The 72,089-nt window shown below is 43.5% G+C and overlaps 2 long non-coding RNA genes, 10 other non-coding genes and 1 pseudogene across 12 annotated transcripts in view; all 13 read right to left on the reverse strand.

Moving 5' to 3' along the window:
- The window catches only part of LOC123124120 (uncharacterized), a 2,853-nt gene extending 1,219 nt beyond the window's left edge, over nucleotides 1-1,634 (reverse strand). Inside the window, exons 1-2 of the long non-coding RNA XR_006460982.1 lie at nucleotides 872-1,634; nucleotides 554-795 (exon numbers count right to left, since the gene is read on the reverse strand). This is a non-coding gene — a long non-coding RNA (uncharacterized lncRNA). The remainder of the gene's footprint in view (nucleotides 1-553; nucleotides 796-871) is intronic.
- A 26,889-nt stretch (nucleotides 1,635-28,523) lies between these two features.
- Nucleotides 28,524-33,456, reverse strand: LOC123119152 (uncharacterized). Its single transcript, XR_006458468.1, has 2 exons — nucleotides 32,237-33,456; nucleotides 28,524-29,750 (listed from the first exon to the last, which is right to left on the reverse strand). It is a non-coding gene; the product is annotated as an uncharacterized lncRNA (long non-coding RNA).
- LOC123126439 (small nucleolar RNA snoR77Y) lies at nucleotides 29,463-29,544 on the reverse strand. Its single transcript, XR_006461687.1, has one exon. It is a non-coding gene; the product is annotated as a small nucleolar RNA snoR77Y (small nucleolar RNA).
- On the reverse strand, nucleotides 29,661-29,752 carry LOC123126466 (small nucleolar RNA snoR31). Its single transcript, XR_006461709.1, has one exon. It is a non-coding gene; the product is annotated as a small nucleolar RNA snoR31 (small nucleolar RNA).
- Nucleotides 29,807-29,902, reverse strand: LOC123126905 (small nucleolar RNA R30/Z108). Its single transcript, XR_006462110.1, has one exon. It is a non-coding gene; the product is annotated as a small nucleolar RNA R30/Z108 (small nucleolar RNA).
- On the reverse strand, nucleotides 29,974-30,077 carry LOC123126432 (small nucleolar RNA Z107/R87). The gene has a single exon (XR_006461680.1). It is a non-coding gene; the product is annotated as a small nucleolar RNA Z107/R87 (small nucleolar RNA).
- Nucleotides 30,189-30,274, reverse strand: LOC123126456 (small nucleolar RNA U31b). The gene has a single exon (XR_006461703.1). It is a non-coding gene; the product is annotated as a small nucleolar RNA U31b (small nucleolar RNA).
- Nucleotides 30,563-30,649, reverse strand: LOC123126423 (small nucleolar RNA Z102/R77). Its single transcript, XR_006461674.1, has one exon. It is a non-coding gene; the product is annotated as a small nucleolar RNA Z102/R77 (small nucleolar RNA).
- LOC123126418 (small nucleolar RNA Z101) lies at nucleotides 30,725-30,820 on the reverse strand. The gene has a single exon (XR_006461669.1). It is a non-coding gene; the product is annotated as a small nucleolar RNA Z101 (small nucleolar RNA).
- LOC123126424 (small nucleolar RNA Z102/R77) lies at nucleotides 30,999-31,084 on the reverse strand. The gene has a single exon (XR_006461675.1). It is a non-coding gene; the product is annotated as a small nucleolar RNA Z102/R77 (small nucleolar RNA).
- On the reverse strand, nucleotides 31,136-31,233 carry LOC123126416 (small nucleolar RNA Z101). Its single transcript, XR_006461667.1, has one exon. It is a non-coding gene; the product is annotated as a small nucleolar RNA Z101 (small nucleolar RNA).
- On the reverse strand, nucleotides 31,334-31,414 carry LOC123126430 (uncharacterized; annotated as a pseudogene).
- Nucleotides 31,465-31,562, reverse strand: LOC123126419 (small nucleolar RNA Z101). Its single transcript, XR_006461670.1, has one exon. It is a non-coding gene; the product is annotated as a small nucleolar RNA Z101 (small nucleolar RNA).
- Nucleotides 33,457-72,089: the final 38,633 nt, after the last annotated feature.

The raw sequence follows: 72,089 nt of genomic DNA on the forward strand, positions 1-72,089 counted from the left end.
ATAGCCCTTTATAAACCCGATGTATCATGAAATTTTGAATGATTAACTGAAAGCAGACAGAGAATACAAAACTGACGCTTTCTGAATATATTTCATGTCCTCTGGATAAAAAACTTATACACAAACCATCTGAATCAATTTTTGCAAAATATTATATGTAGAAAAATGATCTGAATGTTGAAGAGTAACAAACACGTAAATTAGAGGCCTAAATCTGCAAGGATTTTAATTATTTTGTGAGGAATACTTCCAAACCTTCTATTCCGAAATCACTAAATATTGCAATAGGAAAAAATGCATGGATAAAAAGCTTGCCTCAGACATCTCATACTCTTTTCGAAGACCTAAATCTAAAATACATATCGCTAGTGATTCTGTTCTCAAATCAAATCAAATCAAATAAATAAGAGACAAAGGGGCAGAGAAAGAGATAGATGAACCAGGGCACGCGGCCAACGGTGAGGAGGGTGCCGAAAGAGAGTGAGAGGAATGGGAGGGAGAGAGGGGAGGAGGGCGGCTGCACCATTTGGTCTACTCGCTCCTCTGCACTTACCCAGCTGGGTTCTGGTCCAAGCCAGAGAAGAGCAGCCGCCGTTTGAGGCGCCCGCGTCTGCCCCTACTGCTCCTTGCGCCCCACGCAGGCCTGAGAAGTAGAAAGAGAGGAGGCCGCATTTAAATGCTTGATGGTGCGGCGCGAACTCGGGTGTAGCGCCAGGCAGCAGACGCACATGCTCTCGCACGACGGGAGAAACAGAAACTTCACTTCCCGATAAGTGAATCATAGCAGGAAGCCAACTATAAATTGGCAAAAAGATCATTATCCATTAGTTTTTTCTGCGGTTGATTTGAGACAAAAAAATAGAGGCGATACCAGCTGCACTTCGGCATCCTTAACTTCTCGACACTTGTTCATGTTTTGATTCATTTAGGTTGGCTATCTTCTTGCTGCTTGAGAGTTTGATAGCAAACTCTGCAATGCATCAAAAAAATATTACACCTGGTAAGAAAACAAACCTCTATTGTCTTATAGTCGAAGAACATGTTTGCATCGACAAAAAATACAAAAACACTAAAATTTGACGGTGTTAGGAACTTGCAGTGATATACTGAGCCATAAACTACTTGCATTGATACACTGAACCATAAACTGCACACAAACCAGATAGCACTTGAAGAAAAGTCAGCAATATTACATGCATTAGAAAGCAAGTGAACTGTTGACTGGAAAACGGAGTTTTCTAACAGGCTGCACCACAAATGTTTTAATAACATGAGAATCCATACCAAAGGGAACTTTTCTAGCCTATGTTTTATTGAGAGCAGTACACATAAACAGAGGAACTTCCTATGATAAACCAAATCTATCTATAATCTATAACTAACTAATAATAAAGGGGCTATTGCTTCCGGCAGTACGTCAAGAAAATTGACCTCAAAGTTGCAAAATATTACCCATCAATGCTATCTATAAGTGATAAAGAAACGTTTCAGACAGAGTAATCCTCTGCCTGGGCCGTCCATGCAGTAGCGACCTTCTATACTGCATGCTGCGGGCTGGGAGAAGATGTAGCGCGCCAGTTTGGGCCGGCCCATGACGGGCTGCCTATTTTATATATTTCCGTTCTTATTTTTTATTTTACTTTCTTTTTATTTTTTCTACTTTAAATAATCTGGGACTTCAAAAAAGTTCTGAAAAAATAAAAATGAGAATTACGAAATAAATGTTTTAATAAATCATAAAATGTTTGTGGATTCAAAAAAATGTTAGTGATTTTGTAATAACAAATTAGCAATTTTGAGAACAAATGTTCGGGAAATCACAAATTCATGATTTTCTAAAAAGTTCACGTACTAATAAATGTTCATGAAATTGAACAAATTTCGACAATTCAAAAAATGTTCATGAATGAAAATATATCCTAAAAATTGATAAAATGTTCTCGACATACAAAATAGTTTATTATTTTATGAAACATTTACTGATTTAAAAAATGATCATGCATTTCAAAAAATGTTCGTTAAATCAAAAAAATGTTTTTCAATTTTAAAAATGGTCCCACCAATTTCCAAACAATTGTTCTTCAATTCTAGAAATGTTCGCCGATTCAAGAAAATTGTTCAGAAAATTTAAAAAAATTCTTGATGTTTGCAAATAGTATAAAATGTTCATGAATTCAAAAAAGTTCTTGATTTTAGAAAACGTTTGAAAATTTGTAAAAGTGTTCATGAATTTGAAAAATGTTCATGAGTTTAAAAAAATTTCACGGTTTCAAAAATTGCCCATGATTTCAGGAAATTGAGAGTGATAGTGTATCTCAGTGATGAAGCAAAATATGGTCATGGCCATTTGAGATTATGGTTTTTTTTCTCCCGTTGCAACGCACGGGCACTTTTGCTATTATTTTAATCGAATGAAGAAAATAACAGAATAATTTCTATTTGTTGAAGAATATATACCTGTGACCTCTCTGTATCCTTTCATATATTCAACTGATTAACACACGCAAATCCTAGGAAAAAGAACAAATAGAAAGGAGGTCAGCCATTGATGCTCTAAGCTCCTAAGAGCATAGCCATGTAGCACTTGATCTATGCCTTCAACACCAATAAAGAGAAAATTATAGAGATAGAGAGTTTTGTGATAAGTCGAGAATCGGACCAAGGAAACTAATTTAGCTGCCCACCAAGTAGAAAAATCTAGTGAAGTGATACCCTTGCTGCTGCAATCTTCCGCACTTATTTGGAGAACCTACTTCCCTTACAGTACTACAGAAAATAATATCAATTCATTATGGTTATTTGCTGCTGAAACAAAACTGATGGCTAGAAACAAGAGTGATGTCTATAGAGAACTGAGATAGGTGTAGTGCCATTAACTATTATAAAGGAAGGAAATAACAATGAACCATGCTTATCAATCAGCCTATAGCTACAAGGCCAAGCGCCTCATCGACTATCTGCACAAGCACACCCCAACCTACATTGGAGTAATGGAGCTCATATTAGCTTCCCTCGGAACAAATAGTTGATTTTTCTGAACTAATATGCATAAAAATGCCCACTTAATATATCTGTAAGAAGTTGGATTCAGGCCTCGTTTTGGTGCTCAATCATAATTATGCCACTGAACTGTGTATTATATACCTGTAAAAAGTTGAAAGGCACGTAAAATAAAAATTCAGGTCTCATTTTGGTTCTCAATCATCGGAGGATTGTTCAACATATTTCAGTTTTGGAATACGATGTCTATGTAATATAGCAAATTCTACACACCTCAAGGAAGGAGCATGCAATCCTCTCAATTACCAAACGAAAAAGGACCAACAAAAAAACAAAAGAGGGAAGCTCAGAGACAAACCTCAACTGGCTGCATGAAACAATGGCCAATCGGTCAAAAGGAGATCTGCGTCGCCATTGAGAGCGAGAGAGGGAACTCCACATCCATCGATTAGTTTCTTGGCATATCCAGCACCATCAAGCAGGGGCAACATCCAGCCACTACAAAGAAGAGCGATGGGATAAGACAGAATACATGAAGAGAGGGGAAGAATGAAAGGCAAGGAGGACAAAAGTACCTACGTGCATCACGAACGCCAAATCTGGCTGCTGCCATCGGGGATGCAACATCTAGAATGCCACATTATTATACATGAAGATGAAGGAGACCAGCGGGGAGTTGATCTGGGCTGAGCCGAGCCGCCTCCTGGCTGGATTCCGCTCCTTCCCTCTTTCTCGGATCGACGACGTCCAGTCGAGCTCATCCCTCCTCCCGCGGCTTCCGCGCGAGCTGGGGCGGATGAGCACCTCGGGAGGCAGTGTATCGCATCCGCGCTCCATCGGCCCCTACTGCTTCCTCCTGCCGGTGGACTCCCCACGGCTTTCCGCCCCCGCTCAGGCCCGACACGGCCGGCATGGTGCCTAAGGAGGGATGGGTGTGGCGACTGTCTTGTTGAGGCAGGAGGAGTGAGAGGCACGGCGACCGTGGGGATCGGCGAGGGGAGAGAGGGAGGAGGGAGGGGCGCAATAGCCGTGGCCCGTGGGATCATAGGAAAGGGGGCTAGAGTTTGTTGCTTCGTGCCATTGCGGCTGATGAGTGTTCGCACATCAACACGTCACCGTGTATCTCCATCGCCGAGGGTGATGCACCGCAGCTCACGTCGAAAGAGACCCGTCCGGAAGCGCGGTACGCAAGCAATTCAGCAGGTGCTTTTAAGGACCCGAAACCCCACACGCCCGGGAGGGATCCCGTCAGGGCGCGCGGCGGCTATGGGCTGCCCTAGGTCGACCTGATCGCCCCTAGGGACTCGAGGTTCGCCGCCCTGCAATGAAGAAGAACGAACGAAGAACGAGAAAGAAGAAGAACAAAGGAGAGAGATGAAAGTGGTAGATGATAGATCGATTGTGTGTTGTTTAATCGGCCGTTACCTCTTGTCTATATAAGAGGCGGATGGACTTCCCGTACAACAAAAGGAGTTGCCTTGTCGTTCAAATCAGCAAAATCTAGCCAAATTCGGACTTCTCACGACTTCCGGCCCGGATGTCCGGCTCTAGGCCCGGATAATCCGGCCTAGACCAGTTTTATGACAGCAGCTCACTGTTTTGACTCTAGAGTCCACATACGACCTCGGATTTGGACAATTTTTATATCAAATCAACCGTCTCGACCAGACACACAACTTTCATGTTGAACACTTTTCGATCTGAGGGCATCTTGAGGGTGTTTCGGGCCGTTTTCTCAAATCTGCAGCAGAAAAACTCGTCCGGACGTCCGGACGATTGCCCGGATTGTCCGGCCTTTACCTAGATCATCCGGGACTTGACCCAGATCATCCGGCTTCAACTTTTAGCTTCTGTTGTTATGGTGCCTCGATTTCCCGGATGATCTGGGCCTCGGCCCGGATGATCCGGCCAAACATTGCTGCAGCGTACAGTTTCGGCTGTAACTTTTGCATACGACCTCGGATTAAGACGATTTTTATATCAAAATCGTCCGGCTTCAACGAGGCGAAGAACTTTGCAGTTGTAGCTTTTTCCATCTGAGACCATCTTAATTATGTTTCATGCCATTCTTTAATCTGACGTCAACACGGGTATTTCCAAAATTGTCATATCTTTTGGTTTTGAACCATCTTCATATCTATTTCGATCATCTTGAAGAGAGCCGTCAGTTGGTGACATGAACTCATAGTTTTAACCTCATCTCATTATAGCCTCAAGCCACTCTTTGCGATCATGCCATTTTCGAGCGTCAACACATGCCCCCTGTTTTTCGGCAAAGCTTGCGTGTCGAAAAATAACTTGCAATACGTTGGTCTAAGGACGATGTCAACACTCCATCGGCCATTTATATGCGCTTAGGGCGATAATTTCTATATCGGCTATGTTTTTGCTTAGGACGATAGTTATATATCGGCCACTTTGATTAGCAACAAAATACAGCTAATCGAATATATGGTGGTGAGGTAAAACCCTTGCATGATGTAATAAGTTATATTGCGTCCATGGATCAAAATAAGTCCACGGAGGGTAACCAGTCATACCTGAGGATGAATTCCATGGCATATGCATTAATGACATAGTTGAAGAATATGGAGGTTGTTTGAATCGAAGATTCTGATGCGCAAACCTTTGGCTTGGTTGTTCGAAGCTTGCACTCTTCTCTTTTTTCACCTTTGCCGCACTTATTGCAATGGAATCTTGCATATTATTCTTGTTTTTAGTACTACCTTTGGGAACCCATGCCATGTTCATCTTTTCAAGTTCTTGTGCACTAAACTTTTGCACTTTCTTCTGTTGCCAATACGGTAAGCCGAGTGAGCACCCCGGCTGCGATTTTGTTTGAGGTAATGGCAATTCTTGTTTTATCTTGTGCACTCTCAATTTCCTCTCTTCAGATTCGGCACTTGATTGACTTGCCTCATTGCCTTTTGTAGCCAATGTCGACACTTTAATTGGCTCTTTTTCATTTGAGATCATATCTGAAGTGGCACTCTTATGACCATCTCTTTTGACGCGGTAGACTTGCTCAAACACCTCCTTATTCTTCCTTGTGCTCCGGACCGATTCTTTTTTATTGAAACGGTCTCGAACATATGACTGCTCACTGAACGTTGGTCTTCTTGAAGCTGCATAATATTGGTCGGATGGTTTATAATAATATGGAGAATGTGCCCTTGTATCATACCTGCCATATGATGGATATGAATTTATGTGAGCATAGGGAGGCATCCACGACATTGGCATTGACGGCCCAAAATAAGGATATGAACATGTTGCATTCAAATTCTCTTCTTACCAATACCGATCCTTGGATTTGCGCTTAGGGGGTGCTCTTGAATTAATGGGTGATAATGCTCTCATGTATGCCTCATAGATAATGGTAAGTGATTCTATCGAACCAATTCCACATGACTGTTGTATGTGGTTTATCATTCTGCGAAGCCATACACATTCACATGTTGCTTCAAATAATGAATTATTTCATAATGATTGGTAGATGTTGCCACCAGAGTCTACTTAAAAGACTTCCATGATATAGCAGTACCACCATGTAGGAACACAAAGCCGGTCTGTGATATGGCATTATCGGGATCAAACAAATGGCCGGCATCTGCATATCCAATCATATCAGAGTCATGATTTCTCTGGAACTAGAAAAATAGGCCAAGATCCTTTGTGCCTTGGAGATATCGAAAGATATTCTTCACTCCAGACCAATGACGTTTGGTGGGAGTTGCGCTATGTCTAGCAAGTAGATTTACTGCAAATGCAATATCAGGTCTCGTGCAATTTGCAAGATACATAAGCGCTCCAACGGCACTGAGGTATGGAACTTCAGGTCCCAACACCTCTTCTCCATCACCCCTTGGCCTGGACGGATCTTTCTCTATGTCTAGAGGTCGAACCACCACAGGAGTTTTAGACAGATAGGATTTGTCCATATTGAATTTCTTCAATATTTTATGGATATAGGCAGCTTGGTGTACCATGATTCCTGAGGGAAGGTGCCCAAGTTGAATACCTAAGCAAAATTTGGTTTTACCTAAATCCTTCATCTCAAATTCCATCTTTAGGTGATTGTGTGCTTCATGAATGTCTGGTGTGCTGCCAATGATGTTGAGATCATCAACGTACATAGAAATGATGCAAAATCCTGTAGAGGGCTTCTTGATGAAAATACATGGGCAATCACTACTATTGGAGTAACCTTTCTGAAGAAGGAACTCACTGAGTCGGTTGTACCACATCCATTTCGACTGCCTTAAGCCATATAATGACTTATTCAGCTTTACACAATACATGTTGCGATTTGCACTTTTATTCGGGAACCTTCATATATATGTCTAAATCTAATGACCCGTAAAGATATGTGGTCACGACGACCATCAACTGCATAGATAGACGATTTTGCACTACCAAAGATATAAGATATCAGAAAGTGGTTCCACTCATTAGTGGGGAGTATGTTTCATTGAAATCAATGTCGGGTTTCTGCGTGAAACCTTGTGCTACGAGACTCGCTTTATATCTCACCACCTCATTGTTTTCATTCTGTTTCCGGAGAATCCCACAGGGAAAACACTGGGAGGTGTCGGTATTGCTTCAGTGAATACCTTTCTATTGTTAAGCGAGGCAATTTCTGCTTGGATTGCATTCTTCCATTTAGGCCAGTCGGAGTGCTTTTGGCACTCAACGATAGTCCTTGGATCATGATTAGTGAGAAGGATATCTGCAATCTTTTCAGCAAAATATATGTCGACAGTCGTAGTCTTACGGTCAAATGATTCTCCAGAATCAACATAGTTGACGGAAATTTCCTGCACCCATGATTTCCCAATACGATTGAGTCAGGGTGTTCTGATGTCCCAGTCAGTTTGTGCACCGAGCTGGGTTGTGGAGATTTCCCTTCCACTGGGTGTATACTACCCATCAGGTGTTTGTCAACGTTGAGTTGACCTACATTTACTGACTCTGAGGTTTTTCTCCTCAATTTCCTTTGCTGCTTGCTAGAAGTTTGCTCCAGGTCAGAGGTTGTACTACTCCCCCTCTTTTTAGGAACAGAGAGTTGAGTGGTTTTTATTGGTACCTCCACTCTGTTGGGCACATTTCTGGCCGGATTTAAGGATTTTGTAACACTTCAGATCAGTAAATGAATCTGGCAGATTATTTGCAAGATGTTGCAAATTAATGATCTTCCGAACTTGAAGTTCGGTCTCTTGGGTACATGGATTAGAGGATGAAATGGCATGAGCATTCCAATCAATTTCAGGGCATTCTTTCTGGTACTTGAATTCTCCCCCTAATGCCGAAAAATGTTCCTCATTAAATATGCAACCAGCGTGACGGGTTGTGAACAGATCCCCAGTCAGGGGTTCTAGTGTGACGCCCCCGATTTGACCGTACACTAATCATGCACGCAATGTGTACGACCAAGATCAGGGACTCACGGGAAGATATCACAACACAACTCTAAAACATAAATAAGTCATACAAGCATCATAATACAAGCCAGGGGCCTCGAGGGCTCGAATACAAGTGCTCGATCATAGACGAGTCAGCGGAAGCAACAATATCTGAGTACAGACATAATTTAAACAAGTTTGCCTTAAGAAGGCTAGCACAAAGGTAGCAACGATCGAAAAGGCAAGGCCTCCTGCCTGGGACCTCCTAACTACTCCTGGTCGTCGTCAGCGGCCTGCACGTAGTAGTAGGCACCTCCAGTGTCGTAGGTGTCGTCGTCGACGGTGGCGTCTGGCTCCTGAACTCCAACATCTGATTGCGACAATCCGGTATAGAAAGGGGAAAAGAGGGAGAAAAGCAACCGTGAGTACTCATCCAAAGTACTCGCAAGCAAGGAGCTACACTACATATGCATGGGTATATGTGTACAGGGGCATATCAGTGGACTGAACTGCAGAATGCCAGAATAAAAGGGGGATAGCTAGTCCTGTCGAAGACTACGCTTCTGGTCATCTCCATCTTGCAGCAGGTAGAAGAGAGTAGATTGAAGTCCTCCAAGTAGCATCGCATAGCATAATCCTACCCGGCGATCCCCTCCTCGTCGCCCTGTTAGAGAGCGATCACCGGGTTGTAACTGGCACTTGGAAGGGTGTATTTTATTCAGTATCCGGTTCTAGTTGTCATAAGGGCAAGGTACAACTCCGGGTCGTCCTTTTACCGAGGGACACGACTATTCGAATAGATAAACTTCCCTGCAGGGGTGCACCACATAACCCAACACGCTCGATCCCATCTGGCCGGACACACTTTTCTGGGTCATGCCCGGCCTCGTAAGATCAACACGTCGCAGCCCCACCTAGGCTCAACAGAGAGGTCAGCACGCCGGTCTAACCCTATGCGCGCAGGGGTCTGGGCCCATCGCCCTATGCACACCTGCACGTTGCGTACGCGGCCGGAAGCAGACCTAGCCTAGTGGCGTTCCAGTCCAATCCGGCGCGCGCCACTCAGTCGCTGACGTCAAAAGAGCTTCGGCTGATACTACGACGTCGGGATACCCATAACTACTCCCACGTAGATGGTTAGTGCGTATAGACCAAATGGCCAGACTCAGATCAAATACCAAGATCTCGTTAAGCGTGTTAAGTATCCGCGAACGCCGACCAGAGCCAGGCCCACCTCTCCCCTAGGCGGTCTCAACCTGCCATGTCGCTCCGCCACAAAGATCCACTTGCGGGTACTCCTACGAGCCGACCCGACTTTAGTCATCACATGTGTCATGTATATAGTATTTAAGTATATGCCCGTGTTCACCGCCCAGGTGATCACGGCCCGATAGTATAGCACAACAGACGGACAAGAATGTAGGGCCACTGATGGAAATCTAGCATCCTAGACTAAGCATGTAGGATTGCAGGTAAAGGTAGCAACAATAGTAGCAAGGATAGGCTATGCATCAGAATAGGATATCGAAAGTAGTAACATGCTACACTACTCTAATGCAAGTAGTAGAGAGTAGAGTAGGCGATATCTGGTGATCAAGGGGGGGGCTTGCCTGGTTGCTCTGGCAAGTAGGAGGGGTCGTCGACTCCGTAGTCGGACTGGGCAGCAGCAGTGTCGGTCTCGTAGTCTACCGGAGAGAAGAGGGGGGAAGAAACAGTAAATACAATGCAAACATAAGCATGACGATGCGTGACATGTCAATGAGCGGTGCTAGGGGTGTCCTAACGCGACAGTAGGTGGTACCGGTGAAGGGGGGGGACATCCGGGAGGTATGCCCGATGTTTCGCGTTTTCGGACAGACGGACCGGGGGGGAAAGTTGCTAGTTCGATAGGTTAGGGAGGTGTGGTGGACGAACGGACTGCGTATTCGGATTCGTCTCGTCGTTCTGAGCAACTTTCATATAGAAAACATTTTCATCCGAGTTACGATTTAAAAGATATGAATTTTCAAAGTTTATTTGAATTTCTGGAATTATTTAATTAACAGAAAAAGGGATATGACGTCAGCATGACGTAGGAGTGACGTCAGCGGTCAACAGTCCGGGTTGACTGGTCAAACTGACACGGGGGACCCACCTGTCATAGACAGTGGGTTAACAGAGGATTAAAATAATTAGTTTTTAGCTAACTAACTACTAGGCCCACCTGTCAGTGAGAGATTAATTAAACTAATTATTTTTATTTATAAAACATTTTCTTTTTCTTTTCTTTTTTTAATTTTTGCGGCGGGGCCCGCATGTCAGTGACTGGGCCTGCCCAGTCAGCACGTTGACTGGGTGGACCCAGTCAACGGGGCCCGTGGGGGCCACTGGCAGTGACCCAGGGGGTGGCCCCAGGTGTGCCACGTCGGCGGCCGGCGCCGGAGTAACGCCGGCGACCGAACGCACGGCGGCGCGGCTCGGGAGGAGTACGGGTTCCGCGTACAGGGGGTCTCCGGGGGCGTGGCTGGGCGCGTTCGACGCGGCTCGACGTCGCGCGTCCAACGGCGGTGGTCGGAGGGGCTGGAACGGCCGGAGACGAACGCTACGAACTCGCCGGCGGCGAGGAGCTACGGGTGCCCGACGGAAACATATCTACGGCGAGCTAACGAGAAAGCGGAGGGGCTGGGGGGCATCTACAAATGGCGAGGAGTGCAATGGGCTTGACCCCGTGACCATTTGGTCACCGGAGACCCGCCGGCGGCGAGCTCCGCGGCGCGGCGTTCGGGCGCGCGTGGGGAAGAAGCTAGGGAGCACGGGCGAGCTAGTGGAGAGGGGGAGGAGGTAGAGGAGCTCACCGCGTGGCGCAAGAAAGGCCCGTGGGTGGCTTAGTAGCAGCAGGTCGTCGCCGGGGAAGAAGGGGGTCGCCGGCGTCCGAAGATGAAGGCGAGCTCGGAGAGGTCGTTGTAGTGGCTCCGAGCTCCGACGGAGAGGCGGAGGGGGTGTAGTCGAGGGCGGCGACGTCGTACGACATGGCGAGGTGGCGAGTGGGGCACGGGCCGCGTGAACGACGGGAACGGCGGCGAGCGCGTCGGGCGTGGGGCAGAGGAGAGCGGCGCGGATCCGGGGGAGGGAAGAGAGAGGCGCGGGGGCCGAGAGGGAGAGCGGGGTGAGTGGGAGAGAGGCCCGAGGAGGCGCGGGGCTGGCGACCTTATCCCCTCCGGCGTCGGTGCCGGCGAGGGGGTCGGGCGGCAGCGCGCCACTGTTCCGACCCGGTCGGGGGAACAGGAAGGGGACGCGGGGGGGAGGTGGGCTGGGCCGGGGTCGCGGCTGCGGGTGGCGGCCCAGCTTGGGCCGGGGTTCGATGCAGATGGGCCACGGGTCCAGTGGGGGGGAGGCCTGCTCCTTCTTTTCTTTTTCTCTGACTGTTTCTGTTTTCTGTTTTCTTTTTATTTATTTATCTCCTTTTCTGTTTTATTTCATTTAAAAGTATTTAGACATTTTATAAAAATGTGTTTTCTCCACCATAATTACCAGTGTATTATTTAGCACCCACTGAACATTTTTGTTTGAATTTTTGAAAACTTTTATTTTCCACTTTAATTATATTTGAAGTTTGAACTAGGAGTTTGACAAGGGTGTGGTTCAATTGTGATCAAGCCCTATTTAGCAACATGATTAGCTTAATCACAGGGGGTTACTGTAGCATGATTCTCAGGGTGTTACATCTAGGTACTTGATAATCGCTGGTGATTTGTACCCCACATAGATGCCCAACTTCCTCTATGGGCCCATAGATGTCCGCTGTGGTGGTGAGATCGGGATTTATGCAGCACATCCAAACTTACGCAGGTGGGAAATACTAGGAGGATTTGCACGTACCAATTGCAGAAGGGAAGTATTGTGATATGCAGTTGGCCTCAATTGTATCAAGTCAGCATTGTGTAAAACAGCGTGACCCAACAAGAGGTTGGCAAGTTGCAATTCGTCAACAAAGGTCTTGCAATGAGTTTGATCTTCTTAATCAATTATTCAGCCAAACCATTTTGTGTATGGACATATGGAATAGAATGCTGAACTTCAATCCCTAAAGCCATGCAATAATCATTGAAAGCACGGGAGGAGAATTCTGCAGCATTGTCCATTCGAATTGACTTAATTCGACTTTCTGGATAATGGGCTTGTAACTTATTGACATGCCTCATTATCTTGGCAAATGCATGGTTCCAGCGGATAGAAGACACACATGTGACCATCGTGTAGATGCGTCAATGAGAATCATGAAATACCTGAAAGGTCCAAATAATGGTTTTATCGGACCATAAATGTCTCCTTAAATACGTTCAAGGAACTAAGTGGTTCAGCTTATATTTTTAGGTGCGAGGGCCTCAAAATTAGATTTCCCGTGGCACAAGATGTGCACATAAAGTCTAAAGATTGAGGAAATTTTGATCAAACAAATTATGACCAATAGAATTGCTAGTAATTTTTCTCATCATCACGATTCCGAGATGGCCTAGGCGATCATGCCAGGTTTGAAATGTGTTAACATTATGAAAAATTACATTGTATGTAACATGTTCCATGTATTTGATATACGTATAGTCAGGGGCGGAGCCCGCGTACAGCCGTTGGGTTCAACTGAACCCAATGAGTCTTCCCTGCCACGTACATGTTCATGAGTCTTCCCTGCCACGTACATGTTCATGGGTACTCACTAGTATGAATCCAGTAACTTTTCAAGACTGAACCCATCGAAAAGTAGCTACAACGCCACAAGCAAAGTCTTTTAGCCCATTTAAAATATTCTAACTTAATTAGCCCAGCCCAGAAGCCCAAAAGTTACCTTGATTAATTGATCGATTCACGAGAGCAACTAGTTAACGAGCGCTTCTTCGGGAGCCTCGCAACGATCAGCGCCACTTGGCGCGCTCTCAGCCATTCATCACGTGTCGGGCTCTGGACGTTCCCTTCGGATTTTGTTTTTTTTTTCACACGCGTTTTTGGCTTTTAACCGGGTTTTTTTTTGGTTTTCCCCCGGTCTTTCTTAGTTTTTCGATCAAAAAAAATTTGCGCAAAAAACGCGTTTCTTTTTTTTCCTTTCGCGAAAGTCATGGTTTTTCTTCCGCGAAAGGCACAGTTGTGCTTTAGCGAGAGTCACGGCCGTGCCTTTTGGAAACGAAAAAAACGCGTTTTCTGTTTTTTTTTCTTTTGCGAGAGTCACGGTTTTGGTTCCGCGAGAGGCACGGTTGTGCTTTCGCGAGAGTCACGGCCGTGCCTCTCGGAAAGGAAAAACAAAACGCGTTTTCTGTTTCTTTTTCTTTCACGAGAGTCACGGTTTTGCTTCCGCGAGAGGCACGGTTGTGCTTTCGCGAGAGTCACGGCCGTGCCTCTCAGAAAGGGAAAAAATACGTGTTTTCTGTTTTTTTTCTTTCTTGAGAGTTACGGTTTTGCTTTCGCGAGAGTCACGGCCGTGCCTCTCGGGAACGAAAAAAATGTGTTTTCTGTTTTTTTTCTTACACGAGAGTCACGGTTTTGCTTCCACGAGAGTTACGGTTGTGATTTCGCGAGAGGCACGGGCGTGCTTCTTTCTGAAAGGGAAAAAAACCATGCTCCCTGTTCGGTTTTTTCACCCGATTTTTTGTGAAAAAAAAGTTCGTGAAAACCTATTAACATGGGACCTAGTTTTGAAAATCTCGACGCGAGCAATCCAATGGTGAAAACCGTTCGAGATTTGAACGCACGGTTTAAGAGATAAAACGTTTTGAATAAATGGATCTATGAAAAAAAGGAAAACTCCCAGGTGCACATGCAGTGCGCCACTTGTCGCACCCTGGGGAAGTGGAGTGTTCTTTGCAATAGTGATTTCGTCGATTCACATGACTTGTGCGGTTTGTACGTACATATCCAGGAGGCCGCCGCAACTCCCCCATCGATCTCATCTCTCGTCCCTCTGCCGAGACCTCCTAGCTGACGCTCGTTAGCGTCAAATCGACGAGGTTTCGCGCAGGACGTGCGCTCTGAATGGGCCGGCCCATTCGGTGTCGTCATAAAAATATCAAAAGAAGATGTCCCATTGAGGATTCGAACTGACAACCCCACGATCGCGAGTACCTGATCTTTACCACTACAGCAGCTAACCGTTTGCCTTTAGATGCCGCGCGAAACTTTAAGAACTATAAAGGCAGCGGCACAAAAACAAAACAAAAATCCACCATTGAACATTTTTCTGATTTATGCTGAATAATTTTTAACTACACTTTGAACTTTTTTGTGATATACGCTGAATAGTCTTATATACACAATGAACGTTTTATGATATATGATGAATAAATTTTAAATACACATTGAACATTTTCATTATATACGTTGAACATTTTTTAAAATACGTTGAACATTTCCTTAATATATGGTGAACATTTTGTTAAATGTACGATGAACATTTTTGTAATACATAATGAACATTTTCTAATGCGTGGAGCCTATTTCATAAATAGAATGAAGATCTTCTTAATATACAATGAACATTTTTTTTAATACACAGTGAACTTTTTTTATGACACACATAAAAGAGAAGAAAAAAAGGAAAAACCAAAGGAAAATGGAACCAAAACAAAAAAACACTCTGAAAACCGGACAAAACATTGAAAAAACGGAATCAAAAAACCACAGAAAAACGAAAAAAAAACCGGCAGAAAACAGCCAAGGAAGAGACAGCGAACGAGGAACACATGAAACCAGTACGTGAGCCGGCCCAACCAGATGTTCCCCTCAACGAAGGGACGACCTTTTGACGCTAACGAGCGTCAAATAGGATCTGCCCCCTCTGTCGTCCTGTTTGTTCACTCCCCGATCCATCGCCAGAGTCGCCGCCGGCAATGGCATGTCCCAAACCAAATTTGAGGTATGGAAGATTAGATCACCATGGCTTCTCTCTTCTTTGCACATGTCTAATCTAATCTAATCTAGTAGCTTAGTTCGGCAATGGATTTTGCCCTAATTTTTCAATTGCCTTTTCCTGAACTTTGTTTAATCTAGGTATGGAGTGATACTCCATAAAAGAGAAATAGACCACCAAATTCAGATAATGACTTCAAGGGCACTGTATGTAAAGTCCACCAAATGTTGTTGTTGAAGGTAGTCTCCCAAACTTTGTATTCATAGACAAACTATTTTATATAATTTTAATTTACAAAAATGGATGATCTTGGTCTTGAACTTCACACTTGTATCAACAATGTGTGAGTAGATGAAAAGTTCGCCACTTTGCACAAGACTGCTGATCTTGCTCAATTACTCATGTAGACAAATAAGCATATTACTTTTCTTTGGTGTTCAACCTCTGAAACTAGTACTGATATTGCTCATTGCCACAACATATGTGGACATATGCTTTTCAATTATGAATGGTATTAAGAAACAATTGCACAATAAAATTAATTCATGAGTGAACGTTTAATTTCCATGTGAAGAAAGGTATGTTTTTAGCTACCATTGATAATGATGATATGTTTTCTCTGAAATGTGAGCGACTTTACATTCTTCTTTAATTTTTATGGTACTTTTTTTATAAATCTCAAAGTGACTTGTCATTTTTTCGCTTCCTTCAGGAAGATTAGAAGTTGGACCTGTATCTATAAAACTATTTTGGTACTGCTCAATATACAATATGTAAACAAGTGCTTTTATAACTTTGTCCAACAGGTATGTCTTGCACTCTTCAGTTTTTAATGCAACCACTAGATGTGATATTGTATTTCTTTTTTTAATTTAGTATGTTGTCTATGAGCGTTATACTCTAGTAGTAAAATAATATGAAATTGGCTTTACACTTGGTTAATTCATACAAAATTGTCACAATGACTTAACGAGTGAACCCATTGGCCAAATTTTCTGGCTCCGCCCCTGCGTATAGTACAAACCAGACGATATAGAAGGAATTTTCTCATGTACCTTTTTGCCATATCTGTGATCTTTAGTAAAGAGTACATACTCCTCTTTGTTGTCTTCATGGGTTTAAATATGAAAACCACAGGTATCTTGATAACTGATCAGGATACTTGATGAGTCGGGATACAATAAAGTATCCTCAATCGTCACTTGTCTACCACTTGGGAGGATGGATATGGCACGTTCAGTACCAACAATCACTGTATCGCGTCCAACGATAGTTAGAATATCTCTATTCATCTTTTTCAGAGTTTGAAAATATCTAATCTCCCTCGGTATGAAGTTAGTGGTACCACTATCCACAAGGCATAATTCCTCTTGCATAGGATTGTCCCCGTAGAAAATGGCGGCGAGTGCTCCTTTTTCTTTGAGCAACCGGCAGGAGCTCTGCCTTTTCATTAAGAAGAAGAGAATTGACCAGTTTATAAGGAAAACTGGCCGAAAACCGATACATCTGCGATACACGCACATGCCAGCCCCGAGGCTGCGCACCACTCGAGTCGACGACACTGTCACCCAAGTGACCAGAGACGACACCCTACAACAGAACACTGGGCTCCGGAGCCACCGCTTCGACATCCACACCGGCCCCGAGGCCACGCACCAGCCTAGTCGATGGCTCCGCCACCCTAGAGGCCAAAGCCAACACCCAACGCACACGAGATCTCTGGCGCCGCCGCACCGACTTCCACTTCGGCCCCGAGGCTGCGAACCACCTAGTCGATGACCATGTCGCCCTGGCGACCAAAGCCAACCACCACATGTGGGAGATACCCGGAGCCACCGCTCCAACTTCCATGCCGGCCCCGAGGCCGCGCACTCGCCTAGCCGACGACGAAGTTGCAAAGCCACAGGGCCACCGCCAGCAAATGAAGGACCAGACCTCCAAAGGCGTCGCCCCCAAGAGGGAAGCGACGAGGAACGCCGCCGACGCCCACTTCGGCCAAGGCCGAAGTTTGGGTTTTCACTCGAAGAGCCCGTGGCTGAGATGACGAGGGAGGTGAAGGGGCTCCACGACGCCGCCTCCAACAAGGGAACGACGTCCTAGGACACCGTCGACGCCGGAATCGACTGAGGTCGAGCTAGGCTTTCACCCGGAGCTCACCAAACCCATCTTCACCACAGCCAATCACCACCGACAGTGGCCAAGCACTCTACACCGCTTGCCACCGCCAACCACCTCTTACACGGCAAGCAAAACCACCACGGCACCACGGGTCGTCATGGCAGCCCAGCACCCACCGCCTAGAGCGGCGCCGCCACGCCGCCATCCTCCCTCCTCGCTGCCGCAGCCAACGCGCCACAGCGCTGCCCGCAGCCCGCCGAACTCGAGGCTGACCACCACGCACCAGATCCGGGGCAGCCTCGCCCGGATCCGTGCCCCAGACACCGCCGGGACCCGCCATAGGAGCACCAGCAAGCTGGGAACACCTCGAGCCGCACCTCTGCCGTCCACCACACACCAGATCCGCGGGAGCCCCGCCTGGATCCGCGCCCCGGACAGCCGCACCGCCACCAGCGCCACCAGCCACCACCGCGCCACAGCCGCCCGTCACCAGATCCAGGCGGACCTCGATCTGCAACCACCGGCGCCGGGGGCACGCCCCACCCCAGACGCAGCCAGCCACGCCACCAGAGGAGCCCGAGCAGCACCGCCGAAGGGTCCTCCGCCGCGCCACCGCCACCCGCGAGCTTGCCGCGCCTCGGACCAACGACCCCGGCCCGCGCCAGGACCCTGCACGCGAGGGGCGAGAAGACCCGCCGCCGCCGACGATGGCAGGGCTTCGCCCGACCGCGTCCTATGGCAGCGGCGGGGGAGGAGGGAGGGCGCGGGGAAGACTAGGGGCGGCGGCGGGTTCCTCCCCGTCGCCCACGGGAGCGACGCGGGAGGAAAGAGATGTCTCATGATTTATGGTAGCCCATGTAGGAGATATGCCCTAGAGGTAATAATAAATGTTATTGATTATCTCCCTGTTCATAATTATGTTTATGTTCCATGCTATAACTGCTGTGGTTCCCGAGCCCGTATATCCATAAAGGCTCTGGGGAGAACCCATATGCACGTGTGGAATAATAAACGATAAAATGTATTCCTAGTCATGCCTCTAAGACTAGCTCAAGTGTTGCATGATGATTATGTTTTCCCAATCATGGGCATGTCTATGCCAAGCAACTTTGAGGGCACAATGTCAGGAAGGACATTTGTGTTGAATCGACCCGAATTGATGTTATGCTATGAGATACATTCGTCACAAGTTTATTGGTACATAACACAGAGATGGTTAACGTTTGCATGATTCCTTAGACCATGAGAGTATCGAGTTTCTTCATGCTTGCTTCATGAACTTTGGGGTTTGTTAAACGTCATCCGTAAATGGGTGGCTATTACGGCGGCTTACGGGTTCATGGAAAAGTGTGTCAAGTAACTTGATAGCTCAAGATTGGGATTTGCTCCTCCAACGATGGAGAGATATCTCTGGGCCCTCTTGGTGTTACGGTATCCATCATCGTCTGGCCAGACACTTTGTGATTTGATCACGGGGATGCCGGAACACGATAACGAGAAAAGAGAACAATACTGGTAACGAGGTAACTAGCATAGTGGACAAGTTGTTGATCCACGGGAATGCCAACATGTCTCACCTCGGGTATTTGTAACATATCGCGAAGCAACAGGAATAGCACACGGCAACTGGAGGTTCACTCGAATATTTATTCGTGTGGGTATAGGGGTCAATATGGGTGTCCACGGCTCCGATGTTGATCATTGATCGGAAGGGGTTCCGGGTCATTTCTATACTTCACCGAACCTATAGGGTCACACGCTTAAGGGTCATCTATCTGCTGAATACTAGACAGGGAGTCTGAGAGAAAATCACCGAAAAAGTTTCGGACAGCGGAATCGTACCGCAGAGAGAGGTCATCGGATAAGTTTCGATGATACCGAAAAGTTGTTTCGGGATACACCATTAAGTCAAATTGGTTTCGGCACATGCCTGATAATTCTTGGAGGATGCCAGAATCATTCTGGAAGCTTTTTGGAATTTTCTGAGATAAAAACCGGAAATGTTCCGGAGCTGCCGGAGCCACTTCAGATGCGTTTCGCAGATGAAAATCACTAAAACCGGAATTGTTTCGGAACGCGTTGAAAATCATTTTAGTGGGTACTAGAAATGTTCTTAGCCCACATAAATATTTTCAGTTCGATCAGACGCTGAAAAATGTCATCGTGAATAGTGAAAATCAGCTTTATGGTTACTTTATGGAAAGCCACCTTTTGGGGCTTTGCTCCAAAAGATCTTGGGGATGACATGGATGGATAGGAGCCATTTTTTGGGCCCCTCATGGGGGTGTGGCCGGCCACATGGGGTATCCCCCCTTGGGGACCCTCTTGTTCCTTGGTTTCACTCCTAGGTCCTTGTGGAAGGACTTCATTCATGTGCATTTTGGGTTTTTTGTGAAACTACCCTACCCCCTTGGGATTTCCTATAAATAGAGGTGGAGGGGCAGCCCTCCACACTCATCCCTTGCTCTCATACACATGCCATGCATTATCTGGCTTCTTCTCTCCCTCCCACGAAAAGAGTTTCGTAGAGCCGTAAGGCTGTCTAGGTTCCGGCAGGAACTAGTTCTGGACGGCGAAGCCCTGCCGGATAGATGACACTGTATGTGTGCAACTCTGTAGAGAGATCGTAGTTTCGGTCTTAGTTCGTGAGTGCCTCCCGAAGGGCTGTCCGTGTGACCGTCCGAGTTTCGAAGGTCCTCCCGAAGGGCTGTCCGAGTGACCGTTCGAGTTTCGAAGGTCCTCCCGAAGGGCTGTCCGCGACACCGTCCGGGGGACTGTTCGACCGCCTCCCGGAGGGCTGTCCGAGGAGCAGATGAGGGTATACATCCTCGCGGTTGGGAGGTTGTAAATCCTAGCTGCGGGGATCTGCACCGCCGATCATCATCGACTCTACTTCCCGCTGCGCTACAAGTCGGTAACGAAAAAGATCAAACCATGTATGCAGTCTCCATAGTGGTCCTGGGCTGGTGCGTAGGTCGGAAAATTTTTGTTTTCTGCTGCGTTCCCCGATAGTGGCATCAAGAGCCGTGCTATGCGTAGATGCAGGTTTCGATCTAGAATACATGGAGATGTATGGGTATTGCATAATATAATTAGGTAGTAGATGAGATCTATTGCTGAAAATTATTTATGCGGGTGACAGATGAAATCTGTTACCCGACGTTCTTGTTGCTTCCCTAGAATTTGCGATTGCTCAATCTCGAGACAGCATGGTGGAATTTGACAAAGTTCTGGCAATCCGTGATCCTGATTGATCATGGAAGTGCTATCAGTTCTTTGGGTTCTGCCGTAGTCAAAAGAAAGATGAAATTCGCAGATGAAAGGGCATTGCAGATATTATCTGCACGGGGGTCATGCGTATGACGAAGTTTAGTATGGGGCTCGAGATTTAATTATCTCGTGTTTCATACACCCCGAGATGTTAATCTAGCAACTTGAATAATCATACTTGATGATAAAATGTTGGTAGCTGCGGTTTAAGTCAAAACCTTAGAAGCCACGTAAAATAAAATTTTGCATAAACCGATTAGAGGTGTCTAACTTGGTTTTGCAGGATGTGCATGTGATGTGGTATAGCAGTGCTCATACTAATTCGATTATGTATGAGATGACTATATGATGTAATTTGATTAACATGACCTGCGTGTCATGGTTCGGCATGATGGCTGGAGCCATATGATTGCACTTTAATGACCTGCGTGTCAACCTTAAGTAATGCATTAATTTTATACGCTATGGAGATAGCAATATTATCTGGTGCATCGACAAGGTGGTGGCAATCTTCGCGAAGGTGAACACCAACACGAATGCCGAAGACGAAGAAATGAAATACTTCTCCGTCAGAAAGGGCTATACCATATCATGCTATTATGAATTGCCTGAGATGTTTATCCCTTATGTTGCACCCTTCTTGATTGCGTGGTAGTCGCTTTTTATTAGGGTGATCTCTCACAAAAATACCAAGTAGTTAGTGTTCTCCCAAGTGTAGCACCGTCACGGCACCTATCTTTTCGGGGTGCGCCGTGTCACACGGGTACGAACGATTAGAGAAGTGTGAGGCGGGTGAGTTGAGACCTCGCAGCAAGATCACTTGGTTGTCTTGACGTTCAGGCATGACCGTCATGAGCTCGGAACACACGCATCGAAAGATGAACAAGAGTCACATAGAGATGTGATTGGCAAGTTGGCCTACCGGTTGAGATTTTTCATCATCAGTGGTGTTACACCAATGGCGAACAATTGAAATGTGGGTCTTGTATCACTCACAATCAATTTTGAGAGATATTGATTTGAGTGGGAGCGCACTGTTGAATTAACATGTTTAATTCTCAGTGCAATTAATTATGAACACTGTCTAAGTGTTTCTTGCAAAATAGTTGTAGAATAATGGCTCGCGTTTCCACCTTCCCTATTAAAATTGAATAGCTGTTAAATATCTGGTTAAAACTTTACGATTGGTAACGTAATATGAGGATTGTCCTCAAAAGTGCCGAGAAGGACTTTGTCCTATCGCATGCTTTCCGTATCCTCCCGCTCATGCTATGGATCATGTGACTCTCGTCCTTCGATCCAAAAGCTATAATTCCGTTTCAGTCAAGTGCAATATGTTTGCTTCCATAAAAACCAAACTTCAAAAGTTGGGATAGTTATATGATATTCATGGAACTGGAAATTATTTTCAGATACAAACAAAGCAATGTTTGTTTGCAAGTATTAGTAAAAGTGTTTACTATGCATTTGACTGTTGGGAAAGGGATCCAGAAGAACGCCTGTCATATAATGAAAGGTGAATAAAACAACAACTTAAAGAGAAAGGAAGTGTCCAAAGGGTGTTAGTATGACTTACACGCCTAGGAAGTCCGGGGCTAACGCCACTCTTAAGTTGGGTGCTTCTTTTGGGAGTAGGAGAAATACTAAAAGTTAAACTATTAGAAGTATAAAGGCAGAAAGAAAGATGACTGGAATATCCAGCTCATGTATGAATGTCATACAAGTTTTTGATGTATAGTAGGCTGGTCAAAGATATAGTTCTTGGGAATTATGGTTAAACATCCTAATCACTAATTATTGGGTATTGTGAGTTAATCACAAAGATACCCGCTCGATTGCATTCAATTGCGAATCACTGTAAGAGCTACTATGGCCTAAAAAGACAAGCCAGAAATGAGGTTAAGGTATACACAGGGAACATAGTAAATATTACTATACCTTCCATCGGTGTATTGCCGTCTGTATTTATTTTCATAATTCATTTAGAGTTTTACAAACTCTCGCCCATTGCATAAGGTATCTTGCAAGAAGGTTGTTCATAAGAGAACCTTTTATGTTCGATGTTATGAATAACACAAGGGCCATACTTTCATTATGAATGAGATGTATGTTATGAATATTGATAATAATACAATACCTCTGGGTTTACTTTCATAATTCATTTTAGAGTTTCATACATTCTAGCCCATTGCACAATGTTTGTTGCAAAAGAGTTGTTCATAAAAACAACAATTGTTGTTAAGTATTATGAATAACATGAAGGGCCATGCTTCCATCCAAGATGGGACGTATGTTATGAATATTGAGGGTAATATGATACATCCATAACACTAACGCTAAATGTCGCAAGACTAAAAGAATATCACACAAGTGTGGCACTACATTTGGTCACATTGGAGAAACCCGCATGGAAAATTCCATTATGATGGATTTTGAAGTCTTTTTGATTTTGAATCATCTGACACTTGCAACTTTCCTCCGAAAAGTGAAGTGACTAAAATACCGTTCACAGGCCATAAGGAACGAACAACAAACTTATTAGTGATCATACATTTGATGTGTGTAGTCCGATAAGTGTTGTTAGTGGTGGATTTATTTATCTTCAGAAATGACTCAAGTAGATATATGGGTATTTACTTGATGAGACGTAAGTCTGGATCTTTTGAAATCATTCGAAAGGTTTTCAAAAATGAAGTAGAAGTTATTGTAACAAGAAAATTATCTTTCTGCAATTTGATTGCACAAAGGAATATTTGAGTTACATGTTTAGCGAATGTCTGATGAGTTGTGAAAGGGGTTTCATAACTTGCACCTCCCGGAACACCACTGCAAGTGAAAAGTCCGTGGAGATGTAATCTAACCATTTATGACATGGTAAGGTCAAAGATGACATAAATAAATTTGCCATTATCCTTTTTAAAGTGATGCTTTAGATATTGCGGCTTTTACGCTGAAAAGAGCTACATCGGGTCTGTTGAAATGAAGCCATGGTATGGTACGCCCAACCATGTTGTATCTTTTTCTTAACATTTGGAATATGGGGCTTGTGTAAAAGGTTACAAACCTATTCCAAATCAGACAAGTGCTACTTTGTAGGTTATCCCAAGTCATTGGGTATTCCTCCCTCACTATACCGAGGCAAATAGGTTTGCCACAAAGAACGGTATGCTTTTAAAGAGAATGGTTCTTTCTAAAAGGTGAGTGGGAGAATAGTGCAACTCGACGAGATAAACAGTATCTTCATCAGATCAAAGGAAAGAGACCTTGGAAGTAATTCCAGAGTTTCCTACCGCGACTGATATGGAAGTCTCTACAATAAAATGTATGAACTTCGGTCGAACTTGCATCTGAACCACGTAGGCAAGGCTCGTGCAAACCTCTCAGGTGCGCAAACGAGATATTGTTGTTAGACAACATTATACCTACGATACACAAGGAAGCGTTGATGGGCCCTGACTCCAGAATTGGCTAAATGCCAATACAACCCGAGTTAGTTTCCATATAAGTGATTCAAGATTAAAACCTTGATACACCTTTCGGAAGACTTAGAGTCTAATGAATATTTATGGAACTTAAAACTGATACGGATAAAAAAAAATTATCCATAAAGCTCGACTTGTTGAAATAACAAGTTCAAGAGTTGACTACGATGAGGTTGTTTTCATCGTAGCGATGCTTAAAGTCGGTTCGGGTTGAACTAGCCATTAATACATATTTCAATCATGAGATATGAAACATGGATGATAAAAGGATTTCCATCTGATGGAAATGAAAGCTAGGACTTGTATATGATACAGTCCAAAGTAATTTGTCGATCCAGAGGATGCTAGTAGGTATGCAAACTTCAGAGTTCCAGCAATGGACAGAAGAGAGCAAAATGGAGTTGGAATCTTCGTGTTTTGATGAAATGGTCAAAGGGGTTTTGACTTCATCAATGAGTAAACGAAGATGCTTGTAATTCAAGAAAGTAAGTGGGAGCGTAATAATATTTCTAAAAACCTTATGTGCTTGGCACATTGGTAATTGGAAATAAATTTCTTGACACAAATTAGGACTTCATTTGAAAATAGTTTTTCGATGAAGTGCTTAGGCTAAATAGCCTTAATATTAGGCATGATGATCTATGGAGATAGATTTACCTAATGGGGCTAAGCAATGAATACATATTCACAAGATGCTAAAACATTTTAGCATTTAAAACGCCAAGGAGTGATTCTTGCCAAAGTCACATGGAAAGAGTTTTTGCAAGACTCGGTGTCCCAAAACACTGATGAGTAAAATACATGATGCAGATTCCACACACTTTTGTGTTTGGATTAATCATGTATTCCATGGTATGTAAAACAACCAGATATGTCCGATACTCCCAAGGTGTTGCGAGTATGGATACCAAAGTGATCAAATTACTGATCATGGGACAATAGTGAAAGATGTCACACAGTACTAGAGTAAGTACTGATGACATGGTTTTCTCGCAAGCAAAGATCATGAAGAGTTCGTTGTAAAATGTTACGTCGATACAATCTTCATCTTTTCTCCATGCGATTTTCGATTTAAATTAAGGGTTTTGTGTAACACACAATGTGGTGGCACAGTTAGTTGGAATTTGTTCAAACTAGTTACTGTGGCGAATTCTATAACAGGGGCTAAGTATGTTGACGCTTTAGAAGTGACAAAGAAGATGTTGAATCATATAGTTCATTCATGAACTTAGTATAGTTCCAAGATGGATTTGCTCCTCCAACGATGGAGAGATATCTCTGGGCCCTCTCGGTGTTACGGTATCCATCATCGTCTGGCCAGACACTTTGTGATTTGATCACGGGGATGCCGGAACACGATAACGAGAAAAGAGAACAATACTGGTAACGAGGTAACTAGCATAGTGGACAAGTTGTTGATCCACGGGAATGCCAACATGTCTCACCTCGGGTATTTGTAACATATCGCGAAGCAACAGGAATAGCACACGGCAACTGGAGGTTCACTCGAATATTTATTCGTGTGGGTATAGGGGTCAATATGGGTGTCCACGGCTCCGATGTTGATCATTGATCGGAAGGGGTTCCGGGTCATTTCTATACTTCACCGAACCTATAGGGTCACACGCTTAAGGGTCATCTATCTGCTGAATACTAGACAGGGAGTCTGAGAGAAAATCACCGGAAAAGTTTCGGACAGCGGAATCGTACCGCAGAGAGAGGTCATCGGATAAGTTTCGATGATACCGAAAAGTTGTTTCGGGATACACCATTAAGTCAAATTGGTTTCGGCACATGCCTGATAATTCTTGGAGGATGCCAGAATCATTCTGGAAGCTTTTTGGAATTTTCTGAGATAAAAACCGGAAATGTTCCGGAGCTGCCGGAGCCACTTCAGATGCTTTTCGCAGATGAAAATCACTAAAACCGGAATTGTTTCGGAACGCGTTGAAAATCATTTTAGTGGGTACTAGAAATGTTCTTAGCCCACATAAATATTTTCAGTTCGATCAGACGCTGAAAAATGTCGTCGTGAATAGTGAAAATCAGCTTTATGGTTACTTTATGGAAAGCCACCTTTTGGGGCTTTGCTCCAAAAGATCTTGGGGATGACATGGATGGATAGGAGCCATTTTTTGGGCCCCTCATGGGGGTGTGGCCGGCCACATGGGGTATCCCCCCTTGGGGACCCTCTTGTTCCTTGGTTTCACTCCTAGGTCCTTGTGGAAGGACTTCATTCATGTGCATTTTGGGTTTTTTGTGAAACTACCCTACCCCCTTGGGATTTCCTATAAATAGAGGTGGAAGGGCAGCCCTCCACACTCATCCCTTGCTCTCATACACATGCCATGCATTATCTGGCTTCTTCTCTCCCTCCCACGAAAAGAGTTCCGTAGAGCCGTAAGGCTGTCTAGGTTCCGGCAGGAACTAGTTCTGGACGGCGAAGCCCTGCCGGATAGATGACACCGTATGTGTGCAACTCTGTAGAGAGATCGTAGTTTCGGTCTTAGTTCATGAGTGCCTCCCGAAGGGCTGTCCGTGTGACCGTCCGAGTTTCGAAGGTCCTCCCGAAGGGCTGTCCGAGTGACCGTTCGAGTTTCGAAGGTCCTCCCGAAGGGCTGTCCGCGACACCGTCCGGGGGACTGTTTGACCGCCTCCCGGAGGGCTGTCCGAGGAGCAGATGAGGGTATACATCCTCACGGTTGGGAGGTTGTAAATCCTAGCTGCGGGGATCTGCACCGCCGATCATCATCGACTCTACTTCCCGCTGCGCTACGAGTCGGTAACGAAAAAGATCAAACCATGTATGCAGTCTCCATAGTGGTCCTGGGCTGGTGCGTAGGTCGGAAAATTTTTGTTTTCTGCTGCGTTCCCCGATAGCCCAAAAAACCGGCGAGTGCTCCTTCCCTCCCTTTCTTTCTCTGTTCTCTCTCGCTCTTCGCTGCTAGTTCTACGTGTGTGATAACGCGTTTTGAGGCGAAATGGAAACTTCTATTGATCAGGAGTTGCAGATTACAATTTATACTATCCGAAGAGTCACGACGCTAGGAAAGGATGCGTCGGTTCCGGAGAGAGAAATGAGAGGCATCTATTGCGGGTGTAACCGCACGCCGTTTGGGAAAGTGGAGATTTTTCCCTAATTACATGTGCTAATTAATCACAACACGCCTTCCACGGCCAAAAATCCTCGATTTCGAGGAGCCCACCGCTAGCCCAGCCAGGTGGCACGGCTAGCGCGGATACACCTCGCCTCACCAGTGGATCTCGTGCTATGTATGCCTCCCCACGAGCACCACCTCTCACAAAATCATCGAATCTGCGAGGCAACGCCTTATTTCGTGCTGCCCCGAAGCTCAACAACCATGGATCCATGCCGCCGCAAGCTTTTGACGGCCGACCCACCCCAAGCTCCTCCCACGCTGCCCGCCTGCCGGCTAGCCCTACCAAGGCGTTGCTCTCCATGGTCTCCACGGGCTTGTGTGTTGGCACAGTGGTCGGCTGCGTTGCACCCCTCCATCCAATGATGAATCCGGCAGCCACATCCTCTTACCCATCATCCTCTCCTGCTCCGCCACGAAGCACCACCGGTAGGCATGAAAGAGGTCCATCTGCGGCGAGGGCCTCGCGACCACGGCTTGCAGTTCGGGCGAGGACGACACAACTCGTAGGCTCGTTCGATGCCTTGTCGTCCTTCCTCTACCTTGACACCGAGCATGTGCGCCTCCACTCTCGATGCAGTCGAGCATTGAGCAGGAGGGCAATGGCACCTACCGGAGTTGGCATGTAACACCGGCGACCCCTGCTTCTGGTGGTTTGCAGGTGGAGCGCACTGTTGCTGGGGCGCTCGTGGATCACCGGCGGCTGCGCCAGGCAATATGCAGTGTTGTTGGTGAGGCGTGGCACCCATGCCACCAGCTAAGCATACCGCGACCCATCTTGGCGGGTGCTATGTCCATCTCAATGGCTATTGGTGCAGTACTCCATTGCAGCAACCCCATCCATGCCACTAATTCATCATCCAAGCCTCCAAGGCATCATAACACCAATCACATAATCCCTCCGTTTGCTCTAAAAACTTAATTTTTTTTAACGAAGGTTGTAGGTGTGATTGGTGCTATGATGCAGATCCATACATAAAAAAAGCATTAATGCAAGCTGTCCGAGCCGATCCATACAGAAAAAAAAAGCATTTCATTGGAATGCAAGCTACTCAAAATCATCAGAGTATTAAATTTAAACCTATCCACCCAACCACAGAAAATACAAGCTATGAAATGCAAGGCTTTCATAAAATGGTTTGATGGTTAAACAGGTTTTACCCAAGCAAGCATCAAACAGAGTTTTTATTTTCTTCTTGCATTGGAATAGAAGATACGATTGCAGATCCAGGACCAATATGATGAGCCAAACAGCATACAAACATTCTTCTTTTGTTCATAAAAAATACAAAGGACCTCAATCATAATAAAAAATTATATCTACCAACCCTCAGAGGCAGTCATCATGCAACGCACCACAGTTCATCTACAGAAAACAGCAACAGCATACAAAGCACAAGCATAGGCAAGCTAGCAATGCTTCCATGAGTACCATCACCCAACCATGCAACACAAAAGCAAAAGCCGTAATATCTAGGATGCCGGATCAAAGTTTTCTAGCAAGCATGTACACTATTATCTGCCTGTTATCAAGCGGTAGACCAACCACCATATTCGTGCTCTGTCCATTTCCGTACATTCAGGCAGCAATGAACACTTGTTCAACATTGTTGAGGGGGCTTCCATGCTCCACCATTGCTTTTCAATCACTAAAGACCTTCAAATCACATATTAAGACTTCAAAAAAAATCAACATCTAAATGAAGCACATAAAAGGATTAAGAATGGATGATTTCAGCTTCAGAGAATAAAACCTGGCAGGGCCAAAACCCAGGCAGCAACTGCGAATGTTTGAGAAACAAGCCAATACAATCAAACAAGCAGCGAAGAAACAAGCAGCCTTAAATTTGTCATCACTGCCATACCATTTCCCCGGTTGATTGAATAAAATTGACTATCACAGGAACACAGAAGGCATGGCAAATGTTCATAGCTAACAGAGACATGGCAACAGTCCCATTTACATACAGACAATTAGGTACTTGCAGGAAAAAACAGAGTAATCAAAGATTAAAGAGAAAGAAACCAGAAACACCAGCTGAACCAAACGGCGTTTAAATGGGGATTCCAGCCAGACCAATTAACAACAGTTATGAGGACACTTGCAGAGAAGAAGCAGCTGTTGCTTACAATATGAGAAGTAAAAGACCCAAGCAGTATTAAACCTCAGAAAGCCGCAAATATATCGTCATTTGGAATCTGACGGTAATTCCAACATAAAAGCTAATCATCATAGGATTCAATTGCATTCTGGATCTAATTTGGAAAACAAGCTCTATCATCAGAATATAAATGCCTTCTCATTCACAGGAATCCATTGATACTGACCAAATCAACAGCAGCAAAATTATCACTGGTGGATTCAGATGCAAAGATGACATCATATGGACAGTTTAGCCACCCTTGGATCAAGTGTTGCATCATGCATCAATACCTCATCACTAGACTGGAAGGTAAGAAGAAGCAAACAATCAATGAAAGCGAAAAGAGATTAAGATCAAGTTGCTCAGTGGTGGCAATATTTAATTGGTTCGATTCTGCCAGCGATGTCGTCAATGCTTTCAGAAGAGGGAGCTTGTTATCCTCATCGCAACTACGTTGCCCAAAACAAAATCAAACACAAAAGGACAACGAAAAGAACAATGAACGGCAGAGAAAATTAGGTATCGGATGGCTCGGTTCAGCGGGATAATCGGCATACAAATCAACTCCTGAGAGAAAACCTGTGATTTGGTCTGTTGAGCTTGAATATTTGCAAATCGTCACTGCCATCGCCCAAGAAAAAGATCCAAGTATGTAAACAAAACAGAACCAACTGGAAGACGTGACGGAAACAAATTTGGGAGGGATAAGTGTGCAGCAAAATATTGAATCATCATCTACCGAGTCAGATTCAGAAGTATGTCAATCAGCACAGATCCAACAATGCAGACCTAAGACTGGGGCGACAAATATGAAATCATCATCCTCAAACTTTTTCTTGCAATCAAAACTGAATTTACAAAATCAGTTAACAAATCGCCAACAACAATACAAGTAAATCCCAAAAACTAGAAAATGATTAATCTTTCATCATCTCGTTTCAGACTCGGTTCAGTATATAGGCCATCATGTTGGCAAATCAAACCAATAGGGAAATTAATCTTTCATCATCTCACCTCCACTGATTAAATTAGAAAATGATTAGATTAAATTAGTCGTCATGGAACATAGCAAAGGATACAATGATAAAGCAAGGACTTAATCTTGGAAGCAAGAGAATGATCAGACTCGGTTCAGTATTTTAGGCCATCATATCAGCCAATCAAACCAATAGGGAAATTAATCTCATTCATCATATCATCTCTGGCCTGCTAAACACAAAATTAAATATATTTTTTAAAAGGAAAGTACCAGCAAAGAAAAATACAACAATGAGGGCAGATGCATCAGATCTCCAAGGTGAAAGAGTGTGACATCACAGAAATGCCTCAGATGCAAATTAACCATAAACTCATGTATCCTCATCTGCATCGACTATGCCCATTCCACTTAGAAAACATAGTTTTTATATCTGAATTGATCTAACATTGCTTGTTTGTGTTTTCAACGGCACTAAAATCATTTTTTGTATCATTCTACAACAAACACCACCATATCTTTGAAACCGGAAAAGCTTAAAACAAATTCATTTCTCTTCATGTCAAAGAAGGCAGGATGATCAGATTCGGTTCAGTATTTAGGCCATCATGTCAGCCAGTCAAACCAATAGGGAAATTAATCTCATTCATCATCTCATCTCTCGCCATTTAAAACCCAAAACAAAAGATTTTTGAATTAAAAAGGAGCGAGGGGATGCATCAGATCTCCAAGGTGAAAAAGAGTATGACATCACTGAAATGCCTCAGACGCAAATTACCCATAAACTCGTGTCTCCTCATCTGCATCAACAAAGCTCATTTTCAACAACAAAAAGAAACTGACCAGCAAATTAAAAAAGAGAAACTCAACAAACTGGCAAAGTTCTCTTTCTTAATACAAAAGTATGGGGTATGATCAGATAGAGCTAATACATGATTCATTGGACATCATATCATCCATCAACAATGTAATTATATCCTCATCTCACCCAAATGAGTCAAAGATAAGAAAAAAATGAACAAGGGAAAAGGATATTATCAAGCATGCATCAGATCTCCAAGGTGAAAAGGGTGTGACATCACAGAGATGCCTCAGACGCAAAATACCCATAAAACTTGTGTCTCGTCATCTGCATCAACAATGATCCTCCAAGAAACAGCAGCAATAACAAGAATGAAACATAAATTTCTAGAGAAACTACAGACAGCAGAAGAGAAGATAAACAAAAAATATTGTTTAACCAAATACTAGGCATCTGAGAAGCATGCGGTATTTCTGGAGATACTACAAGTTCGTACCACATCTGAGAAGCATGCGGTATTTCTGGAGATACTAACCAGATAGCAGCGTCTTTTCTCGAGATACTAACCAAACACCAGCGCCTAATCAAAACAGAGGGCTAGCAAACAGGTAGGCAACTTTCGCATGCCACTACTGTGAGGTTCTTTCAAATCCCTGATAAATCTACAGAATTGTAAGACCACTGTGCAATGTGCACCACCATCACCTACTGGACCACGGAAGTGAGCCAATACAGAACGGCGACGGCGACGCAGATCAGTGTGGCATCGTCTCATACACGGCGGCGATGAGATCCGCCGGTAATCAGTTTTTGCGATGCGGGAGGACAGATCAACAATCCATCCGTCCGAGGGGGAGCAACAGCAAACTGACCGAAATACAATCTGAACAACTAGCATACACTACGATACGACTCGCACAGCCGAAAGACAATAGAACTAGGCAGGGCGGGGCGGCTGCTAACGCCTGGAGGTCCTGAGGCGAGAAGGCGGCGGGGAACGGGGTCGTTACCGAGCTCGTCGTGGAGGCCACGGCGGTTGCGGCCGGAGGAGAAGTGGCGGCGCAGCGAGGGGCGGGGGCGGGGTCAGTTGCTGGATTGCTGCGTATTATAGGGTTTGGGATTATACAGACCCGGTGTGGGCTTTGGTGAGCTTGGGCATGGGATTGTCCAGTGGCCTTTTGGGCCGAATTTGTTTGAACATTGGTTATTATTAGGAACTATAAGCACTGGCCCAGAAAAAAAATGCCTGAAAAAAAGCATTGGCCTTTTTTCTCAAAAACAAAACTTGATAATCTCAAAAAAAAAACTTGATAATCTTAATGCTTGAATGTCTCACATGGTATGTTTGTATATCTCAGATTTCTTGTTGCAACATATTATTTATGTGCAAATATTTGGGAAACTTGGCTGAAATCTTTCCTAAATGATTTTCCGGTGCTAGAATCTTTGTTAGAGTCGTGTAGGAAAATTTTGTTTCATCATACCTCATAATTCTGGTGGCATCCTCACCGCCTCCATGGTGGAGGTAACCATATATATCAAACTTACAGACAGACTATCAAACAAACACCTGAAGAAGCTATGGAGATGAACAATGTGTTGGCCGGATACTGGTGGAGTGATACTGAAGAGCAAAAGTGCATGCCTTGGGCAGCATGGTGGAGATTATGCGTCCCAAAGAAGTTGGGAGGCATGGGCTTTCGAGACCTGCATGCTTTTAACCTAGCCATGCTAGCTAAGCAAAGTTGGCGCTTGATTAGTAATCCAGATTCTTTATGGGTGTGTGTTCTACGCACAAAATACTTTTCAGATGGGAACTTACTGAAAACAGGCCCAAAAAAGGGTTCCTCTTTCACTTGGTAGAGCATTGTTGATGGTTTGCAGGTTTCTAAAAGGGGGCATGTATGGAGGGTAGGATCTGGTACAAAAATCAACATCTGGGAGGATTGGATCCCCAACAGTCCTACAAGAAAGGTTCTCACCCCAAGAGGTCAAATCATTCTCAAAACAGTTGATGAACTCATAAACCCTATGATGGGAAGGTGGGATGAGTATCTAATCAGGGATGTTTTTAGGCCCATTGATGTTGAGAGAATACTAATGATCCCACTTAATGGTAATTTACTGGAAGACTTCATTGTGTGGAATAAGACAAAGTCATTGTCGGGGGTGTCATGCGACATATGCCAAAGGATGGCTTATCATGGAGGGGCTAATAATACGTCGCCAGTGCCAGGAAACGGGATAAGGCGCAAACATGCACGCCGGCGAATCTTACCCAGGTTCGGGGCTCTTCTAGGAGATAACACCCCTACTCCTGCTCTGCAGGGTCTCCGCATGATCACTCAAGCAACAATGGTGGCTACAAGCTTGCTCCATGAGCTGTTTCTCTAGAGGGGGAAGAAGAACAAGGCTAGCCCTAGCTTCCTCTCTCTATATGTGTGTGTGGATGAACTGGGGTCTGAACACTTTGCATGGGTGCCCTAGGGGGTTTATATAGGCCTACCCCCTGGGGGTACAAAGGTAATATAGTCGGGTGTAGGACCCAGCTGTCAATGTCTACGATCGCCGGCTTCTCCGTCGTCCGCTGGGGCCCGCCGCCTGGTGGGCCCTGGCGGCTATCTCATACTTGGTCGACAGGCCGCACCCACCGCTTGCGGGTCCTGCCGGTTGCTCAGCACTGTAGCTGTGCTGCTAATGACGCATGCTTTATCGGGGGAGGCGTGGCTACAGTATCGCCGCCTGGCGGACGTTCACTGTAGCCACTCCCCGTCTCTTCTGGTTTAATGGCGCACAAACTCCAAGGAGAGGAGGGCCGCCTGGTTAGGGGTCGGCCTCTCCCCGAGCCGACTGGTCAGGGTTCGCCGCCTTCTGGATCCTCGCTGATGGGTAGGGCCCGCCGCCCGCGGGCCGTACCGACAGTCCGTCGTGGGAGTATGGGTCCCTCTAACAGGGGTGATGTCATGGGCAGCGTGGTAAGAGTGTCGCGCCGGGCGGGAGATCTCCATCTGGTACAACGCACTGTGGCCATGCTTGGCCCTGGATTCGGGGGTGGCAGGGCGTGCTATAGCCACGCCCCGTCTCATCGTATTTATGTGGGTGTAGACTTTGAGGATGCCTAGGGCCGCCTGCTAGGAGCCGGCCTCTCTGGAGGCCGCCTGCTAGGAGTCGGCCCACCTCGTGACCGCCTGCTGGGCTTTGCCGTCTCCTGCAGCCGGCCGCTTGGACCAGCCGGCCGCGAGCACTACAAAAAAAAGACACATCCATGACATTTAGGGCCGAACAATTTTTTTTCCTGTCATACTTATGACACTTCTACGACGATAATTGTGACAAAACCCGGTATCATCATAGATGTGGTGGGCTCCTACTTCTATGACAAAAAATCATGACAGAAAATGGGCTTTTCGTCCTGGGCGGGCCGGAGACGCAGCTGCATGACATTCTTTGGGCCGTCCATGACGGAAAAAACCATGGTAGAAGCGAGGGCGAGGAAAATATCGGGGAGTTCCCGGTTACGGTGGCTGGTCGGGGGCCGAGCGATGCGCGTTTCTCTCGTACGTACACGCGCGTGTGCGAGGCGTTGGGCTCTAACTGAACCCGAGGGAGGCGTTGGGCTCTAACTGAACTCGAGCGATTGCACTGCAGGCTACGCGTTACTGAACCCGAGCGATCGATCGATCCCTTGCTGTTAACTGAACCCGATCGAGCGATTCCTTCGCTACTGCTGCTAACTGAAGCCGATCGATGCTACCTCTGGATGAACAGTGAGCGTTGTTGGGGGATTTGGATGAACAATTCCCGGTGGGGGTTGGATGAACAGGACCTCGTGGTAGTAGAGGCCGTTGCCGCTGGATGAACAGTACCCCCGATCGATCGAGCCGGTGGATGAACATGACCCCGTGGAGGGCTGGATGAACAGGACCCCGTGGAGGGCTGGTTGAACAGTAGCCGGTGGAGGGCTGGATGAACAGTAGCCCGTGGAGGGGTGGTTGAACAGGACCCCCGTGGAGAGGGCTGGTTGAACAGTAGCCGGTGGAGGAGCGCGCGGTGGAGGCTGGATGAACAGGAGCCCGTGGATGAACAGTCGCAGGTGGAGGCTGGAGGAGGTCGACGGTGGATGAACAGAAGCTCGTGGAGGCTGGAGGAGGTCGACAGTGGAGATGAACAGTATCCCGTGGAGTCCGGTTTTGCGGGACGCCACACCCCTCCCGACGAACACGACCCCCGTTTCGACCGTAGCGCTCCAACACAAGTCTGTTTCCTCCGTTTTGCGGTACGCCACACCCCTCCCGATCAACAGGACCCCGTTTCGACCGTAGGAGGTCGTTTCCTCCGTTTTGCGGTACGCCAGACCCCTCCCGATGAACAGGATCCCGTTTCCACCGTGGCCGGTCGAACACAAGGCCGTTTCCTCCGTTCTGCGGTACGCCAGGCCTCGTTTCCATCGCCTGTTCCGTCCAAGCCGGTTGGCTCCCGATGAATAGCACGCGTTCCGTTGCCACCCGATGAACACGACGCATTCCGTTGCCTCCCCATGAACACGACGACAACACAGTTTCTTTGTTCCGACCCAGCCACAGCCATGTACACGAGCCCTGGCCGTACGTATGCGCGAGTAGGCGTTCGAGACCCCGTCCGTATGTACGTACGTGGCTGTATTTACTTTCTTGCACCCTGGCCGTTGTACGTACGTGTACATGTTACGTGCGCGCCTCTACTACCACACGTGCGCGCCTCTACTACCACACGTGCCCTTCCTTGCACGGCCACGGTTTATCGCTGCAGCCTGCAAACAGACCGATCGACCAGTATGTACGTACACGTTCGCGACCAGAATGACAACGCTACGTACGCTTCGACCAGGTGGGTCCCGACTGTCAGGCACTTCCTTGCGTGCGAAGATGTAGCTGGTGGGTCCCAGCAGTCAGGGGGCGAAACATTTTTTTTGCCCGTAATATGGACGCATGGTACGTCTCCAACGTATCTATAATTTTTGATTGTTCCATGCTATTATATTATCTGTTTTGAATGTTTATGGGCTTTATTATACACTTTTATATTATTTTTGGGACTAACCTATTAACCGGAGGCCCAGCCCAAATTGTTGTTTTCTTGCATATTTCAGTGTTTCGAAGAAAAGGAATATCAAACGGAGTACAAACGGAATGAAACCTTTGGAAGAGTTATTTTTTGAATGGAAGCAATCCAGGAGACTTGGAGTAGACGTCAGGGAAGCTTCGAGGTGGCCACGAGGCAGGGAAGCGCGCCTGCCCCCCTGGGCATGGGCCCCTGCCTCGTGGACAACCCGGAGACCCCCCCTGACGTGAGACCTACGCCAAAAAATCCTATAAATACTGAAACCTCCAGAAAATAACCTAGATCGGGAGTTCCGCCGCCGCAGGCCTCTGTAGCCACCAAAAACCAATAGGGACCCTGTTCCGGCACCCTGCCGGAGGAGGGATCCCTCACCGGTGGCCATCTTCATCAACCCGGCGCTCTCCATGACGAGGAGGGAGTAGTTCACCCTCGGGGCTGAGGGTATGTACCAGTAGCTATGTGTTTGATATCTCTCTCGTGTTCTTGATTTAGCACGATCTTGATGTATCGCGAGCTTTGCTATTATAGTTGGATCTTATGATGTTTCTCCCCCTCTACTCTCTTGTAATGGATTGAGTTTTCCCTTTGAAGTTATCTTAACGGATTGAGTCTTTAAGGATTTGAGAACACTTGATGTATGTCTTGCATGTGCTTATCTGTGGTGACAATGGGATATTCATGTGATCTACTTGATGTATGTTTTGGTGATCAACTTGCGGGTTCAGTGACCTTGTGAACTTATGCATAGGGGTTGGCACACGTTTTCGTCTTGACTCTCCGATAGAAACTTTGGGGCACTCTTTTAAGTTCTTTGTGTTGGTTGAATAGATGAATCTGAGATTGTGTGATGCATATCGTATAATCATACCCACGGATACTTGAGGTGACATTGGAGTATCTAGGTGACATTAGGGTTTTGGTTGATTTGTATCTTAAGGTGTTATTCTAGTACGAACTCTATGATAGGTCGAACGGAAAGAATAGCTTCGTGTTATTTTACTACGAACTCTTGAATAAATCGATCAGAAAGGATAACTTTGAGGTGGTTTCGTACCCGACAATAATCTCTTCGTTTGTTCTCCACTATTAGCGACTTTGGAGTGACTCTTTGTTGCGTGTTGAGGGATGGTTATATGATCCAATTATGTTATTATTGTTGAGAGAACTTGCACTAGTGTAAATATGAACCCTAGGCCTTGTTTCCTAGCATTGCAATACCATTTACGCTCACTTTTATTACTTGTTACCTTGCTGTTTTTATATTTTCAGATTGCAAAAACCTATATCTACCATCCATATTTCACTTGTATCACCATCTCTTCGCCGAACTAGTGCACCTATACAATTTACCATTGTATTGGGTGTGTTGGGGACACAAGAGACTCTTTGTTATTTGGTTGCAAGGTTGCTTGAGAGAGACCATCTTCATCCTACGCCTCCCACGGATTGATAAACCTTAGGTCATCCACTTGAGGGAAATTTGCTACTGTCCTACAAACCTCTGCACTTGGAGGCCCAACAACGTCTACAAGAAGAAGGTTGTGTAGTAGACATCAAGCAATTTCTGGCGCCGTTGCCGGGGAGGTGAGTGCTTGAAGGTATATCTTTAGATCTTGCAATCGAATCTTTTTGTTTCCTGTTTTATCACTAGTTTAGTTTATAAAAGAAAACTAAAAAATGGAATTTAGTTTGCCTCATACGCTTCATCTTTTTAATATCTTTCGTGAGAATGATGGAAAGGAAAATTGTGCTCAAGTGCTAGAAGAAGAAGTCTATAAAATGTTTGGCACTAAATCTTTGAATGATGAGCATGATTGCAATGTTGTTAGTATGAACTCTTTGAATATCCATGGTACTAATGATGATTGCACTAGTCATGATGAAAATGTCTCTTATAAGCATGTCAATTTTTGTGGAGTGCATAGAGTTTGCAAGTGCACATCAAATAGGGAAGATAGATTTTGCAAGAGGCATAAGTATTTGGAAACTAAATGGTTGCAAGAAAGGCTAGATGCTTGTGCTGAAAATTTAAAATTTCTTTGCCATCCTTGTGAACTTTGCAATGAACGTGATCATCTAAATACCCAATGCAAATTGTTTCATGATCGTATCGTGTCCAAAAATTGTGATGACTTGATTTCCCTTGCACATCATAATGAACTTAGTTTGCTTGTGGGTTATGAAGAAATGAAACGTATAACTAAGGATCTTCCAGAATTTATCCTTGATAAAGTTCTTGATTTTGATCTAGAGGAAATTTATATATATTGTGCGGTGAATTGCATTTAAAATACTTATATTGCCAATTACATAAAGACAAGAAAACAAATAGAAGATGAAGAGAATACTAATGAAAGGGAACAGACTTCCCAATATCTTCCTATTATTTCTTATGATGAATCAGGTAACGAGGAGGAGCCTTCTATTCAACCAATCTCATTAATAAGGAGCTCCAAAAAGAGGATTAAACCCACACATAATGTGAAGAAGAAAAAGAAAAGACGGAGAAACAAAGGTAAAAAGGTATCCCTCCCAAATGATGTTGCTCCTATTACTCATTGTGATGATGATAATTGCTATACTATTGGTGCTATCTGATACGTCTCCAACGTATCTATAATTTATGAAGTCTCCATGCTATTATATTATCAATCTTAGATGTTTTATACACATTTATATGCTATTTTAAATGATTTTTGGGACTAACCTATTAACCTAGAGCCTAGTGCCAGTTTCTGTTTTCTCCTTGTTTTAGAGTATCGCAGAAAAGGAAAACCAAACGGAGTCCAATTGACGTGCAACTTGACGGAGATCATTTTTGGACTAGAAGAAGCCCACGGAGTACCGGAAGTAGGCCAGAAGAGTCCCGGGCTGCCCACGAGGGTGGGGGGCGCGCCCCCTGCCTCGTGGACAGCCCGGAACCCCCCTGACGTGAAATCAACGCCAACACCTCTCATATATACCCAAACTTTTAGAAAGAAACCTAGATCGGTAGTTCCGCCGCCAGAAGCCTCTGTAGCCACGAGAAATCAATCTAGGCCCTCTCCGGCACCCTGCCGGAGGGGGCCATCATCACCGGTGGCCATGGAGGAGTATCCCGGAGAGGCCATCATCGCCATGAAGGCCAAGGACTAGAGGGAGAACCTTTCCCCATCTAGGGGGGAGGCATGGAGGACGAAGCACAAGGGGAGAACCTCTCCTCCTCTCTTCCGGTGGCGCCGGAGTGCCATCGGGAGGGGAATCATCGCCACGGTGATCGTCTTCATCAACATCACCATCATAATCACCATCCTCATCTCTTTTACGCGGTCCACTCTCCAGCACCCCGCTGTAATCCATACTTGAACATGGTGCTTTATGCTACATATTATGATCCAATGATGTGTTGCCATCCTATGATGTTTTGAGTAGATATCTTTTGTCCTTGGGTTGATTGATGATCTAGATTGGTACGAGTTGTATGTTTTTATTTTGGTGCTGTCCTATGGTGCCCTCCGTGTCACGCAAGCGTGAGGGATTCCCGCTGTAGGGTGTTGGAATACGTTCATGATTCGCTTATAGTGGGTTGGTGAGTGACTGAAACACAAACCCGAGTAAGGGGGTTGTTGCGTATGGGAATAAAGAGGACTTGATGCTTTAATGCTATGGTTGGGTTTTACCTTAATGTGAAGGAAATATGCCCTAGAGGCAATAATAAAGTATTATATATTTCCTTATATCATGATAAATGTTTATTATTCATGCTAGAATTGTATTAACCGGAAACATAATACATGTGTGAATATATAGACAAACAGAGTGTCACTAGTATGCCTCTACTTGACTAGCTCGTTAATCAAAGATGGTTATGTTTCCTAGCCATAGACATAAGTTGTCATTTGATTAACGAGATCACCTCATTAGGAGAATGACGTGATTGACTTGACCCATTCCGTTAGCTTAGCACTCGATCGTTTAGTATGTTGCTATTGCTTTCTTCATGACTTATACATGTTCCTATGACTATGAGATTATGCAACTCCCGTTTACCGGAGGAACACTTTGTGTGCTACCAAACGTCACAACGTAAATGGTTGATTATAAAGGTGCTCTACAGGTGTCTCCAAAGGTACTTGTTGGGTTGGCGTATTTCGAGATTAGGATTTGTCACTCCAATTGTCGGAGAGGTATCTCTGGGCCCACTCGGTAATGCACATCACTATAAGCCATGCAAGCATTGTGACTAATGAGTTAGTTGTGGGATGATGTTTTATGGAACGAGTAAAGAGACTTGCCGGTAACGAGATTGAACTAGGTATCGAGATACCGACGATCAAATCTCGAGCAAGTAACATACCGATGACAAAGGGAACAACGTATGTTGTTATGCGATCTGACCGATAAAGATCTTCGTAGAATATGTGGGAGCCAATATGGGCATCCAGGTCCCGCTATTGGTTATTGACCGGAGACGTGTCTCGGTCATGTCTACATATTTCTCGAACCCGTAGGGTCCGCACGCTTAAAGTTACGATGATAGTTTTATTATGAGTTTATGTATGTTGATGTTCCGAAGGAGTTCGGAGTCCCGGATGAGATCGGGGACATGACGAGGAGTCTCCAAATGGTCAAGACGTAAAGATCGATATATTGGACGACTATATTCGGACTTCGGAAAGGTTCCGAGTGATTCGGGTATTTTTCGGAGTACCGGAGAGTTACGGGAATACGTATTGGGCCTTATTGGGCCATACGGGAAAGAAGGAAAAGGGCCTCAAGGGTGGCCGCACCCCTCCCCTTGTTCTGGTCCGAATTGGACTAGGGAAGGGGGCGCCCCCTTCCTTCCTTCTCTTTTCCCTTCCTCTTTTCCTATTCCATATGGGAGGTGGAATCCTACTAGGACTAGGGAGTCCTAGTAGGACTCCACACTTGGTGCGCCCCCTCCTAGGGCCGGCCTCCTCCTCCCTTGCTCCTTTATATACGGGGGCAGGGGGGCACCCCAGAGACACAACAATTGATCCTTGAGATCTCTTAGCCGTGTGCGGTGCCCCCCTCCACCAAATTACACCTCGATAATACCGTTGCGGAGCTTAGGCGAAGCCCTGCATCGGTGGAACATCATCATCGTCACCACGCCGTCGTGCTGACGAAGCTCTCCCTCAACACTCGGCTGGATCGGAGTTCGAGGGACGTCATCGAGCTGAACGTGTGTAGAACTCGGAGGTGCCGTGCGTTCGGTACTTGATCGGTCGGATCGTGAAGACGTACGACTACATCAACCGCGTTGTGATAACGCTTCCGCTGTCGGTCTACGAGGGTACGTGGACAACACTCTCCCCTCTCGTTGCTATGCATCACCATGATCTTGCGTGTGCGTAGGAATTTTTTTGAAATTACTACGTTCCCCGTGGTATCAGAGCCAGGTTTTATGCGTTGATGCTATGCACGAGTAGAACACAAGTGAGTTGTGGGCGATATAAGTCATACTGCTTACCAGCATGTCATACTTTGGTTCAGCGGTATTGTGAGATGAAGCGGCCCGGACCGACATTACGCGTACGCTTACGCGAGACTGGTTTCACCGTTGCGAGCACTCGTTGCTTAAAGGTGACCGGCGGGTGTCTGTCTCTCTTACTTTAGTTGAACCGAGTGTGGCTACGCCCGGTCCTTGCGAAGGTTAAAACAGCACCAACTTGACAAACTATCGTTGTGGTTTTGATGCGTAGGTAAGAACGGTTCTTGCTAAGCCCGTAGCAGCCACGTAAAACATGCAACAACAAAGTAGAGGACGTCTAACTTGTTTTTGCAGGGCATGTTGTGATGTGATATGGTCAAGACATGATGTGATATAATGTGTTGTATGAGATGATCATGTTTTGTAACCGAGTTATCGGCAACTGGCAGGAGCCATATGGTTGTCGCTTTATTGTATGAGATGCAGTCGCCATGTAATAGTTTTACTTTATCACTAAGCGGTAGCGATAGTCGTAAAAACAATAAGTTGGCAAGACGATAACGATGCTACGATGGAGATCAAGGTGTCGCGCCGGTGACGATGGTGATCATGACGGTGCTTCGGAGATGGAGATCACAAGCACGGTGCTTCGGAGATGGAGATCACAAGCACAAGATGATGATGGCCATATCATATCACTTATATTGATTGCATGTGATGTTAATCCTTTATGCATCTTATCTTGCTTTGTTTGACGGTAGCATTATAAGATGATCCTTCACTAAATTATCAAAGTATAAGTGTTCTCCCTGAGTATGCACCGTTGCGAAAGTTCTTCGTGCTGAGACACCACGTGATGATCGGGTGTGATAGGCTCTACGTTCAAATACAACGGGTGCAAAACAGTTGCACACGCGGAATACTCAGGTTAAACTTGACGAGCCTAGCATATAACAGATATGGCCTCGGAACAAGGAGACCGAAAGGTCGAGCGTGAATCATATAGTAGATATGATCAACATAGTGATGTTCACCATTGAAACTACTCCATCTCACGTGATGATCGGACATGGTTTAGTTGATATGGATCACGTGATCACTTAGAGGATTAGAGGGATGTCTATCTAAGTGGGAGTTCTTAAGTAATATGATTAATTGAACTTAAATTTATCATGAACTTAGTCCTGATAGTATTTTGCAAATTATGTTGTAGATCAATAGCTTGCGTTGTTGCTTCCCTGTTTTATTTTGATATGTTCCTAGAGAAAAATTATGTTGAAAGATGTTAGTAGCAAAGATGCGGATTGGATCCGTGATCTGAGGATTATCCTCATTGCTGCACAGAAAAATTATGTCCTTGATGCACCGCTAGGTGACAGACCTATTGCAGGAGCAGATGCAGACGTTATGAACGTTTGGCTAGCTCAATATGATGACTACTTAATAGTTTAGTGCACCATGCTTAACGGCTTAGAATCGGGACTTCAAAGACGTTTTGAACGTCATGGACCATATGAGATGTTCCAGGAGTTGAAGTTAATATTTCAAGCAAATACCCGAGTTGAGAGATATGAAGTCTCCAACAAGTTCTATAGCTAAGAGATGGAGGAGAATCGCTCAACTAGTGAGCATGTGCTCAGATTGTCTGGGTACTACAATCGCTTGAATCAAGTGGGAGTTAATCTTCCAGATAAAATAGTGATTGACAGAATTCTCTAGTCACCATCACCAAGTTAGTAGAACTTCGTGATGAACTATAGTATGCAAGGGATGACGAAAGTAATTCCCGAGCTCTTCGTGATGCTGAAATCGACGAAGGTAGAAATCAAGAAAAACATCAAGTGTTGATGGTTGACGAGACCACTTCAAGTGTTGATGGTTGACGAGACCACTAGTTTCAAGAAAAGGGCAAAGGGAAGAAGGGGAACTTCAAAAAGAATGGCAAGCAAGTTGCTGCTCAAGTGAAGAAGCCTAAGTCTGGTCCTAAGCCTGAGACTAAGTGCTTCTACTGCAAAGGGCCTGGTCACTGGAAGCGGAACTACCCCAACTATTTGGTGGATAAGAAGGATGGCAAAGTGAACAAAGGTATATTTGATATACAGATTATTGATGTGTACTTTACTAGTGTTTACAGCAACCCCTCGGTAATTGATACTGGTTCAGTTACTAAGAGTAGAAACTCGAAACGGGAGTTGCAGAATAAACAGAGACTAGTAAAAGTGAACAAAGGTATATTTGATATACAGATTATTGATGTGTACTTTACTAGTGTTTATAGCAACCCCTCGGTAATTGATACTGGTTCAGTTGCTAAAGAGTAGTAACTCGAAAACGGGAGTTGCAGAATAAACAGAGACTAGTAAAAGGCGAGGTGACGATGTGTGTTGGAAGTAGTTCCAAGATTGATATGATCATCATCGCACACTCCCTGTACTTTCGGGATTAGTGTTGAAACTAAGTAAGTGTTATTTGGTGTTTGCGTTGAGCATGAATATGATTTGATCATGTTTATTGCAATACGGTTATTCATTTAAGTTAGAGAACAATTGTTGTTCTGTTTACATGAATAAAACCTTCTATGGTCATACACACCAACGAAAATGGTTTGTTGGATCTCGATCGTAGTGATACACATATTCATAATATTGAAGCCAAAAGATGCAAAGTTAATAATGATAGTGCAACTTATTTGTGGCACTGCCGTTTAGGTCATATTGGTGTAAAGCGCATGAAGAAACTCCATACTGATGGGATTTTGGAATCACTTGATTATGAATCACTTGATGCTCCGAACCGTGCCTCATGGGCAAGATGACTGAAACGCCGTTCTCCGGATCTATGGAGAGAGCAACAGATTTGTTGGATATCATACATACAGATGTATGTGGTCCGATGAATATTGAGGCTCGTAGCAGGTATCATTATTTTCTGACCTTCACAGATGATTTGAGCAGATATGGGTATATCTGCTTAATGAAACAGAAGTCTGAAACATTTGAAAAGTTCATATAATTTCAGAGTGAAGCGGAAAATCATCATAACAAGAAAATAAAGTTTCTACGATCTGATCGTGGAGAAGAGTATTCGAGTTACGAGTTTGGCCTTCAGTTAAAACAATGTGAAATAGTTTCGCTACTCACGCCACCTGGAACACCACAGTGTAATGGTGTGTCCAAACATCGTAACCGTACTTTATTAGATATGGTGCGATATATGATGTCTCTTACCGATCTACCACTATTGTTTTGGGGTTATGCATTAGAGACAGCTGCATTCACGTTAAATAGGCTACCATCTAAATCCGTTGAGACGACATCTTATGAACTGTGGTTTGGCAAGAAACCAAAGTTGTCGTTTCTTAAAGTTTGGGGTTGCGATGCTTATGTGAAAAAGTTTCATCTTGATAAGCTCAAACCCAAATCGGAGAAATGTGTCTTCATAGGATACCCAAAGGAGACAGTTGGGTACACCTTCTATCACAGATCCGAAGGCAAGACATTCGTTGCTTAGTATGGATCCTTTCTAGAGAAGGAGTTTCTCTCCAAAGAAGTGAGTGGGAGGAAAGTAGAACTTGATGAGGTAACTGTACCTGCTCCCTTATTGGAAAGTAGTTCATCACAGAAATCTGTTCCTGTGACTCCTACACCAATTAGTGAGGAAGTTAATGATGATGATCATGTAACTTCAGATCAAGTTACTACCAAACCTCGTAGGTAAACCAGAGTAAGATCCGCACCAGAGTGGTACGGTAATCCTGTTCTGGAGGTTATGTTACTAGACCATGACAAACCTACGAACTATGAAGAAGCGATGGTGAGCCCAGATTCCGCAAAATGGCTTGAGGCCATGAAATCTGAGATGAGATCCATGTATGAGAACAAAGTGTGGACTTTGGTTGACTTGCCCGATGATCGGCAAGCAATTGAGAATAAATGGATCTTCAAGAGGAAGACGGACGCTGATAGTAGTGTTACTATCTACAAAGCTAGAATTGTCGCAAAAAGGTTTTCGACAAGTTCAAAGTGTTGACTACGATGAAAGTTTCTCACTCGTATCTATACTTAAGTCTGTCCGAATCTTGTTAGCAATTGCCGCATTTTATGAAATATGGCAAATGGATAAACAAAACTGCATTCCTTAAAGGATTTATTAAAAAAGAGTTGTATATGATGCAACCAGAAGGTTTTGTCAATCCTAAAGGTGCTAACAAAATATGCAAGCTCCAGCGATCCATCTATGGACTGGTGCAAGCATCTCGGAGTTGGAATATACACTTTGATAAGTTGATCAAAGGATATAGTGTTATACAGACTTGCGGTGAAGCCTGTATTTACAAGAAAGTGAGTGGGAGCACTACAACATTTCTGATAAGTATATGTGAATGACATATTGTTGATCGGAAATAATGTAGAATTATTCTGCAAAGCATAAAGGAGTGTTTGAAAGGAGTTTTTCAAAGAAAAACTTCGGTGAAGCTACTTACATATTGAGCATCAAGATCTATAGAGATAGATCAAGACGCTTGATAAAGTTTTCAATGAGCACATACCTTAACAAGATTTTGAAGTAGTTCAAAATAGAACAGTCAAAGAAAGAGTTTCTTACCTGTGTTACAAGGTGTGAAATTGAGTAAGACTCAAAGCCCGACCACGCCAGAAGATAGAAAAAGAATGAAAGTCATTCCCTATGCCTTGGCCATAGGTTCTATAAAGTATGCCATGCTGTGTACCAGATCTATTGTATACCCTACACTGATTTTGGCAAGGGAGTACAATAGTGATCTAGGAGTAGATCACTGGACAGCGGTCAAAATTATCCTTAGTGGAATAAGGATATGTTTCTCGATTATGGAAGTGACAAAAGATTCGTCGTAAAGGGTTACGTCGATGCAAGTTTTGACACTAAATCTAGATGACTCTAAGTCTCGGTCTAGATACATATTGAAAGTGGGAGCAATTAGCTAGACTAGCTCCGTGCAGAGCATTGTAGACATAGAAATTTGCAAAATACTTACGGATCTAAATGTGACAGACCCGTTGACTAAAATTATCTCACAAGCAAAACATGATCACACCTTAGTACTCTTTGGGTGTTAATCACATAGCGATGTGAACTAGATTATTGACTCTAGTAAACCCTTTGGGTGTTGGTCACATGAAAAATGTGAACTATGGGTGTTAATCACATGGTGATGTGAATTATAGATGTTAAATCACATGGTGATGTGAATTATTGATGTTAAATCACATGGAGATGTGAACTAGATTATTGAGTCTAGTGCAAGTGGGAGACTGAAGGAAATATGCCCTAGAGGCAATAATAAAGTATTATATATTTCCTTATATCATGATAAATGTTTATTATTCATGCTAGAATTGTATTAACCGGAAACATAATACATGTGTGAATATATAGACAAACAGAGTGTCACTAGTATGCCTCTACTTGACTAGCTCGTTAATCAAAGATGGTTATGTTTCCTAGCCATAGACATAAGTTGTCATTTGATTAACGAGATCACCTCATTAAGAGAATGACGTGATTGACTTGACCCATTCCGTTAGCTTAGCACTCGATCGTTTAGTATGTTGCTATTGCTTTCTTCATGACTTATACATGTTCCTATGACTATGAGATTATGCAACTCCCGTTTACCGGCGGAACACTTTGTGTGCTACCAAACGTCACAACGTAAATGGGTGATTATAAAGGTGCTCTACAGGTGTCTCCAAAGGTACTTGTTGGGTTGGCGTATTTCGAGATTAGGATTTGTCACTCCAATTGTCGGAGAGGTATCTCTGGGCCCACTCGGTAATGCACATCACTATAAGCCTTGCAAGCATTGTGACTAATGAGTTAGTTGCGGGATGATGTGTTACAGAACGAGTAAAGAGACTTGCCGGTAACGAGATTGAACTAGGTATCGAGATACCGACGATCAAATCTCGGGCAAGTAACATACCGATGACAAAGGGAACAACGTATGTTGTTATGCGGTCTGACCGATAAAGATCTTCGTAGAATATGTGGGAGCCAATATGGGCATCCAGGTCCCGCTATTGGTTATTGACCGGAGACGTGTCTCGGTCATGTCTACATAGTTCTCGAACCCGTAGGGTCCGCACGCTTAAAGTTACGATGACAGTTTTATTATGAGTTTATGTATGTTGATGTACCGAAGGAGTTCGGAGTCCCGGATGAGATCGGGGACATGACGAGGAGTTTCGAAATGGTCGAGACGTAAAGATCGATATATTGGACGACTATATTCGGACTTCGGAAAGGTTCCGAGTGATTCGGGTATTTTTCGGAGTACCGGAGAGTTACGGGAATACGTATTGGGCCTTATTGGGCCATACGGGAAAGAAGGAAAAGGGCCTCAAGGGTGGCCGCACCCCTCCCCTTGTTCTGGTCCGAATTGGACTAGGGAAGCGGGCGCCCCCTTCCTTCCTTCTCTTTTCCCTTCCTCTTTTCCTATTCCATATGGGAGGTGGAATCCTACTAGGACTAGGGAGTCCTAGTAGGACTCCACACTTGGTGCGCCCCCTCCTAGGGCCGGCCTCCTCCTCCCTTGCTCCTTTATATACGGGGGCAGGGGGGCACCCCAGAGACACAACAATTGATCCTTGAGATCTCTTAGCCGTGTGCGGTGCCCCCCTCCACCAAATTACACCTCGATAATACCGTTGCGGAGCTTAGGCGAAGCCCTGCATCGGTGGAACATCATCATCGTCACCACGCCGTCGTGCTGACGAAACTCTCCCTCAACACTCGGCTGGATCGGAGTTCGAGGGACGTCATCGAGCTGAACGTGTGTAGAACTCGGAGGTGCCGTGCGTTCGGTACTTGATCGGTCGGATCGTGAAGACGTACGACTACATCAACCGCGTTGTGATAACGCTTCCGCTGTCGGTCTACGAGGGTACGTGGACAACACTCTCCCCTCTCGTTGCTATGCATCACCATGATCTTGCGTGTGCGTAGGAATTTTTTTGAAATTACTACGTTCCCCGTGGTATCAGAGCCAGGTTTTATGCGTTGATGCTATGCACGAGTAGAACACAAGTGAGTTGTGGGCGATATAAGTCATACTGCTTACCAGCATGTCATACTTTGGTTCAGCGGTATTGTGAGATGAAGCGGCCCGGACCGACATTACGCGTACGCTTACGCGAGACTGGTTTCACCGTTGCGAGCACTCGTTGCTTAAAGGTGACCGGCGGGTGTCTGTCTCTCTCACTTTAGTTGAACCGAGTGTGGCTACGCCCGGTCCTTGCGAAGGTTAAAACAACACCAACTTGACAAACTATCATTGTGGTTTTGATGCGTAGGTAAGAACTGTTCTTGCTAAGCCCGTAGCAGCCACGTAAAACATGCAACAACAAAGTAGAGGACGTCTAACTTGTTTTTGCAGGGCATGTTGTGATGTGATATGGTCAAGACATGATGTGATATAATGTGTTGTATGAGATGATCATGTTTTGTAACCGAGTTATCGGCAACTGGCAGGAGCCATATGGTTGTCGCTTTATTGTATGAGATGCAATCGCCATGTAATAGTTTTACTTTATCACTAAGCGGTAGCGATAGTCGTAAAAGCAATAAGTTGGCAAGACGACAACGATGCTACGATGGAGATCAAGGTGTCGCGCCGGTGACGATGGTGATCATGACGGTGCTTCGGAGATGGAGATCACAAGCACGGTGCTTCGGAGATGGAGATCACAAGCACAAGATGATGATGGCCATATCATATCAGTTATATTGATTGCATGTGATGTTAAACCTTTATGCATCTTATCTTGCTTTGTTTGACGGTAGCATTATAAGATGATCCTTCACTAAATTATCAAAGTATAAGTGTTCTCCCTGAGTATGCACCGTTGCGAAAGTTCTTCGTGCTGAGACACCACGTGATGATCGGGTGTGATAGGCTCTACGTTCAAATACAATGGGTGCAAAACAGTTGCACATGCGGAATACTCAGGTTAAACTTGACGAGCCTAGCATATAACAGATATGGCCTCGGAACACGGAGACCGAAAGGTCGAGCGTGAATCATATAGTAGATATGATCAACATAGTGATGTTCACCATTGAAACTACTCCATCTCACGTGATGATCGGACATGGTTTAGTTGATATGGATCACGTGATCACTTAGAGGATTAGAGGGATGTCTATCTAAGTGGGAGTTCTTAAGTAATATGATTAATTGAACTTAAATTTATCATGAACTTAGTCCTGATAGTATTTTGCAAATTATGTTGTAGATCAATAGCTCGCGTTGTTGCTTCCCTGTTTTATTTTGATATGTTCCTAGAGAAAAATTATGTTGAAAGATGTTAGTAGCAAAGATGCGGATTGGATCCGTGATCTGAGGATTATCCTCATTGCTGCACAGAAAAATTATGTCCTTGATGCACCGCTAGGTGACAGACCTATTGCAGGAGCAGATGCAGACGTTATGAACGTTTGGCTAGCTCAATATGATGACTACTTAATAGTTTAGTGCACCATGCTTAACAGCTTAGAATCGGGACTTCAAAGACGTTTTGAACGTCATGGACCATATGAGATGTTCCAGGAGTTGAAGTTAATATTTCAAGCAAATACCCGAGTTGAGAGATATGAAGTCTCCAACAAGTTCTATAGCTAAAAGATGGAGGAGAATCGCTCAACTAGTGAGCATGTGCTCAGATTGTCTGGGTACTACAATCGCTTGAATCAAGTGGGAGTTAATATTCCAGATAAAATAGTGATTGACAGAATTCTCTAGTCACCATCACCAAGTTAGTAGAACTTCGTGATGAACTATAGTATGCAAGGGATGACGAAAGTAATTCCCGAGCTCTTCGTGATGCTGAAATCGATGAAGGTAGAAATCAAGAAAAACATCAAGTGTTGATGGTTGACGAGACCACTTCAAGTGTTGATGGTTGACGAGACCACTAGTTTCAAGAAAAGGGCAAAGGGAAGAAGGGGAACTTCAAAAAGAACGGCAAGCAAGTTGCTGCTCAAGTGAAGAAGCCTAAGTCTGGTCCTAAGCCTGAGACTAAGTGCTTCTACTGCAAAGGGACTGGTCACTGGAAGCGGAACTACCCCAACTATTTGGTGGATAAGAAGGATGGCAAAGTGAACAAAGGTATATTTGATATACAGATTATTGATGTGTACTTTACTAGTGTTTATAGCAACCCCTCGGTAATTGATACTGGTTCAGTTGCTAAGAGTAGTAACTCGAAACGGGAGTTGCAGAATAAACAGAGACTAGTAAAAGTGAACAAAGGTATATTTGATATACAGATTATTGATGTGTACTTTACTAGTGTTTATAGCAACCCCTCGGTAATTGATACTGGTTCAGTTGCAAAAGAGTAGTAACTCGAAAACGGGAGTTGCAGAATAAACAGAGACTAGTAAAAGGCGAGGTGACGATGTGTGTTGGAAGTAGTTCCAAGATTGATATGATCATCATCGCACACTCCCTGTACTTTCGGGATTAGTGTTGAAACTAAATAAGTGTTATTTGGTGTTTGCGTTGAGCATGAATATGATTTGATCATGTTTATTGCAATACGGTTATTCATTTAAGTTAGAGAACAATTGTTGTTCTGTTTACATGAATAAAACCTTCTATGGTCATACACACCAACGAAAATGGTTTGTTGGATCTCGATCGTAGTGATACACATATTCATAATATTGAAGCCAAAAGATGCAAAGTTAATAATGATAGTGCAACTTATTTGTGGCACTGCCGTTTAGGTCATATTGGTGTAAAGCGCATGAAGAAACTCCATACTGATGGGATTTTGGAATCACTTGATTATGAATCACTTGATGCTTGCGAACCGTGCCTCATGGGCAAGATGATTGAAACGCCGTTCTTCGGAACTATGGAGAGAGCAACAGATTTGTTGGATATCATACATACAGATGTATGTGGTCCGATGAATATTGAGGCTCGTAGCAGGTATCATTATTTTCTGACCTTCACAGATGATTTGAGCAGATATGGGTATATCTGCTTAATGAAACAGAAGTCTGAAACATTTGAAAAGTTCATATAATTTCAGAGTGAAGCGGAAAATCATCGTAACAAGAAAATAAAGTTTCTACGATCTGATCGTGGAGAAGAGTATTTGAGTTACGAGTTTGGCCTTCAGTTAAAACAATGTGAAATAGTTTCGCTACTCACGCCACCTGGAACACCACAGTGTAATGGTGTGTCCAAACATCGTAACCGTACTTTATTAGATATGGTGCGATATATGATGTCTCTTACCGATCTACCACTATTGTTTTGGGGTTATGCATTAGAGACAGCTGCATTCACGTTAAATAGGCTACCATCTAAATCCGTTGAGATGACATCTTATGAACTGTGGTTTGGCAAGAAACCAAAGTTGTCGTTTCTTAAAGTTTGGGGTTGCGATGCTTATGTGAAAAAGTGTCATCTTGATAAGCTCAAACCCAAATCGGAGAAATGTGTCTTCATAGGATACCCAAAGGAGACAGTTGGGTACACCTTCTATCACAGATCCGAAGGCAAGACATTCGTTGCTTAGTATGGATCCTTTCTAAAGAAGGAGTTTCTCTCGAAAGAAGTGAGTGGGAGGAAAGTAGAACTTGATGAGGTAACTGTACCTGCTCCCTTATTGGAAAGTAGTTCATCACAGAAATCTGTTCCTGTGACTCCTACACCAATTAGTGAGGAAGTTAATGATGATGATCATGTAACTTCAGATCAAGTTACTACCAAACCTCGTAGGTAAACCAGAGTAAGATCCGCACTAGAGTGGTACGGTAATCCTGTTCTGGAGGTTATGTTACTAGACAATGACAAACCGGGGCCATAGGTTTCACTAGTGGCTTCTCTCAAGAGCATAAGTATTTCGGTGGGTGAACAAATTACTGTTGAGCAATTGATAGAATTGAGCATAGTTATGAGAATATCTAGGTATGATCATGTATATAGGCATCACGTCCGTGACAAGTAGACCGACTCCTGCCTGCATCTACTACTATTACTCCACACATCGACCGCTATCCAGCATGCATCTAGAGTATTAAGTTCATAAGAACAGAGTAACGCTTTAAGCAAGATGACATGATGTAGAGGGTTAAACTCATGCAATATGATATAAACTCCATCTTGTTATCCTCGATGGCAACAATACAATACGTGCCTTGCTGCCCCTGCTGTCACTGGGAAAGGACACCGCAAGATTGAACCCAAAGCTAAGCACTTCTCCCATTGCAAGAAAGATCAATCTAGTAGGCCAAGCCAAACTGATAATTCGAAGAGACTTGCAAAGATAACCAATCATACATAAAAGAATTCAGAGGAGATTCAAATGTTGTTCATAGATAAACTTGATCATAAACCCACAATTCATCGGTCCCAACAAACACACCGCAAAAGAAGATTACATCGAATAGATCTCCACGAGAACCGTGGAGAACTTTGTATTGAGATCCAAAGAGAGAGAATAAGCCATCTAGCTAATAACTATGGACCCGAAGGTCTGAGGTAAACTACTCACACATCATCGGAGAAGCTATGGTGTTGATGTAGAAGCCCTCCGTGATCAATGCCCCCTCCGGCGGAGCGCCGAAAAAGGCCCCAAGATGGGATCTCACGGGTACAGAAGGTTGCGGCGGTGGAATTAGGTTTTTGGCTCCATATCTGATAGTTTGGGGGTACGTAGGTATATATAGGAGGAAGAAGTACATCGGTGGAGCAACGTGGGCCCCACGAGGGTGGAGGGCGCGCCCAGGGGGTAGGCGCGCCCCCTGCCTCGTGCTCTCCTGGTTGATTTCTTGACGTGGACTCCAAGTCCTCTGGATCACGTTTGTTCCGAAAATCACGTTCCTGAAGGTTTCATTCTGTTTGGACTCCGTTTGATATCCCTTTTCTGCGAAACCCTGAAATAGGCAAAAAAAACCAGCAATTTGGGCTGGGCCTCCGGTTAATAGGTTAGTCCCAAAAATAATATAAAATTGTATAATAAAGCCCATTAACATCCAAAACAGAATATAATATAGCATGGAACAATCAAAAATTATAGATACGTTGGAGACGTATCAAGCATCCCCAAGCTTAATTCCTGCTCGTCCCTGAGTAGGTAAATGATAAAAACAGAATTTTTGATGTGGAATGCTACTTAGCATAATTTTCAATGTAATTCTCTTAATTGTGGTATGAATATTCAGATCTGAAAGATTCAACACAAAAGTTTAATATTGACATAAAAATAATAATACTTGAAGCATACTAACTAAGCAATTATGTCTTCTCAAAATAACATGGCCAAAGAAAGTTATCCCTACAAAATCATATAGCCTGGCTATGCTCTATCTTCACCACACAAAGTATTTAAATCATGCACAACCCCGATGACAAGCCAAGCAATTGTTTCATACTTTTGGTGTTGTCAAACCTTTTCAATCTTCACGCAATACATGAGCGTGAGCCATGGATATAGCAGTATATGGAATAGAATGGTGGTTGTGGAGAAGACAAAAAAAAGGAGAAGATAGTCTCACATCAACTAGGCGTATCAACGGGCTATGGAGATGCCCATTAATAGATATCAATTTGAGTGAGTAGGGATTGCCATGCAACAGATGCACTAGAGCTATAAGTATATGAAAGCTCAACAAAAGAAACTAAGTGGGTGTGCATCCAACTCGCTTGCTCACGAAGACCTAGGGCATTTTGAGGAAGCCCATCATTGGAATATACAAGCCAAGTTCTATAATGAAGAATTCCCACTAGTATATGAAAGTGACAACATAGGAGACTCTCTATCATGAAGATCATGGTGCTATTTTGAAGCACAAGTGTGGTAAAAGGATAGTAACATTGTCCCTTCTCTCTTTTGTCTCAATTTTTTTATTTGGGCCTTTTCTCTTTTTTTATGGCCTTTTTTTTCCTTTTTTTCTTTTTCGTCCGGAGTCTCATCCCGACTTGTGGGGGAATCATAGTCTCCATCATCCTTTCCTCACTTGGGACAATGCTCTAAAAATGATGATCATCACACTTTTATTTACTTACAACTCAACAATTACAACTCAATACATAGAACAAAATATGACTCTATGTGAATGCCTCCGGCGGTGTATCGGGATATGCAATGAATCAAGAGTGACATGTATGAAAGAATTATGAACGGTGGCTTTGCCGCAAATACGATGTCAACTACATGATCGTGCGAAGCAATATGACAATGATGGAGCGTGTCATAGTAAACCGAACGGTGGTAAGTTCCATGGCAATATATCTCGGAATGGCTATGTAAATGCCAAGATAGGTAGGTATGGTGGCTGTTTTGAGGAAGGTATGTGGTGGGTGTATGATACCGGCGAAAAGTGCGCGGTATTAGAGAGGCTAGCAATGGTGGAAGGAAGAGTGTGCGTATAATCCATGGACACAACATTAGTCATAAAGAACTCATATATTTGTTCCAAAAATCTACAAGTTATCAAATCAAAGTATTATGCGCATGCCACTAGGGGGATAGATTGGTAGGAAAAGACCATCGCTCATACCCGACCGCCACACATAAGGAAGACAATCAATAAATAAATCATGCTCTGACTTCATCACATAACGGTTCACCATACGTGCATGCTACGGGAATCACAAACTTTAAAACAAGTATTCCTCAAATCCACAACTGCTCAACTAGCATGACTCTGATATCACCATTTTTATATCTCAAAACAATTATCAAGCATCAAACTTCTCATAGTATTCAATACACTCATAAGATAATTTTTACTAATCTTGGATGCCTATTACTTTAGGACTAATTTCTCAATTTAAGCAAATTACCATGCTGTTTTGTAGGACTCTCAAAATAATATAAGTGAAGCATGAGAGAACAATAGTTTCTATAAAACAAATCCACCACCGTGCTCTAAAAGATATAAGTGAAGCACTAGAGTAAAAACTATATAGCTCAAAAGATATAAGTGAAGCACATAGAGTATTCTAATAAATTCCGAATCATGTGTGTCTCTCTCAAAAGTTGTGTACAGCAAGTATGATTGTGGCAAAATAACAAATAAATACTCAAATAATACAAGACGCTCCAAGCAAAACACATATCATGTGGTGAATAAAAATATAGCTCCAAGTAAAGTTACCGATGGAAGTAGACGAAAAAGGGGATGCCTTTCGGGGCATCCCCAAGCTTTGGCTTTTTGGTGTCCTTAGATTATCTTGGGGTGCCATGGGCATCCCCAAGCTTAAGCTCTTGCCGCTCCTTGTTCCATAATCCATCAAATCTTTTACCCAAAACTTGAAAACTTCACAACACAAAACTTAACAGAAAATCTCGTGAGCTCCGTTAGCGAAAGAAAACAGAACACCACTTCAAGGTACTGTAATGAACTCATTATTTATTTATATTGTTTTTGAACCTACTGTATTACAACTTCTCTATGGTTTATAAACTATTTTATTAGCCATAGATTCATCAAAATAAGCAAACAACACACGAAAAACGGAATATGTCAAAAACAGAACAGTCTGTAGTAATCTGTAACTTACGCAAACTTCTTGAACTCAAAAAAATCTACGAAAATAGGAAGACCTACACAATTTGTTTATTGATTAGCACCAATTGGAATCAGTATTTTATCACGTTCTGGTGATTTTTAACAATTGTTTTCGTGAACAGAAAGTTTCTGGAATTTTCAGCAAGATCGAATAACTATCATCCAAGAAGATCCTATAGGTTTAACTTGGCACAAACACTAATTAAAACATAAAAACAAATCTAACCAGAGGCTAGATCAAATATTTATTCCTAAACAGAAGCAAAAAGCAAAAAACTAAAAATAAAATTGGGTTGCCTCCCAACAAGCGCTATCGTTTAACGCCCCTAGCTAGGCATAAAAGCAAGAATAGATCTAGGTATTGCCATCTTTGGAAGGCAATCCATAAGTGGCTCTCATAATAGATTCATAAGGTAATTTAATCTTCTTTCTAGGGAAGTGTTCCATGCCTTTCCTTAACGAAAATTGGAATCTAATATTCCCTTCCTTCATATCAATAATTGCACCAATAGTTCTAAGGAAAGGTCTACCAAGAATAATAGGACATGAAGGATTGCAATCTATATCAAGAACAATAAAATCTACGGGCACATAATTCTTATTTGCAACAATAAGAACATCATTAATTCTTCCCATAGGTTTTTTAATAGTGGAATCCGCAAGGTGCAATTTTAAAGAACAATCATCAAATTCGCGGAAACCTAACAAATCACACAAAGTTTTTGGAATCATGGAAACACTAGCACCCAAATCACACAAAGCATAACATTCATGATCTTTAATTTTAATTTTAATAGTAGGTTCCCACTCATCATAAAGTTTTCTAGGGATAGAAACTTCCAACTCAAGTTTTTCTTCATAAGATTGCATCAAAGCATCAACGATATGTTTGGTAAAAGCTTTATGTTGACTATAAGCATGCGGAGAATTTAGCACGGATTGCAACAAGGAAATACAATCTATCAAAGAGCAATTGTCATAATTTAATTCCTTGAAATCCAAAATAGTGCGTTCATTGATATCTAAAGTTTTAACTCCTTCAATCTCATTTTTATCAATTTAAGCACCAAGATCTAAAAACTCCGAATTTTTGGAACGTCTTCTAGGTAAAGGTGGCTCATAATCAATCCCATCATTATCAAGATTCATATTGAAAAACAAAGATTTAATAGGGGACACATCTATAAATTTTAGATCTTCATCTTTATTCTCATAAAAATTAGAAGAACACGCTTTCAGAAAGCAATCTTTCTTAGCACGCATCCTAGCGGTTCTTTCTTTACACTCATCAATGGAAATTCTCATGGCTTTGAGAGACTCATTGATATCATGCTTAGGTGGAATAGATCTAAGTTTCAAAGAATCAACATCAAGAGAAATTCTATCAACGTTCCTAGCCAATTCATCAACCTTAAGCAATTTTTCTTCAAGCAAAGCATTGAAATTCTTTTGCGAATTCATAAACTCCTTAACACTAGTCTCAAATTCAGAGGGCATCTTATTAAAATTTCCATAAGGGTTGTTGTAGGAATTACCATAATTATTAGAGGAATTACTAGGATACGACCTAGGATTAAAGTTTCCTCTATACGCGTTGTTACCAAAATTATTCCTGCCAACAAAATTCACATCCATAGATTCATTATTATTCTCAATCAAAGTAGACAAAGGCATATCATTAGGATCAGAAGAAACACTCTTAGTAGCAAATAATTTCATAAGTTCATCCATCTTTCCACTCAAAACATTAATTTCTTCTTTCGCATGCACTTTTTCATTAGTAGATCTTTCGGTGTGCCATTGGGAATAATTAACCATAATATTATCTAGGAGTTTAGTAGCTTCTCCTAAAATGATTTTCATAAAAGTGCCTCCCGCGGCCGAATCTAAAAGATTTCTAGAAGCAAAATTCAATCCGGCATAAAAATTTTGTATAGTCATCCACGAATTCAAACCATGAGTAGGGCAATTAGGTATCATTAATTTCATCCTCTCCCAAGCTTGTGCAACATGTTCATGATCAAGTTGCTTAAAATTCATGATATCGTTTCTAAGAGAGATGATTTTAGAGGGAGGAAAATACTTAGAGATAAAAGCATCTTTGCACTTATTCCATGAATCAATACTATTTTTAGGCAAAGACGAAAACCAAACTTTAGCACGCTCTCTAAGCGAAAAAGGAAATAGCTTCAATTTAACAATATCATTGTCCACATCTTTCTTCTTTTGCATATCACACAAATCAACGAAGCTATTTAGATGGGTAGTGGCATCTTCACTAGGAAGGCCGGCTAATTGATCTTTCATAACAAGATTCAACAAAGCAGCATTAATTTCACAAGATTCAGTATCGGTAAGAGGAGCAATCGGTGTGCTAAGAAAATCATTGTTGTTGGTATTGGTGAAGTCACACAATTTAGTATTATCTTGAGCTATCGTGACAAACAAGCAATCTAACACACGAGCAAATAAGAAGCCAGTGAAAAAGAGGCGAACGGAAAAGAGAGGGCGAATAAAACGGCAAGGGTGAAGTGGGGGAGAGGAAAACGAGAGGCAAATGGCAAATAATGTAATGCGAGGGAGATGAGTTTGTGATGGGTACTTGGTATGTCTTGACTTGACTTGACTTGGCGCGAATCTCCCCGGCAAAGGCGCCAGAAATCCTTCTTGCTACCTCTTGAGCACTGCGTTGGTTTTCCCTTGCAGAGGAAAGGGTGATGCAGTAAAGTAACGTAAGTATTTCCCTCAGTTTTTGAGAACCAAGGTATCAATCCAGTAGGAGATCACGCACGAGTCCCTCGCACCTACACAAAGAAATAAGAACCTCGCAACCCACGCGATAAAGGGGTTGTCAATCCCTCAACGGTCACTTACGAGAGTGAGATGTGATAGATATGATAAGATAATATTTTTGGTATTTTTATGATAAAGAGAAATAAAGATGCAAAGCAAAATAAAAGGCAAAAGAAATAACTAAGTGTTGGAAGATTAATATGATGGAAAATAGACCCGGGGGCCATAGGTTTCACTAGTGGCTTCTCTCAACAGCATAAGTATTATGGTGGGTGAACAAATTACTGTTGATCAATTGATAGAATTGAGCATAGTTATGAGAATATCTAGGTATGATCATGTATATAGGCATCACGTCCGTGACAAGTAGACCGACTCTTGCCTGCATCTACTACTATTACTCCACACATCGACCGCTATCCAGCATGCATCTAGAGTATTAAGTTCATAAGAACAGAGTAACGCTTTAAGCAAGATGACATGATGTAGAGGGATAAACTCATGCAATATGATATAAACCCCATCTTATTATCCTCAATGGCAACAATACAATACGTGCCTTGCTGCCCCTGCTGTCACTGGGAAAGGACACCGCAAGATTGAACCCAAAGCTAAGCACTTCTCCCATTGCAAGAAAGATCAATCTAGTAGGCCAAACCAAACTGATAATTCGAAGAGACTTGCAAAGATAACCAATCATACATAAAAGAATTCAGAGGAGATTCAAATATTGTTCATAGATAAACTTGATCATAAACCCACAATTCGTTGGTCTCAACAAACACACCGCAAAAGAAGATTACATCGAATAGATCTCCACGAGAATCATGGATAACTTTTGTATTGAGATCCAAAGAGAGAGTACAAGCCATCTAGCTAACAACTATGGACCCGAAGGTCTGAGGTAAACTACTCACACATCATCGGAGAGGCTATGGTGTTGATGTAGAAGCCCTCTGTGATCAATGCCCCCTCCGGCGGAGCGCCGGAAAAGGCCCCAAGATGGGATCTCATGGGTACAGAAGGTTGCGGCGGTGGAATTAGGTTTTTGGCTCCGTATCTGATAGTTTGGGGGTACGTAGGTATATATAGGAGGAAGAAGTACGTCGGTGGAGCAACGTGGGCCCCACGTGGGTGGAGGGCGCGCCCAGGGGGGTAGGCGCGCCCCCTGCCTCGTGCTCTCCTGGTTGATTTCTTGACGTGGACTCCAAGTCCTCTGGATCACGTTTGTTCCGAAAATCACGTTCCCGAAGGTTTCATTCCGTTTGGACTCCGTTTGATATCCCTTTTCTGCGGAACACTGAAATAGGCAAAAAAAACAGCAATTTGGGCTGGGCCTCCGGTTAATAGTTTAGTCCCAAAAATAATATAAAAGTGTATAATAAAGCCCATTAACATCCAAAACAGAATATAATATAGCATGGAACAATCAAAAATTATAGATATGTTGGAGACGTATCAGCATGACAGGTGGGCCACCCACCTGTTGGGCCCACCTGTCATAGACGCAAAGGCAGGAGCAGTAAGTCAATGAAGCCGCGTCCCTCCCTCGCCCATGAGCGTGTGGCTGGCAGGACTAGGAGAAGCTTTCATTCGCTACACGCTCTCCCTCCCGCACGCGGTGGACATGCAACAGTTAAACTCATGCATTAATTACGTAGTTCTCTCGTTTTCCTCTCCGCCTTGGTCGCGGTTCACAATATTGAGCACTCCTCTATGACTAGCCGCTCTATCTACATGCGGGACATCAAAGCATCTGGGCCCGCGTGCCATCCACCAAATCACAGCAAGGTGCTACAGTCGAGACTCACCAGTCACCCCGGTGTGGCCGTCATGACCCATCATATCACAAAACCCACCTTTACCAGCAGTGGTAAAGTGGCCTCGAAGTTGGACTGGACGAAGCAACCATCATTTCACTGGAACGCTCGTTGAAGCCCTTTCTCCCCTTTCTTGAAGAAAACCTCACTCCAGACTACTCACTTCTGCCATTTTTCTTCTATACCGACGAAGGAAAGGTGGGCGAATCAGTGATGCTACTATATTTTCATTCCAAGAATCTTCTTTTTGCGAAGCACCGACCGATTCTCATAGCCTATTCTTTTCCCGTTATCATTGCGATTGTGGTTTCCTTTCGATTGCTTTTTGTTTGTCAGTTCATTGATGTATCCTGGAGCACTAGCCAAAGAGTTGCCGGCGGACAACCCACTGGAGACAACGATCTCCAGGAAGCGAGCACCGACCAACAAGTTGACCATGTTGGCAGGCCAACCCATGGAGACGAAGAACTCCAAGAAACAAGCACTGGCCAAAGAGTTGACGACGTTGGCGGACGAACTCCTAAAAGAAAGTTGGAAGAACAGCAAGGGCCCCACCATGCCTACCCCAGAAACTCTAATGGCCACCCTATGCGAGGCTGGCCGAGTTTGAGGAGATAGTCGCCGTTGAGAAGCAGTATTCCCCTGGCAAGGTGATGGCCCCCATCGAGGACGAGGAGATGGCCCCCGGAGGGATGGGATCCCCCGGTGAGCTGCACAAGGTAAAAAATAATGGCTTACCATAGTTGTGGTTTTTGATTATTTGCAATGTGCTTGCTAATATGTTAGGGTTGTGCAGGTGCCGGTGGACGTCCTTGATGATTCCGATGTCACGGCACGCCCTGTGGACAACGCCCCAGAGATCATTCTCGATGTCGCGGTCCGTCCTGTTGACATTGCCCCGGAGATCGATTCCGATGCCGCTGTCCATCCTGTGGACAATGCCCCAGAGATCGATTCCGATGTCGCGGCCAGTCCTGTGGACATCGCCCCAGAGATCGATTCCCATGCCGCTGTCCGTGCTGTGGTCATTGCCCGAGAGATCGATGACAAGAAATAGTTGGTCGCGCTAATCCTTCAGGGTAGTTTGCATTGCCCTGTGTTTAATTACCAGAACGATGCGTGTTATTAAACCATCTTAGGGCTAGTGCACCGTCTTGTGTGGGCGGTACTTGCTACTTTTGTTTGATAGTGAATCATGCGAACCCTCTTCGAGTTATGGAAACAGCTGTATCCTCACCAGCTTTTGATGTAATATGTCGCATGCTTAGATGTAAGTTCGAACTGTTTATCATATCAGTAGTGCTTGTTTGATGATTCTTGGTGTTAGTAGGCTAGCTACTATGCCAACTATAGTACTTGCAAAACACTCACCGAAGAGAAACGTTGGGGCTGATGAGCTCGTGGTACGCTTATAGTTATCCGTCGTCGATCAGCCAATAGCCCAAGCTCCTAAAATTGTAGGCTTAGCGATCGATCAGACAATAGTTGATACAGATACATTCAGGCCTCATTTGGTTCATAGGGTAGGAAAATCATAGCAAAAGTACAGAGACGTACAACACAAAATCATAGCAGTACAGAGACGTACTCCCTCCGTTCCAAAATAGATGACTCAACTTTGTACTATACTAACTTTGAAACGGAGGGAGTACAAATCCTAGGCGGGCTAGTTTGGCCTAGTGGGTTTAAGTGATATGACGTGGTACAGTGCCGTCCAGTCTTAGCGTGTGGTAGCAGTATTGCGGGTACAGTAAATTTTCCTGAAGAAGCGGAATTCAACGAAGTCATGATGGTTCCTTCGTCCGACCAACTTACAGCGGGAAAGGTTGGGCCTGCGCTACGACCGGGGTGGACCAGGATAATTTTGTGCATGGCAGGTGGACCAGGATGGTCGACGTCCCACATGTCGGCGAATGGAAAGTATTCTTTTCTGATATAGAGGACGAGCAACGAGTATTCATTGTTTATTTTTGATGAAAGCTATTGTCTCAACTGTTACGACGGAGGAGTGTGAAACACGGCAGCCCAGTGAACTTGGCATGTGCACCACTCCGTCCTTCCTCATGTAATACTACCATAGTGTTGACTATAAGGTTGGCTATAAAGGTTAAAACTTTTCTCACTTTCTCTCTATCTATTTCCTCTCAAATGTTTTTTACCTTTCTTTTTTAGACACAATTGTTTTTTATGCCTCTTTTTTTAGAATTAGTTTTTTTATACCTAGGAGCACGTGTAGAGACGGGCTCTTGCTGAGCCCACTCCTTGAATTTGTCAATGCCTCTCTCTCCTCCACATAAGCGGGCTTATAGGCCAGTATTTTACTGGTACTACTTGCTATGAATGCGGGCAGCTGGCGTTTGAGGGGGGAGGGCTTGGAAGCGGTCCGGACTCCCGCATGGCCCACCTCACATTATCACCATATATTTCTTGGAGTTCGTGCGTGGTGGGCGGGCGATCTCTTCTCCCTCCCCCGTCTCTCTCTTCTCAGCCGACGCCCGCCGAGCGATTAGATTTCGGCTATCGACGGTTTATTCAATTGCAGTCCCACATGTCAGTGAAATTGCAAGACAACACGTGTCCCTTCTAGTGAGCGGCGTGCGAGCCGGAATGTCGGGGGTGTGACGCGTAGGAGCCGTAAGTGTGCCGCCTTTTCTTTTGAACTTGCAAAGCGAAACATTTTCGTGCGATCGATCGATAGAAATCCAGGACAAAATGACGAGGGCGGTGTTTCCCGCGCGTTAGGCAGGCTAGTTTGAGTGATATGACGTGCTACAGTGCCATCCATGCTACCTCTTGAGCACTGCATTGGTTTTCCCTTGAAGAGGAAAGGGTGATGCAGCAAAGTAGCGTAAGTATTTCCCTCAGTTTTTGAGAAGCAAGGTATCAATCCAGTAGGAGGCTACGCGCGAGTCCCTCGCACCTACACAAAACAAATAAATCCTCGCAACCAACGCGATAAGGGGTTGTCAATCCCTTCACGGTCACTTACGAGAGTGAGATCTGATAGATATGATAGGATAATATTTTTGGTATTTTTGTGATAAAGATGCAAAGTAAAATAAAAGCAAAGGAAATAACTAAGTGTTGGAAGATTAATATGATGAAGATAGACCCGGGGGCCATAGATTTCACTAGTGGCTTCTCTCAAGAGCATAAGTATTTTCAGTGGGTGAACGAATTACTGTTGAGCAATTGACAGAATTGAGCATAGTTATGAGAATATCTAGGTATGATCATGTATATAGACATCACGTCCGAGAGAAGTAGACCGACTCCTGCCTGCATCTACTACTATTACTCCACTCATCGATCGTTAGCCAGCACGCATCTAGAGTATTAAGTTCATGAAAACAGAGTAACGCCTTAAGCAAGATGACATGATGTAGAGGGATAAATTCATGCAATATGATAAAAACCCCATCTTGTTATCCTCGATGGCAACAATACAATACGTGCCTTGCTGCCCCTACTGTCACTGGGAAAGGACACCGCAAGATTGAACCCAAAGCTAAGCACTTCTCCCATTGCAAGAAAGATCAATCTAGTAGGCCAAACCAAACTGATAATTCGAAGAGACTTGCAAAGATAACCAATCATACATAAAAGAATTCAGAGAAGATTCAAATATTGTTCATAGATAATCTTGATCATAAACCCACAATTCATCGGTCTCAACAAACACACCGCAAAAAGAAGATTACATCGAATAGATCTCCACGAGAGAGGGGGAGAACATTGTATTGAGATCCAAAAAGAGAGAAGAAGCCATCTAGCTACTAACTATGGACCCGAAGGTCTGAAGTAAACTACTCACACTTCATCGGAGAGGCTATGGTGTTGATGTAGAAGCCCTCCGTGATGGATGCCCCCTCGGCGGAGCTCCAGAACAGGCCCCAAGATGGGATCTCGTGGGTACAGAAGTTTGCGGCGGTGGAATTAGGTTTTTGGCTCCGTATCTGATCGTTTGGGGGTACGTAGGTATATATAGGAGGAAGGAGTACGTCGGTGGAGCAACAGGGGGCCCACGAGGGTGGAGGGCGCGCCCTAGGGGGGGGGGGTAGGCGCGCCCCCTACCTCGTGGCCTCCTCCTTTGTTTCTTGATGTAGGGTCCAAGTCTCCCGGATCATATTCTTCCTAGAAATCACGTTCCCGAAGGTTTCATTCCGTTTGGACTCTGTTTGATATTCCTTTTCTGCGAAACTCTGAAATAGGCAAAAAACAACAATTCTGGGTTGGGCCTCCGGTTAATAGGTTAGTCCCAAAAATAATATAAAAGTGAATAATAAAGCCCAATAATGTCCAAAACAGTAGATAATATAGCATGGAGCAATCAAAAATTATAGATACGTTGGAGATGTATCAAGCATCCCCAAGATTAATTCCTGCTCGTCCTCGAGTAGGTAAATGATAAAAAATAGAATTTTTGATGCGGAGTGCTACTTGGCATAATTTCAATGTAATTCTTCTTAATTGTGGTATGAATATTCAGATCCGAAAGATTCAAGAAAAAAGTTTAATATTGACATAAAAAGAATAATACTTCAAGCATACTAACAAAGCAATCATGTCTTCTCAAAATAACATGGCCAAAGAAAGTTATCCCTACAAAATCATATAGTCTGTCTATGCTCTATCTTCACCACAGAAAATATTTAAATAATGCACAACCCCGATGACAAGCCAAGCAATTGTTTCATACTTTTGACATTGTCAAACTTTTTCAATCTTCACGCAATACATGAGCGTGAGCCATGGACATAGCACTATATGTGGAATAGAATGGTGGTTGTGGAGAAGACAAAAAGGGAGAAGATAGCCTCACATCAACTAGGCGTATCAACGGGCTATGGAGATGCCCATCAATAGATATCAATGTGAGTGAGTAGGGATTGCCAAGCAACAGATGCACTAGAGCTATAAGTATATGAAAGCTCAACAAAAGAAACTAAGTGGGTGTGCATCCAACTCGCTTGCTCACGAAGACCTAGGGCATTTTGAGGAAGCCCATCATTGGAATATACAAGGCAAGTTTATAATGAAAATTTCCCACTAGTATATGAAAGTGACAAAATGGGAGACTCTCTATCATGAAGATCATGGTGCTACTTTGAAGCACAAGTGTGGTAAAAGGATAGTAACATTGTCCCTTCTCTCTTTTTCTCTCAATTTTTTTTATTTGTGCCTTTTCTCTCTTTTTTTATGGCCTCTTTTCTTTTCTTTTTTTAATTTTTGTCCGGAGTCTCATCCCGACTTGTGGGGGAATCATAGTCTCCATCATCCTTTTCCTCACTTGGGACAATGCTCTAAAAATGATGATCATCACACTTTTATTTTCTTACAACTCAACAATTACAACTCAATACTTAGAACAAAATATGACTTATATGAATGCCTCCGGCGGTGTACCGGGATATGCAATGAATCAAGAGTGACATGTATGAAAGAATTATGAACGGTGGCTTTGCCACAAATACGATGTCAACTACATGATCATGCAAAGCAATATGACAATGATGGAGCGTGTCATAATAAACGGAACGGTGGAAAGTTGCATGGCAATATATCTTGGAATGGCTATGGAAATGCCATGATAGGTAGGTATGGTGGCTGTTTTGAGGAAGGTTTACGGTGGGTGTATGATACCGACGAAAAATGCGCGGTATTAGAGAGGCTAGCAATGGTGGAAGGAAGAAGGGTGCGTATAGTCCATGGACTCAACATTAGTCATATAGAACTCATATACTTATTGCAAAAATCTACAAGTTATCAAAGCAAAGTATTACGCGCATGCTCCTAGGGGGATAGATTGGTAGGAAAAGACCATCGCTCGTCCCCGACCGCCACTCATAAGGAAGACAATCAATAAATAAATTATGCTCCGACTTCATCACATAACGGTTCACCATACGTGCATGCTACGGGAATCACAAACTTTAACACAAGTATTTCTCAAATTCACAACTACTCAACTAGCATGACTCTAATATCACCATCTTCATATCTCAAAACAATTATCAAGCATCAAACTTCTCATAGTATTCAACACACTCATAAGAATTTTTACTGTTCTTGAATACCAAGCATATTAGGATTATTTAAACAATTACCATGCTATTTAAGACTCTCAAAATAATCTAAGTGAAGCATGAGAGATCAATAGTTTCTATAAAACAAATCGACCACCGTGCTCTAAAAGATATAAGTGAAGCACTAGAGCAAAACTATATAACTCAAAAGATATAAGCGAAGCACATACAGTATTCTAACAAAGTCCAAATCATGTATGGCTCTCACAAAAGGTGTGTACAGCAAGGATGATTGTGGTAAACTAAAAATCAAAGACTCAAATCATACAAGACGCTCCAAGAAAAACACATATCATGTGTTGAATAAAAATATAGCTCAAAGTAAAGTTACCGATGGAAGTAGACGAAAGAGGGGATGCCTTCCGGGGCATCCCCAAGCTTTGTTTTATGGTGTCCTTAAATTTTCTTGGGGGTGCCATGGGAATCTCCAAGCTTAGGCTCTTGCCACTCCTTGTTCCATAATCCATCAAAATCTTTCACCCAAAACTTGAAAACTTCACAACACAAAACTTAACAGAAAATCTCGTGAGCTCCGTTAACGAAAGAAAACAAAAGACCACTTAAAGGTACTGTAATGAACTAATTCGTTATTTATATTGGTGTTAAACCTACTGTATTACAACTTCTCTATGGTGTATAAACTATTTTACTAGCCATAGATTCATCAAAATAAGCAAACAACACACGAAAAACAGAATCTGTCAAAAACAGAACAGTCTGTAGTAATCTGTAACTAACGCAAACTTCTGGAACTCCAAAAATTCAGCAAAAATATGAAGACATAGAAAATTTGTTTATTGATCAGCAGCAATTGGAATAAGTATTTTATCACGTTCTGGTGATTTTTGAGAATTGTTTTCGTGAACAGAAAGTTTCTGGAAATTACAGCAAGATCAAATAACTATCATCCAAGAAGATCCTATAGGTTTAACTTGGCACAAACACTAATTAAAACATAAAAACACATCTAACCAGAGGCTAGAACAAATATTTATTCCTAAACAGAGGCAAAAAGCAAAAAGCAAAAAATAAAATTGGGTTGCCTCCCAACAAGCGCTATCGTTTAACGCCCCTAGCTAGGCATAAAAGCAAGGATAGATCTAGGTATTGCCATCTTTGGTAGGCAATCCATAAGTAGCTCTCATGATAGATTCATATGGTAGTTTCATTTTCTTACTAGGGAAGTATTCCATGCCTTTCTTTAATGGAAATTGGAATCTAATATTCCCTTCCTTCATATCAATAATTGCACCAATCGTTCTAAGGAAAGGTCTACCAAGAATAATAGGACATGAAGGATTGCAATCTATATCGAGAACGATAAAATCTACGGGCACATAGTTCCTATTTGCAACAAGAAGAACATCATTAATTCTTCCCATAGGTTTATTAATAGTGGAATCCGCAAGGTGCAAGTTTAGAGAGCAATCATCAAAATCACGGAAATCTAGCAAATCGCACAAAGTTTTGGGAATAGTGGAAACACTAGCACCCAAATCACATAAAGCATAGAACTCATGATCCTTAATCTTAATTTCAATAGTAGGTTCCCACTGATCATAAAATTTTCTAGGAAGAAACTTCCAACTCAAGTTTTTCTTCATAAGATTGCATCAAGGCATCAACGATATGTTTGGTAAAAGCTTTATATTGACTATACACATGAGGAGAATTTAGCATGGATTGCAACAAGGAAATACAATCTATCAAAGAGCAATTTTCATAATTAAATTCCTTGAAATCCAAACTAGTGGGTTTAACATCTAGGGTTTTGATTTCTTCAATCCCACTTTTGTCAATTTTAGCATCAAGATCTAAAAACTCCGAATTTTTGGAACGCCTTCTAGGTAAAGGTGGATCATATTCAGTCTCATCATTATCAAGATTCATATTGCAAAACAAAGATTTAATAGGAGACACATCAATAACTTTTAGATCTTCATCTTTATTTTCATAGAAATTTGAAGAACACACTTTTATAAAGCAATCTTTCTTAGCACGCATCCTAGCGGTTCTTTCTTTGCACTCATGAATGGAAATTCTCATGGCTTTGAGAGACTTATTGATATCATGCTTATGAGGAATAGATCTAAGTTTTAAAGAATCAACATCAAGAGAAATTCTATCAACGTTCCTAGCCAATTCATCAACTTTAAGCAATTTCTCTTCAAGCAAAGCATTGAAATTCTTTTGTGAATTCATAAACTCTTTAACACTAGTCTCAAATTCAGAGGGCATCTTATTAAAATTTCCATAAGAGTTGTTGTAGGAATTACCATAATTATTAGAGGAATTGCTAGGATAAGGCCTAGGATTAAAGTTTCCTCTATACGCGTTGTTACCAAAATTATTCCTACCAACAAAATTCACATCCATAGATTCATTATTATTCTCAATCAAAGTAGACAAAGGCATATCATTAGGATCAGAAGAAACACTCTTAGTAGCAAATAATTTCATAAGTTCATCCATCTTTCCACTCAAAACATTAATTTCTTCTATCGCATGCACTTTTTTATTAGTAGATCTTTCAGTGTGCCATTGAGAATAATTAACCATAATATTATCTAGGAGTTTAGTAGCTTCTCCTAAAGTGATTTCCATAAAAGTGCCTCCCGCGGCCGAATCTAAAAGATTTCTAGAAGCAAAATTCAATCCGGCATAAATTTTTGTATAATCATCCACAAATTCAAACCATGAGTAGGGCAATTACGTATCATTAATTTCATCCTCTCCCAAGCTTGTGCAACATGTTCATGATCAAGTTGCTTAAAATTCATAATATCGTTTCTAAGAGAGATGATCTTAGCGGGAGGAAAATACTTAGAGATAAAAGCATCTTTGCACTTGTTCCAAGAATCAATACTATTTTTAGGCAAAGACGAAAACCAAGCTTTAGCACGTTCTCTAAGCGAAAAAGGAAATAGCTTCAATTTAACAATATCATTGTCCACATCTTTCTTCTTTTGCATATCACACAAATCAACGAAGCTATTTAGATGAGTAGCGGCATCTTCACTAGGAAGGCCGGCGAATTGATCTTTCATGACAAGATTCAACAAAGCAGCATTGATTTCACAAGATTCAGTATCGGTAAGAGGAGCAATCGGAGTGCTAAGGAAATCATTATTGTTGGTATTGGTAAAGTCACATAATTTGGTATTATCTTGAGCCATCGTGACAAACAAGCAATCCAACACACGAGCAAACAAAAAGCAAGCGAAAAAGAGGCGAACGGAAAAGAGAGGGCGAATAAAACGGCAAGGGTGACGTGGGGGGAGAGGAAAACGAGAGGCAAATGGCAAATAATGTATTGCGGGAGATAAGGGTTTGTGATGGGTACTTGGTATGTTGACTTTTGCGTAGACCTCCCCGGCAACGGCGCAAGAAATCCTTCTTGCTACCTCTTGAGCACTGCGTTGGTTTTCCCTTGAAGAGGAAAGGGTGATGCAGCAAAGTAGCGTAAGTATTTCCCTCAGTTTTTTAGAACCAAGGTATCAATCCAGTAGGAAGCTACGTGCGAGTCTATCGCACCTACACAAAACAAATAAATCCTCGCAACCAACGCGATAAGGGGTTGTCAATCCCTTCACGGTCACTTACGAGAGTGAGATCTGATAGATATGATAGGATAATATTTTTGGTATTTTTGTGATAAAGATGCAAAGTAAAATAAAAGCAAAGTAAAAAGCAAAGGAAATAACTAAGTGTTGGAAGATTAATATGATGAAGATAGACCCGGGGGCCATAGATTTCACTAGTGGCTTCTCTCAAGAGCATAAGTATTTTACGGTGGGTGAACGAATTACTGTTGAGCAATTGACAGAATTGAGCATAGTTATGAGAATATCTAGGTATGATCATGTATAAAGGCATCACGTCCGAGACAAGTAGACCGACTCCTGCCTGCATCTACTACTATTACTCCACTCATCGACCGCTATCCAGCATGCATCTAGAGTATTAAGTTCATGAAAACAGAGTAACGCCTTAAGCAAGATGACATGATGTAGAGGGATAAATTCATGCAATATGATAAAAACCCCATCTTGTTATCCTCGATGGCAACAATACAATATGTGCCTTGCTGCCCCTACTGTCACTGGGAAAGGACACCGCAAGATTGAACCCAAAGCTAAGCACTTCTCCCATTGCAAGAAAGATCAATCTAGTAGGCCAAACCAAACTGATAATTCGAAGAGACTTGCAAAGATAACCAGTCATACATAAAAGAATTCAAAGAAGATTCAAATATTGTTCATAGATAATCTTGATCGTAAACCCACAATTCATCGGTCTCAACAAACACACCGCAAAAAGAAGATTACATCGAATAGATCTCCACGAGAGAGCGGGAGAACATTGTATTGAGATCCAAAAAGAGAGAAGAAGCCATCTAGCTACTAACTATGGACCCGAAGGTCTAAAGTAAACTACTCATACTTCATCGGAGGGGCTATGGTGTTGATGTAGAAGCCCTCCGTGATGGATGCCCCCTCGGCGGAGCTCCGGAACAGGCCCCAAGATGGGATCTCGTGGGTACAGAAGGTTGCGGCGGTGGAATTAGGTTTTTGGCTCCGTATCTGATCGTTTGGGGGTACGTAGGTATATATAGGAGGAAGGAGTACGTCGGTGGAGCAACAGGGGGCTCACGAGGGTGGAGGGCGCGCCCTGGGGGGGGGGTAGGCGCGCCCCCTACCTCGTGGCCTCCTCCTTTGTTTCTTGACGTAGGGTCCAAGTCTCCCGGATCATATTCTTCCTAAAAATCACGTTCCCGATGGTTTCATTCCGTTTGGACTCCGTTTGATATTCCTTTTCTGCGAAACTCTGAAATAGGGAAAAAACAGCAATTCTGGGCTGGGCCTCCGGTTAATAGGTTAGTCCCAAAAATAATATAAAAGTGAATAATAAAGCCCAATAATGTCGAAAACAGTAGATAATATAGCATGGAGTAATCAAAAATTATAGATACGTTGGAGACGTATTAGTCCACTTGCTCCATTTTTATGTAAGCAAGAGTTTACACTCTTACGTGGGAGGAGTGCAAAACATGGCGGAT

Source organism: Triticum aestivum, chromosome 5D, assembly GCF_018294505.1.
Source record: "Triticum aestivum cultivar Chinese Spring chromosome 5D, IWGSC CS RefSeq v2.1, whole genome shotgun sequence".
NCBI lineage: Eukaryota > Viridiplantae > Streptophyta > Magnoliopsida > Poales > Poaceae > Triticum > Triticum aestivum.